At 52.3% G+C, this 70,353-nt stretch overlaps 2 protein-coding genes across 2 annotated transcripts; one reads left to right on the forward strand and one right to left on the reverse strand.

Annotated features, from left to right (window-relative positions):
- The first annotated feature begins 2,955 nt into the window (after nt 1-2,955).
- On the forward strand, nt 2,956-24,856 carry IGFBP5 (insulin like growth factor binding protein 5). The gene is made up of 4 exons (XM_060016143.1): nt 2,956-4,237; nt 18,283-18,512; nt 18,820-18,939; nt 20,135-24,856. The coding sequence occupies exons 1-4, from the start codon at nt 3,904-3,906 to the stop codon at nt 20,264-20,266; spliced, it is 816 nt and encodes a 271-aa protein (XP_059872126.1). The 5' UTR covers nt 2,956-3,903; the 3' UTR covers nt 20,267-24,856.
- A 6,640-nt stretch (nt 24,857-31,496) lies between these two features.
- IGFBP2 (insulin like growth factor binding protein 2) lies at nt 31,497-57,511 on the reverse strand. The gene is made up of 4 exons (XM_060016144.1): nt 56,992-57,511; nt 34,821-35,050; nt 33,945-34,085; nt 31,497-31,812 (listed from the first exon to the last, which is right to left on the reverse strand). Exons 1-4 carry the CDS (start codon nt 57,416-57,418, stop codon nt 31,648-31,650), a joined length of 963 nt encoding a protein of 320 aa, XP_059872127.1. The 5' UTR covers nt 57,419-57,511; the 3' UTR covers nt 31,497-31,647.
- Nucleotides 57,512-70,353: the final 12,842 nt, after the last annotated feature.

The raw sequence follows: 70,353 nt of genomic DNA on the forward strand, positions 1-70,353 counted from the left end.
CTGACATTCTTCCTCTCCAACCAGAGGAATCCATGATATCTTATGTCTCATTAAAAGCCTTGCTTTCTCACATCAGGCATCATCCTGGCCTCAAAAACCAATTAGAAACTCATGGAAAATGACCAGAGGAAAGGACTCACGCTTTATAAAACACAAATGCTATGTACCCTTGGAAAAGTTGTCCATATAAAAGCACAAATCTTTACTGGGTTGCATTTCTTGAAATATGCAGTTAATCTTTTAAAGGAATGGAAAAGGGTGATCTCTGGGGAACTGGACACAAGTGGATAATATTTAACTTCTTACTCCTCCAAGAAAGATGTGGTTGAAAGGCATCAAAGCTGGAATATGCCAGAGTTAGGAAGCAGAGTTGGGAAACTTGTGGCAGAGAAAGAGGGAAGGGACCTCGGCCTCTGACGTTTGAATGTGGCAGGCATAAGTGAGCCACCCCCCAGCCCCCAAACTAAATTCACTGACGCAAACGACTTTTTTTCTGGAAGCAATCTTCTAAAGGTGACTGTGAACAGATCTGGGGCTTCAGAACAGAGGCGAGGGGGAAATGGAATAAAGAAAGGCTCCTAGGCACCCTCCATAATCCAACATCCTGGAACAGACCTTCCCACTCTGCCGTCAGACGTTAATTATGGGCTCTCAGGGGCAAACCCATCCAGCCAGGAGCCCATCTTTGGACCGAATTACCATAGACAATCCCAGGCTACTGAGCGTTCTTTCTCTCTTAAGCCCTCGCAGGGAGCCTACCTGAGCTCCCATCAGCCAGCTCTCAACCCCTCATGACATAAGCCCGTCTCTAAGTGGAAATACAGACAGTCACTTAATGTCTACAGACTTACAGAGTTCCCCCTCTCCCCGGCTCCCTGCCACCAGACCCCATGGACCAGCTCTGGCTTCCTTTCTCTCTACCCTTTTCGTCTTCTCTATGAATCATCCCCCTCTCCCTTTTACCCGTCTTCACACATTTTATTTTCCAGCCACTGGAAGTCGGCTAGACAAAAAGACGTGTCACTGAGGCCGTCTCCCTCAGAATAGAGGGTGGCTGGAACTAGGCAACTCATGTTTCTCTGGAAGGAGCGCCACAATCTCCCCATTCATCTGAAATGCTACCACTGTGCCTTAGCCGGCTCTGCTGCGGAGTGGCTGCAGAAATAGGATCAGGGGCTGGAACACACACGCCACGCTGTCCGCACTTGACACAAAGGGGAAAGTAATACGTGATCTCCCTCACTCTTCAAATATTCCAACCAGAGTTTTGAATATTAATTTTGTGCCTACCTTACCGAGCCCCAGACACAGAGGAGAAGCAATATTAACGAGCCTTGCTTTTTTTTTTTTTTTTAATCATTACACACAGCTCCTCGTCTCTCAGCCAACACCTAAAGCCCCTCTGGCGATACGAACAAAAGCACAACTTTAAACTTTTGCCTTGACTTTTAAACGTGCCTTTCGGCAAGTAGATAAGTGGGAAGAGAGATCAGGATCTGGGGGTGTTAACAGCATAGAGCGAGATGCTTCTGAACCAAACTGGCAAGAGAAATATTTTCTTCAAAGCAGCCCTACAGAAGGAATTCTTATCATAGATGAGGGTGCAGTCTAGTGGCAAACTTCATGAAATGCAGCCCCTTCTCCAAAGGGAAGTTAGAGCACTTCCAGAGGGACGAAGAGAAATGTAAAGGGGTGACAGTCCCACCGCAAGTTCCCCCAAGTGGGGCAGCAACAGTTGCCCAGCTGTCTCTGATCTGCCTCTGAAGTCTACGACCCACCCATGCCAAGTGCAGGAGAAAACGACAAGCCCCACCTTCATTCTTTGAAGACTTCAGCTCTCTTTCGTTTTACTTAGGAAAGAAGGGTCCTTAGGGTCCCCATAGATCACATGAGGTTCCAAAAGGGATAACAGTGCTCCTGGTCGGCATCGGCAAGTCCTATGGTGACGTCAGCTCCGATTCCTAGGCTGTGCCTGCTGGCACCAGTGTCCCTCATAACAGTGGGTCCCTCTGGTTTGTCACCCAGTCCCTCCAGGGATGCGGCCCTGACCAATGGAAATACCCCTTTCAAAGAACCCGGAGGGGAAGGATGACCACTCTGCCTACCTTCCCTCTGACAACCCCACACCAGGACACTTCAGGCCTCCAGGCAAGATTTTCAGACCTAGCTTTCCTCCGCAGTGCCAGTCTCTGTAACTCACTGCTGCCTACAGGCTGCTGCTATGACTGTCCCTTCGAGCAAGTACACACACACACACACACACACACACACACACACAGCTGCCCGGAGCTAATAGTGTAACTGAAGGAAAGTGGCCACTTCTTCACCCTGTGACCAAAGACAGTCACTCCGCCAGCAACAGAAACACTACATTAAATCCCCTTCCCCAGATTTTTAGGGGGGAAATTCAGTTTTTCTTTTCCTTCTTTTTCTTTTCAGTCACCACCCATCACTGGCCACCCTACACTAACGCCCACCCCAACACATACATGCGAGAGAGAGAGACAGAGACAGAGACAGAGAGAGACAGAGAGAGACAGAGAGACAGAGACAGAGAGCGCACGCGCGCGCACACACACACGCGCGTGCGCGCGCGCACACACACACACACGCGCGCACACACACACACACACACACACACACACACACACCTTACTTGGTCACTCAAAAACCAGCAGCCAGCCATTTCCCAAAGCTAAGGAAGAATTTCTTGGGCACTGTATATATCCAGTTGGCTAATAAGAAAATACTTCTCCCTCCAGCCTGGGCCTTGGCTAGTTAAGGGGTGGGAGGGACCGGGAGACGGGTTACTCCGTATTGTATCCACCGTGCTGCGAAGAACTCTCCTTCACTCGCCCCCCGCCTCCTGCCCGCTCTGGGCAGTCCGAGCCCCGTCCCCTGCGGCCCTTTCTCCACTCCGGGAGAGGAGGGCGCTGTTCGGGCGGCGAAGGGGAGCCCCCGTGTGTCTAGAAGGCCTCTCCCCACCCCCACCCCGTGTGAGTTTGTACTCCTTGGCATCCTTGCCTGGGTTGGGTGTTGGGGAGCTCAAATTGCAGCTACAAACTGGCTGGCAGCCAGGGGCCGTCTATTTAAAAGCGCCTGCTCGACCGGAGCCCGTAGTCTCTTTGGAAACTTCTGCCGGGGAAAAAGAGCTAGGAAAGAGCTGCAAAGCGGTGTGGGTTTTTTCCTTTTTTTTTGTTTCTTTTCTTTTTTTCCTCCTTTTCATCACCCCCTTCTCCGTTTGCACCCTGCTTCGGGCTTCACGCAGAACCTGCGAATTTCGAAGAGGTGCTGGCAGAGTGGGAGACAAGAGGTGTTAGGGGCTTGGATTTGGTCTTTTTTTTTTTTTTTTTTCTCTATTTCCACATTTTCCCCCCACCCTCGCGGCTGCAGCCCCCGCCTTTTACCTGTTCCGAGGCAGCCGCGCGCCGCTGGCAGCTGAGGGTTAGAAAGGAACCGGGTGCACTTTCAGATTTTAAACAAAAATTTTGAAGACGAATCTATTTTTCTCCCCCCGCACCCCCTCCTCCACAGCCTCCGATCTCATTATTCCGGTGGTGGTTTTGGGGTGAATAATTTTTGGCCCCCGCCCCGCAATTCTGACCAGGTCAGGCTTGGGGAGGGGTTATTTCTCCCGCCTCCGATCCCTCTGCGTGCACCTGGCGCTGCTCTTTTTTCCCCTACCTGTTGCAAGTCCGTAATCTTTGCAACTGAGACTTGCTTGCAGGCACCCCAGCCCTCCATCGCTCCCTACATTTTGCAGTTGTCTGGCGGAGGCCACCTGCTCTACCTGCCAGAAATTTTCAAAAGAAAAATCAATTCTCCGCGCGCCCTCTTGGCCCCCTTCTCCCTTCATTCTCGCGCTCCTGCCCCGCCCCAGGTAAAGGGGGAGACTCGGAGAAGATGGTGCTCACCGCGGTCCTCCTGCTTCTGGCCGCCTGTGCGGGACCGGCCCAGGGCCTGGGCTCCTTCGTGCACTGTGAGCCCTGCGACGAGAAAGCCCTCTCCATGTGCCCCCCCAGCCCCCTGGGCTGTGAGCTGGTCAAGGAGCCGGGCTGCGGCTGCTGCATGACCTGCGCCCTGGCCGAGGGGCAGTCGTGCGGCGTCTATACTGAGCGCTGCGCCCAGGGGCTGCGCTGCCTCCCCCGGCAGGACGAGGAGAAGCCGCTGCATGCCCTGCTGCACGGCCGCGGGGTTTGCCTCAACGAAAAGAGCTACCGCGAGCAAGCCAAGATCGGTGAGCACGCTCAGTGTGCCAGGCAGCTATGCGGCGCACGGGCGGGGGACACGGCACAGGCTGGCCCGGCGCGCTCTGCCCAGCAAGTGGCTTAGAGCCTGGGTGCATCCCGGGAGGAGGGCGGGGAGGGTCCTTGCCCCTCGGGATTGGAACCCTGGCCGATCCTGCTACCCGGGTTACTGTCTAGCCGAGGCTCTCCCTGTTTTCGCTTCTTTTCCTCGCTCCTGCCCACACCTCCTCCACCCCACCCCTCCCCCCTCGACTAAACACTGACTCTTAAGATCCTATTCAGTCTCCAGGTCCAAATCCCCAGGTACTGAATCTCCAGTCCGAAAATGTACACCTTACATTATTAACTCCCTCTCCACCACCCCCATCTACCCAATATGTTGTGGGGTGGGTTTGTTGGGGTTTTTTTTTTTTCCTGAACTTGAAAAAAAATAATGTCTTTTGTTAAAATATTGCTTTAACTGGGGACCTGGAGAGAGAGAGGCGTCACCGGTCTTCTGTGGTAATTCCACCTTTGTCCTTCCCAGCCCCCTACCCACCCCCCCACCCCGTCCCTCCTTGACGTTTCTATTCTCCTACCCCACCAGACACACACGCACACTCACATGCACACATATCACACGCACGCACGCACGCTTGGTAGCTAATGCCTTTTGGGTGGGGACTTCGATGCCCCTCCCACGTGCACACCCATTGCTCTTGACTCGATCGGATTGACCGCGGTCAATTATACAACATACTGAAATGCAAAATACCGTTTTTCCTCCCTGGAAAGGAAAGATTACTTTAGCCAAGCTCAGAGGCGGCGGGAAGGTGGTGAGGCGGTAAGTGGGGGAGGGCGGGAGTGATGGAAAGAGATAAGAAGGAAGGGTTTGGTGTTCCAGGGCTGGTGTTTGTCCCCGAATCTAACTCCTTTTCCCGTGCCGCAGTTCAGATTTTACCTAGGAAGAAAGGTGGATACAGGGTTGGGAAGCCAGAAGAGGCATGAAATTCAGACATCACAGCTTCCCCGCCAGTGCTAATCGCCCACTCTCCCGCGTTGCCCCTCAAGCTCTCAAACCAGATCACAAGTGGGCGTGGTGTAAATGGAAGAGGGGCCCTGGAAACGCAGAATGCAAAATCAAGGGGGCGGAGACGGAAAAGCCAAGCTCCCGGAGCCTCCCCTCCGCCTCCAAGTAGCCCCGCCTCCGGGTTGCCCCGCCCCCAAAGTCTCAGTGCCAGGAGTCTCGGGTTTAAAAGGTTGACAGAGCTCTACTTTTCAATCAGAACAGTTCTGCGCCCCTTAGACTGGGTTTCCTTTTGGAAAGTTACTTGATCTTAAATTTTTAGCAAAAGTTTAATGAACTCTACACAAGAGTCTGGGTTCTGAGACGTCGTTATCGGTCCTCTCCCAAAGGGGTTCAGACTTAGCTAAATAATGTTTATTCTGTGTAGTATTTTATTACTGGGACAATGCTCTTCTTACCTCCTATCCCCTTCCATTACGAGCACCCCAACGTGAGTTTTCTTAACTGCACACTACAGACACTGTCGTGTAAGAAAGGAGTGCGTTGGCGCTTGAGAAGAGGCAGGAGACCTTTCCTGGGTTCGACCTGGATGCTCACAAACCCTGCAGGTTTTGCCTGTCGCAGGAGGCCGTCCCTCCAGCTTTGCAAGAGGTAGTCTTTCTCCAGATTGCAGCCTGCAAAAAGGGAGAGAGAGCAACGTGCAGGCCCCGGAGGCCCCAGCGGCCGGTTTGTGAAGTTATTTTTATTAAGAGCCACTTTTCAAAGGCGGTCCCCCTCGCCTTCATCTTGTGGGATGTGGATTTGGAAAAGCTTAGCACGGGGTGGGGGGTGGGGTATGAATCGATTTCCTGGCTTGGAAGCGAGCGCTCTGGGTAACAATCCGGTCACATCGAAAGCATGCAAGCTATCGCTCAGCCGCCTTCTGGCCCCATTTTTATTTGCCCAACCGTATGGTTGGTGTGATGTGGTTGGTGTGGAAGGTGCCCGCGCGCGCAGCTGCTGGGAGAGCAAACGGGCGCATCCAACTTTCCAGTTCAACCCAATACACGCACACACACACACACACACACACACACACGCTTTTGTCCCAAGCAAGATGCCTTTTAGACTTCTCTGCAGCCCCTTCCTCAGCCCCCACCTTCAAGGTGCCTCTGGACCAACACGGAACAGCCTTCCTCCCCCTCCCGCATCCCCATCCCCATCCCTCTGGAAGACTCCACCCGCCTAAAGCAGGTGCCTAACCCACTGTAGTCGCTGGATGGCTGCCCTTGACCGGTGGCCGGAGTTGACGCCTTCCTCCCGGATGGATGGGATGGGAGTGGGCTCTCCTGGCTAGAGCTTTTCAGCCCGAAAACCACTGGGTGGGTCCCCCAAAAGTTGGAGATGGTGCAGCGACGGTACTTAAAGAGAGCTCAACGAACAGAGAGAGGGAGGAGAGTGTCAGCTCCTTTAGGCAAAATTACTGCCCCCTGACACTCCACCACCACTCCTCCCTACCGATACCAGCAGTGCGAACTTGGATTTGCCCCAAATTTAGATACAGACATAGATGATAATATACATATGCACATATATCAAAAAATATATGGAGAGAGAGATTTAGGGGGGTTTTCCAACCAAAAAAAAAGTGCATTTCTAGAATCAGAAATGGGGAGCTGAGGAGAGCGAGATGGCAGGCAGCCAAAGCTTCTGGGAGGAAGAGCGGAGGGCGGGAGGGGACTGGTGTTTTGCTAGGCGCGTTGCTGAGCAACGGGAGAGGGCGTCCGCCCGCGAGCCTGATGCCGGGAGCGCTCCAGGCCCTGCATTTTATTCTGGCCAGTTCAGGGGCAAAGATAGATATAGAAACAGAGGGCAATGTGAGGGAGGGCTAGAGGGAGGCGGGAGACAGGAGTTATTTATTGGACCGAGCTCAATAAATATGGGCGAGCTGGGTCGAGTCAAGGAAGGACCGAGCTTTGCTCTCAGCTTTGTTTGGAGAAGGAGCCTTGCGGCTTTACTGGCGCACATACTTGCCCGGGTCTGGAAGATCTCTCTTGTGCCTGTGAGATATTAAGTTTGGGATACAGGGAGAAGTGGGTTCTGGGTTTCAGTTCTGTCATTTAGAAATAAGAGAGGAAGAACAGAAAATATGCTTCTGGGAAAGAAAGAAAAATTACCTAAATAAAAATGAATTCCGCCTTTGCTTCTTTAAGGGGTTTGGCCCTCCAGCACCCTGGCTTCCATTCTCAGCCTGGTCCAAATGCCATGTTGAAATCAAGTTCCAGAGTTAGGTTTATTGGCCAAATTTTTGTCTGGGTTGAACAAGATCACGGAAAACTGAAGGAGACAGATTCCTTTCCCACCCGTATCCCCTCCCTTTGAAACAAGTCTTTAAGAGGCTGGCTGTGCCCTGAGCCAACCAAAATGGGAGCTGGGAAGACGAGAGAGGGTGCTTTTAACTTGATTTTTCTTGCCTTCCCCCTCCCCTCCCTTCCCCCTCTTTCTGCTTTGTCAGTTCAGACTGGAAGAGCAAGCACAGTTGGCCACAGTGAGAGCTCATTTTCTTTCCACTTCTCCCCCTACCCTCCCCACCTCCACCCTGACCCCTTTCTTATCCCTCCCTCCCATCCCACCCCCTTCTCCATCCCCCAACTCCAAGGCCTTCCCCTGAGGGCTTCAGTTTTAACTTGGAGCAGCTGTGCGTTAGTCCTGGGGCTTGGATTGGATTTGAGCAGGCAGGTGGGCTTGCAGCTGCAGAGGGGGGACCAGCCTGACCTAGGAGCCACAGGTCACCATGAGGGTCACGGCAAAGGGCATGGGAGCAGGAATCCCAGCAGAAACCCTGGTCCCCTTAATGGGGAAGGGGGGTGGGGTAAGGGGGAAGGTGCTAACAGGAAAAGAAGGTGATTTTTGTTATCTAAAGTTTTTACTTTGTACCTGAGCAGTGTCTTTGAAACTCAGTTATTTAATGTATGGAAAATAAAATTTTGGAGAAGGGCCACCACACTCCAGGTCTATTGCCTCCAGAAATTGGAAGAACACCGTAAACAGACCAGGTACCAATGAGGTCCCACTGGAAGCAGAAGTGAAGAGGGAGGAGGCTGTTTGGTGAGGTTTTGTTTGAGATTTTGTTTTGCATTTTTACTATGGTAGGTCCAAAAGTTGCAACCCCCAGAGACCATCCTTCAAGTGTAATCTGGACATATGTTTTCCAAAAAATAAGATTTATTACATATCTGCAGGAAGAAATAAGCAAATTTAAAAAGCCAGTTCTAAGCTTCTGGTCCCCTCTCCCCATATCCACAGAATCCCCCATTCTTGTTTCAAGCTCCAATTCTTGCCATGATATCTGTTATGATGTCTTTTTTTTTTTTTTTCCTTCTTAAATATAAATCCAGAGAAGTGACTGGAAATCTCTATGAGAGGCAAAGTAGCCTTTCCTGCCTGGCCACTCAACTTAGCTAGGTCCGAGAGTCTCTCCAGGAATTGTCTGGGTGTTGGCCAAAGAATGCTACAGCTGGAAGGAACCCGCAGTGATCATGGCATCATGGCAGTCAAGGCCCTCATTTTACAGATGAGGACTGTGAGGCCCTAAGTGCAAGTCACTAGCCCAGAATTAGGCGCAGGGTTAGAGGCAGAGCCAGGGTGAGAACTCAGCCTTAGAATCGTGTTGAGCCTAGGCCTCCGTTCCGCTCTCCCTGGCTTTCTTCCTTAAGTCACTAGGTCTCTGGCCTCAGTCTGGTCTAACCTGCAATGAGGTCTTTGGCAAATATCACCCGAGGCTGTCATCCCATAGCTTTGGGGGCGGGGGGAGGAGCTGGGGGGGGGGCGGGTTGTGAGGATGAAATAAGAACTCAGATCTGGGAGTGCTCCATTTGAGGGGAAGAAGTGAAGTGACGCCAAAGTGGAGAAGGCAGTACCCCTTTATTTGCAATCCCTCCCCGTTCTGTCCCTTTTTCTGCACGGTCTTGCAAGCAAGGCTGGCTTAAGCCAGTGGTTTGGGATGGGGGCAAGGAGGGTGGTGTGTTCAGTCAGGACTTCAGGTCCATGTGCCAAACCTCATTTCCTGAATGACAGGGAGCTGTCCTGATGCAGGCAGGCAGGCAGGCAGGCCCTCGCTGCTCCTTGGCTAGGCAGCGGTCCACAGTCTCTAAGGAGCCCACGGCACAGAAGTGGCCGGCTTCCCATGGCAACCAGCCTCCACCATCACGGGCTTCCATGGAGCCGCGCAGCAAGATGATGAGATCTGAGCTCGGGTGGGGTGGGATGAGGGTGAGGGAGTGATTGGGGGATTTGCGCATCAGAAGAAAAAGAGAGAAAACCACATGCCACAAAAGTTGTTAAGGAAGAGAGAGAGAAGGTCACCGGGTTTTTGAACGTAGTCAGGTATGTGGGAGCTCTTCCAGAAAGAGAGGAGAGGAAACCCTCCAGATTACAGCTGGGGGCCTCACGTTGATCTGAGGAATTGCTGGGAGCCATCCTCATACATCCTGGTTGCTGGTGCAGCTCCTCCTTTGGGGGTTTCTTAAGAAGGAGGCAGATAAGGCTGTCTTCCCAATAGGTTAGACCAGCTGTCCCCAACGTTTTTGGCACCAGGGACCGGTTTCATGGAAGACAATTTTTCTACGGACCGGAAGCAGGGGTGAGGGGGAATGGTCCAGGCGGTAATGCCAGTGATGGGGAGCGGCAGGTGAAGCTTTGCTTTCTCCCTGCTCACCTGCTGCTGTGCGACCCGGTTCCTAACAGGCCACGGACCAATATCGGTCTGCGGCCTGGGGGCTGGGGACCCCCGGCTTAGACCACCAGGTGAGCCCTGGGGGGTGTTTTAAAGTAAATAGGTTATCTTATTTTTGATCCCTCACTTAAACCATCAGAGATCAGCCCTTCTCTTACCAAATCCTGAAGCAAAACCCAGATTGAATTTGCACTCAGAACCTAGCCTCATATGACCTCTGCTGGTTTGCAGAGATGTTTTACATGGGCCCCTATTATCCTGAACTGGGTAGATTGTACCATTACAGCTGTACTGGGGAGCTGCTCCCCAGTCTCCCTGTCACCTCAGTGAAGATGGCTCTCCTTCCACACCCTTTAGAACAGCACTGTCCGACTGAAATATAATACAAGCCACATACATATGTAATTTCAAACTTTCTAAGAGTCACTTTTTTTAAAAAAAAAAAAAGGTAAAAAGAAACAGGTGGAATTAATTTTAACTGTATGTTTTAACTCAACATATCCAAAATATTATAATTTCCATATATACTCAAAATAAGCAATTATAATGAGATATTTTACATTCTTTCATGTTAAGTCTTTGAAATCTGAAGTGTATTTTACATTTACAGCACATCTCAATTCAAACACCAAATTTTCATTGGAAATACTTGATCTGTATTTTTAGTTTTCATAAGATTTACAGTTGAAAAAGTAGATTCGTATACCTGAGTTGCCCTAAATATACTCAAAAGTTTTCCAATAACCAAGGATGTTTTTTTAATTTAAATGAAATAAATCTTAAAATTCAGTCCCACTAGCCACATTTCAAGTGCCAAAAGCCACATATACCTAGTGGCCACCGAACTGGACAGGGCAGAGGCCACCAGCAAGCCCCTCCCATACCTGAGAAGGGAAATACTGTCTCTACTCTCCTCCTGCCCCAAAGAAGTCAAAAAGGAAAGGAGTCTGAGCTTTAATTGCCAAACAGGACAGACTCCCTTGTTTGACCCCTAGCAAGTCTCTCTTCTTAGGGGAACCAGGGTTGGGAGGGGAAAAAAAAAAAAAGTGTTCAAACCATCCGCTCCCTGCCGCCCCCTTCTGGTCATACAGGACTTTTCAGGGAATTTGGCTACTTAAATTGTGCTGTTCTGAATGGGCGGTGATGAGTCACCAGTGGGAGTGTGGCCAGGTCGGAGAAATGGTCCCTCACTTCCTGCCTCTCCTCATCTCCCCTTCCCCCCATTCAAGGCTGCCCCCCACCTCACCCCTCCATTACCTTCTGGTTTGGGGTGTATATAGGAAAGAGATAGAGACGTTTCTACTGAGCATGTGCCTTCCGCAAGTCTAGAGAGATACTGGATGGCTGGATACACTCATCTTGGGAGTTGCGCATAAGTGTGTATCTCTTATGGGTAAATTTATCACCAGCTGCTGCCCAGGGATCAAGAAATGTGTGCCAGAGTCATGGCCCTGAATCCTAGTTTGTCCCCAGGGAGAAAAAATAAGGAGGATCCTTCCTTTACAGTGGAGGATGTGCGAGTGGGACCCCAGCCTTTCATTCTGGGGAAGTGTCACCAACTTGACACCTGCCGTATCTACACTGCGGAAAGGTGGTGGGTCACCTTTTCTCTCTCCATCTTTAGGTAAGAAGACCTAGTGCCTTAATGCAGCATGAAGGAATGGGATTAGACAAAGGACAGACTCTCAGGCTGAGTTCTCTAAGTGGGAAGCAGTCCTCAGAAGCTCTTGGGCAAAGCCCCTCTCACCTGAGGTTGGCAATCAGTCTCCCCAGAGATGAAGGTAGAGCCATCACTTCCCAGCAGACCTTTCTTCAGTCCAAGGCACCTGAGATCTTGTGATCTACAAGTAGGCACCTGTCAGCCACATATCACAGCAACCAGATTTTTAGTTGATGATGGGAACAAGGGAGGTGGGAGGCAACAGAGACCTACCAAGGCAGAGACCTACGCTGAGAGTTCATTAGCACGTAGCAGCTCATAGAATCCTCACAACCCTATGGAGAAGTGGCTGTTGTCATCCTCCCCATAACTCAGATGAGAAAACTAAGGCAAGGAGAGGAGAGGAAGCAACTAAGAGAGGTCAAAGTACACCTGCACCAGGATTTATTGAACCACGGTTAGCAGCCCCATCTTCCTCCCAAGAAGGATGACTGAAGGTCAAGGGCTGGTAGTCTGGCTCCTGACTCTGTTTCTTTGCTTTGCTCTATGGTGTCTTTATTTCTGTGCTCAGGATAGAGATGTCACATACCCACGTTGGTTTTCCTGGCCTGAAATGGCAGGGGGCTGTAAAGGAGCTCAGGGGGCTAAGCCTGTTGCTCTCTCTGTCCAGTCACTAACTCTCTGAATCTGCTCCCCGCCTCTGCCATGTACCCCAGGTCAGCAAGCCTCCCCTCCAGTGTCTTTTTGCAACTCCTCCCTTCTTGCAACGGGTTCCTTAGGGTAACAGTCGTTTGGGTTTCTTTTCCTCTTGGGAAGTCAGTGTTCCTTCCCTTCTCAGCCCATAATTCAGGTGAAGAAGAGCCCAGAACATGCATGTCTGTTACTAACCACAGAGGAAAAGAAAACAGAGTCTTCCAAGAGAGACTGGGGCAAGGTAGGCTCTGGTCAGTCATGTTACGGGTAGGAGCAGGGACGGGGCAGCTCCCCTGGAAGGCTCTGCAGCCCTCCCTACTGCCCCGTCCCCTTTTTCTTTATGCAAAGGCACACACAGTGTAATTGAGTCTCTTGGCATCTGCAGCTGGGAAATGGTCAAACTTCAGGAGACTGAGACACGTCTCACATCTTTTTAAACAGTGAGCAGCTGATCCAGCATTTTCGCAGAAGCCTTACGTGTAGCAAAGAGCAGGAGACTGCAGGTTGGCTAGGAAACAAGGCCAAGTGGAGAGGAGGCACGGAGAATCCAGCCATACCCAGGCATGGATCAGTGCCCTCGGACGAGCTGCCCAGGGGAGTTTTCGGCAGTGATGGAAGTGTCGTCGATCTGCGCTGTCCAACACAGTAGCCACTGGCCACATGTGGCCATTGAGCAGCAGATATGTGGTTGGAGCAACTGAGAAGCTGAGTTTGTAATCTGACTTAATATTTATTCATTCCAACTGTATTGGACAGCACAGTCTTAGATCAGAGAAGCCCAGTAAATCCAGGGGACCCTACTTCTTCCCGCTCCTGTGAGGCTCACCTCCCTGCCGCCTTGTTCCCTCTGCAGCAGCTCCTGTGTTTAAAGGCAGGTGCATGGGTGACATGACCCCTCAGGGTATCCACTGAGCTCTAACATGCCGCCGCTGGCATTACAGAACTGCTCCTAGACCTCCTGTGCTCTGTCTCGTGAGCAGATTCACGCATCTCTCCATTTAAAGATTATTTATTGAAGACCATAGGCTGGAAAGACCAAGATAAATGACAAAGTTCTCCCCTTAAGAAGCTTACTGTTTGAATTCCACAGAGGGAGCTAGAATGAGAGGCAGTGGAAACCCAGCTCCCCTTTTCATTCCTTGCAGAGAGATTCTGGGTGAACCCCTCTTGTCTTCTGGCTAGGAAAAGAGACTACTCCCAGGTCCAAGTGGCCTGGCAAAGCCCCACATCCTTCCTGAGCTGCGAGTTCCAAGTACACCTCAGCTTCTTCAATTTCCGTAGGCGAAGTCACAATATCTGGTCCACCCATTTTCTCTAAGTTTGATTATGAGGTCAAGATAGTGTGGGAAACAAACACCAGGCTGGGCCCAGGCTGTTAATGGTGCCAAGGTAGGACTCACAGCCCTAGGGTGGAAGGTTCGATTGCAGGAAGCAGAAGGTCCCCAACTGGACCCGCCCCATCGCTGGGCTCGGGGAGCAGGTGGGATGAGAAGGCTTCCTAAGAGCAAGTACCTGGTCCTGCTGGTAAAGCACCCCGCGCCTGCGGGAGAACTACAGTGAGAGGGCGGGTTGGAGACCGTGGTGGGGCTTGGGGAGGGAGCATGCATTGGCACTTGTGCTGTGAGGAGCAGGGCCCGCCCTGGGATGCCTCTGGGTCCACACTGTGCACCCAGACACACTCAAGGTTCACTGGGGGAATTCCCTGGTGGTCCAGTGGTTAAGACTCAGCACTTTCACTGCCGGGGCCCTGGTTCAATCCCTGGTTGGGGAACTAAGATCCCACAAGCTTCATGGCGTGGCCAAAAAAAAAAAGGTTCACTGGGACATGAGGATGGCACAGTCCTCAGGCAGGTTTTCGTGTTGCCCTGGGGAGTGGATGTTGCTGCATCAGTGTGAATGCACAGCGCCTTATGAAGGAAGGAGAAACTGAGTTGCCCACCCTAACACTGCAGGGGCTGGGAGCATCAGAGAGCCCGGGTGGCAGGACTGGGGGCAGAACAGAGCAGAGAATCACATAGTTATCCAAAGGTAAATATCGGGACAATATGAGAGCCCTTGCTTCCTTAGTTGTTGGATAGATCATGGAGTTAAAGGGCCCTGCCTCAACAGCTTCCCAGAGGAGGGAACAATAGTGAACATTCCCTTGCCCACTCTCTGCAGAATCCTTTCAAAATAACATCTAGAGATAGGAAGGGAGGTCCTCGATCTGTTTCTCTTCTTTCCCTGACCGTGTTTCAGGTGCAGATTAAAGAAACAGCAGGGGGTTACACACTGATAGCTTTGCCCCCGCCCCACACCTGCCTTCTCCACCCTGACCCCCCGTGGGTCCTTCCCAGTCCGTGCATGTCCATCTCCCTGACTCTTTCCATGCATGCCGCAAACACACAGAGGGGAGGATTGGGGTGGTTGTCAGAGAAGTAGGGGAGGGAGGCACACAAATTCCAGATTTTAAAATTGTTTACAGTCCCTACAAGGAAGCGCCACGGACGTGTTCTGCGGCCATCGGTCTCCTCCGCCACCTACTGGCCGTATGGAGGTATTGACATGCTGGTCGACTGGGTTCCAGAACCTACTGCATTGCTAAGTTCCCTAGATTGCTATTCACGTGCAGGGCAACTTCACCAGGAAGTCCTCCCTTATATCCCACCTAAATCCCTTCTGCAACCTTGCTCCATTTTCTTTGGATGAAACAGCTCAGGAGCTGCCAGTCTACTTGTGCCTTCTTGTTTTATCTAAAACTTAAACCCTTCCAAAATTGCAAGCCTATTTATGACTCAGCTACAAAGCAGCTGAGTAGGGCTAGTTGGCTCCGGCATCCCAGCTCCAGTCTTACTTTCCAGCCCTTTAATCTTCATGGCTCTGCCCTGGCTCCGCTCCAAGTTTCCACTGTCTCTCTGGAGCCTACAGGTGACCACAAGACCCTGATTAGTATCTTTGATACTCGACTCTCCCGCTGCCTAAGTAATAGGTCCCATGGGGTTAAGTGGCACCGAAACCCGGGAGGCACATCAAAACTTTAAGTCTGCCCTTCAGAAACAGCCAAAGAGACTGCAAACTGGGGAGGGTATGCCCTCAGGAACCCGGCCTTGGTGAGGCCAGGGGAAGGACAGAGGGTTTGCAAAAGTACTTTGAGTTCCTTAAAGAAGGCACTTTGTTCTCCAGTATCATCCTTGCTTAGTCTCAAAGCTAACACTTTTGGACATAAGACCAAGAGAGGTCAAAGTAAATTGCCCCAAAGTTTCTTGAACCATTGTTAACAGCCCTATTCTCCTCCCAGGGAGGGTGAGTCAAGGTTAAGGGCAGCCACAGCACTTCTCAAAGATCCTAAAATATGAAGAGTCTTGAGAAGGGCTGCTGACGCTGGGGGAGGGTGGGCATTAGCCAATGTACTTCCACGACCACCAAAGCCAGAGAGAGAAGCTCCGTGAGAGAAGGTGAAACAGCATCTGGAGAATCACACCCTCTGACCAAAGGGACAGGGGGCCCCCAAAACAGGTGACCAGAAGAAGGTGGGTGGCACTCCCACCCCAGATATCTTTAAGAGCCAGAAATAGTACCGCTGGGATGGGTGTGTGTACTTGTGGACACAGGGATGGACTATTGGAGGGATTTGGGGAGCTGGAACAGCCAGCCACTGGGAGTAAGCAGCCCCGGGGACCTCTCCCGGTGAAGAGCCCAGATCCACAGGTGCCCCTGAGGACAGTCTGCTTTCCCTCTGGGCCAGGCCAGAGCAGCCCCCAAAGGAGATGCTCATCCTTCCTCCATGCGTCCCACACCCAGCCCTCTCGCCCTCCTCCCCTCCCTTCACCTGGTTACAATCTTGATTGGGGAAGGCGTGTGGCCATGCACACCCAGAATGCTCCCAGCCTTTCAATGGCAACCATCTCTTGCCCTCTCCCCTCCCCCACTGCTCAAGCGAGGGTCAGAGCGCTTAGGGATGCCCAGAGAGTCTGAGTGAAGTGTCAAGTCACTCAGTAAGATGTGACTAGGCAATGGTTCGCTTTTCCTCTCCTCACCCCCTCCCTCAAGACCTGGGCCTCAGGTTTGGGCCTGAATTACTAGATAACAGAGCCCTAATCTTTCACTTTGCACAGAGTCCCCCACATCAGCTTGCTCCACCCTGCATCCCACCCCCATCCTAGCTAATCCCACAACCAGGAAAAGTTGGTTTACGCCAAAAACATCACTCTGTTAGCTAATCTCCGGAAGGCTCCATTCCACCTGCCAGGTGCATCACCTTGTTGATTTATCATCCCGATGGGTTTTGATAGAGTCAGAGCACAGGGCAGGACATGGTGGGAAGGGGGAGTGAAAGGCCAGAAGGAGACAGGGATCCTGGTACTGAATTTTGTTCAGGGAGAGCCTGCCCACTGCTTTGTCATTTGCTTTCTCACACCTTTTTCTCCAGAAACTACTTCCCTTCCTCTCCTGTGGATAAATACCCAAATCAGCCGCCACCCAGGACACTGCGAACCTCTGGAGGCGTCTTTAGGGTGGGGCACTTCCCTGCCCGGGGCTTAAGGACTGGATTACCTATTTGATTAAATCTGACAAATCCCGAGCCAAGAGACAAACAGGTGCTTGGGTGCTTCCTGCCACCTGCCATCCTGACCAGGTTAGGCCAGGCCTCCACATACCTCTCCTAACACACACCTGGAACTTCCCCTGGGCTGAAATCTCCTGCCCCGGGGACACCAAACAGTGTCCTCTCACAGAACTGCTCCCTCCCTGCACCTCTCCTTGTCACCACCTCCTCAGATTCCTCTCCTTCTATTTCCCAACCCATGCCTTGCCATCTCAGCTCCGGGGCAGCCCGGTGAGAGCAGCGAGGGTGGACAACCGGATTCTTCTTCAGTCTATTTGAGTTATTCAGGGTCACCCCCAAAGCCCTATTTTCTTTTTCTAGAATTTGAAAAGAAAAGAGGGCAGTGAAGACAGGGTTCCCTGCCCGCACCCCCCCTGCCCTACACCTGCTCTCACCCTGGGCATCCTGCCCACCTGGGAAGAGCAATCGAAGACCTCCCGCCCTGGGTCTGCCTAGGCTGGTGAGATCAGGGCGCTGAGAGGAGGGACCCAGAGACGGGCGCCTGTGAGATGAGAATTTCATGGAAATCTGTGAACCAAGAAAAGGCCGGAGGCTGGAATGAACAGATCGACAAATAAATGAACAAAGTCCTAGTTCTTTAAAGGTCATAAGTCAGCTAAATATAGACTGTCACCAAGTCACTGCTATATATAACCACTCCACCCGCAGCCAGCAGTCTGCCTCTCTTGGCCTGGAGCTGAGTTATGTCCCAGCCTCCCAGGGCACAGAGCACAGAGCCAGCTCTGAGAAGGAAGCAAGGCCCCGGGCTTCCATGTCACCCCCAGCCACTGGCACTGATCCCCTCCAGACCCCACATTTCTGGCTTTCCCAGCTCCCCTCTTCCTGTTCTGCCTGATGGTCCCACCCCCCTGCCCGTCCAGACACCCCAGGACCCTCCTGCCCTTGGTTTCCCGGCTCCAGATATATCTCAACTCCAGCAGTTCCGAAAACACTAAAGGATGGACTTGGCCTCTTGGCCACGTTCTGGCCATCGCCTACTTCCCCCGACAGCCTAGGTCTCCAGAATGTGTTCTTACATCACAGCCCCGCCTCCGGCCACCACCCCATCTACTTAGCCAGCCCCCCAACAAGCAAGCCCCTTCCCACAGCCCTCGCCCTCCCCGTCCCCAGAATATCCTCTCCCTCCTGTCCGACGTCCCCTCCTGTATCAGCCTGACTTTTCCAACACTCTCCTACCCCATGAAGTCGCCCCGGATTTCCCACCACTTACACGAGTGTCGACTCGTGCCCTGGTTCTCAGTTCCCTGCTTTCCCCAGTTTGGACGAGCCCAGGAGGGCAGAGAGCCCGTGCCCTCACCCCAATACTTCGAGCCTCGGGCTCTGCACGGCTGGGCCTCAGCCCCCTTCTCCCTGCAGAAAGAGACTCCCGCGAGCACGAGGAACCGACCACCTCCGAGATGGCGGAGGAGACCTACTCGCCCAAGATTTTCCGACCCAAGCACACCCGCATCTCCGAGCTGAAGGCCGAGGCCGTGAAGAAGGACCGCAGAAAGAAGCTGACCCAGTCCAAGTTCGTGGGGGGAGCTGAGAACACCGCCCACCCCCGGGTCATCTCTGCACCTGAGATGAGACAGGAGTCTGAGCAGGTGAGTCTCAAGGATTCTCTCCCCATCCGCCTCTGCATCCACACCCCGCAGCCTCCGCCACCGCCCCAGCTTTCCACCTTAGCCCGCGTCTAAATGAGCGTGCGTGCCAGCACTTTATACGCCCAGGGGGCGCGGCAGGCGAGGCGGAGGGAGACCTTGGGTGGCAGGTATTGGGGACGGAAGGCGGTGACTCTCCGTACGGACCCTTTACCACGCCCCCCCCCCCATACCCCAGCCATGCTTTCTGCACGTCCTGGTGGTTCCCGCGGGTCCTGGCACGCCTCTCACCCCTCCTGTCCGCACACAGGGTCCCTGCCGCAGGCACATGGAGGCTTCCCTTCAGGAGCTCAAAGCCAGCCCGCGCATGGTGCCCCGCGCCGTGTACCTGCCCAACTGTGACCGCAAAGGATTCTACAAGAGAAAGCAGGTACGCCCCGTGCCAAGCCCCAAGTTCAGGGCGCTTGCCAGAAACCTCCACCTCTAAATGCCTGGATTTCTGTCATTAACAACACTTTGTCCCAAACCTCCAAAATCCTTGCACTCGTCACAGTCGTGATTGTCCCCATTCCCTCCTACACTATAATCTACTGACGTTTTAATGGTTCACCTTACATACATGAATTCATCTAAAAAGGGAACTTTCTGTCACTGCGTCACGTCACACGTTGGATGTGTTATTTTCTGATAGGCACACGTAAATATATACATATACATGACTCTAAAACGTGTTTTAACCACATACCACTTGAAATCATTTAGTGTCCCATTCACAGCCAGGCTACCCTTTGGGCAACGGCTGATTAAGCAGTCATCTGAGCCCGTTAAGGAGTACACATTACCTTAGGGTAGTGATCTCAGACTTCCTAGGGCATCAGTATCACCCCGAGGTCTTGTTAAAACACTGATTGCTGGTCCCACCCCAGAGTTTCTGATGGTAGGTCTCGGGCAGACTCTGAGAACTCGCATTTCTAACAGATGCCCTCCCAGATGACTCTGATGAGGGCATCCCTCCTCTAGGTTAGGAGTCAAGAACCAGACAGCGTTGCGTGAGTGCTTGGCTCTCCTGTTTACTAGCTGTGTCCTCTTACCCCAGTTAGTCAATGTCTCTGCCTCCAGTTTCTCATGTAAGATGGAGAATAATTTTACCTATTATTCTCACATGATTATGAGGAATAATGGACTAATCTTTATAAAGTACTTAGAACAGTACCTACAATATAGTAAGTGTTAGGCGGTGCCTTGTATGTGATACAGCTATACAAGCGATGCCTCCTATTATTACTATTATTGAACAATTTAATTTATCATCATTTTCATCATCATGATCATGATCAGGTTATATCATTCTCTGGAAAATACCAAGTTGGAGGACCCTGAATGGGTGACATGAAACAAAGTCGTAGGAGCTAGCCTAGGGAAGACTGCCTAAATCAGCACTTCCCCCCCCGCCCTCCCCGCCGTCCGCCCATGCAGTGTGGACACCAGAACCCCCAGGGTTGGGTACAGCTCCCTCAACTCTCCGGGGGTGAGGATCTGTCTTGAGGCAGGGAGGATGAAGGGCCAGGCAGGAGCAGAGCCTCGGGGTACAGCCATCCTCACTGCCTGTCACTCTCCCACCCCAGTGCAAGCCTTCCCGTGGCCGCAAACGTGGCATCTGCTGGTGCGTGGACAAGTACGGGATGAAGCTGCCAGGCATGGAATATGTGGACGGGGACTTTCAGTGCCACACCTTCGACAGCAGCAATGTTGAGTGACACGTCCCCTCCCCATCTTTCCCTCACCCCATCCCACCCCCCCAGCCCCAACTCCAGCCAGTGCCTCCCTCCACCCCAGGACGCCACTCATTTCATCTCATTTAAGGGAAGAAAATACATATATCTAACTATTTGAAGAAACTGAGGACCTCGGAATCTCTGGCAAGGTCTCAACTTTGAAAACGGCAACAATGGAGATGCACAAAGCTAAGGAGACACCCCCCCCTTTAAAAAAGTTTTTCTTTTTGAGGCAAGTTGAGTGAACAGGGAGGGCAAGAGAGGAAGAACAAGAGAAAGAAAAGGGAGGGAAGCAGATGTGTGTGAGAGAGGGGAGGACGAGTAGTCACGAGAAGGAAAAGCAGAGCGTGGGCCGGAAGCAGCCGCCTTTACGTCCAGCCCCGGCCCGAGGTGGGGAGCCGCTTGGACAGAGCGGGTGCAGCCCCAGGTGTGGCCTTCGATGACACCCTTGGAATTTGCCCGGTTTGGATGGGTCACAGGGGGAGAAAGGAAAAGACAACAGGCGTCAGTGCCTCTCCTGGATCAATCTCCGCCTGCAGCCAGCAGCTTGCACGGCTCGACAGGTCCTTCCTCTCCTCCCACCCCGACACTGTTCTCTCTCCCTCAAATTTACAAAACCTAAAATGCATTCCATTCCTCTCAACACACAGCAAATTCATAACTGAGTGATATTAGACAGGTAGGTGTCCCTAAGTGGATCCATGAATATGAAGTATGTGCGCATTTTTCACTCCCCCTGCAGACTCTGAGAAATCAATCCACACCCCCAATAGTGGGAAGATGGGTTCTTCCAGGGCGGCTAAAACTCTGCGCTGAACGAAGCCTGTAGTTTCAGCCCTTCATTGCATCCAGTTCGCAGCTAGCACAGCCTTTGTGGGGGAGGATAGGCTGGAAAAACAAAAAGTGGGCTTGTATTTATCTACAAGGCTCCATATAGTATTATATAGGCATATAAATCTATTTTCTTGATTTTTTTCTTTCTTCCTTCCTTTCTGTCAAAGGTTTGCATTAACTTTTCCAAGTAGTTCCTCTGGGGGCATTGAAGAGCGTCCTTATTCTGGGAAAACCAAGAAAACCCATCTTCTTGTAATACAACCCATAATGCCTGCCTCCCATGAGCAGCGGCAAACTCAACCCTTTGTGGGACACAGTGTTGGATTTTTTTCGTGATTTCCCGTGTGTGTGTGTTCATGTACCACCAAGCAAGGTGGATGAGCACACCCAGTGGTGCACCCACCGAGCTCCCCAGGACATCCCATTCACCTTTAGACCCTTGGGAAGTCACTGTCTCTGGACTCCCAGACCCAGTGAACCCAATAGGTCCAAGTTCGACCCCCTGGTCCTGCCCAGCCTTTTTGTTTCATCTGGACAGAGCCTGCCTCTGGAAAGCCTCTTTCAGCCTTCACGCTGGCAGAGCAGGAGAGAGACTGAAATGAGAGACGGCAAAGAGGGAGATGGAGGTGAAAGGTTTAAATATGGGGAAACAGTAAAAGTGATTGTTCAGGCCAGAGTAGTTGAAGCGAGGGGCAGAGAGCTGGAGAGACAGGGGGCTGACTGTCCCGCTCTAGCTTTGGAGCGAAGCGACAGAAAAGAGAACAAAGCCAAGAGACACTTCCCTGGGTCCCCACCTGATAATGCCTCTGGAATTTAAGGGGAAGGAGAGAGGAAGTTGGGGGAACAGGTTGTAAGAGAGAAATGTGCTTAATCCAGGCCTTGGATCCAGGGAAGGTGGGTAACTTTCAATGGGTTCTAGACTGTAGCGGCTGGACAGAAACAGGATCAGTAGAGACCAGCCATAGTTTGGAAGGGACAAGCCTATGTGCTCACCTGCCCACCTTCACCCTGCAATAAGGGACTGAGGCCAGAGAGGGTTTCAAGCTCTTCATCCACTCCGGCCAGTTCTGGCTTCCGTCCTGGGGTGGAGGATGGCGGAAAAGCCCAGGACAAGCGGGGAATGTGTGTTTTGGGGGTGCTGTCATTTGACAGCCAGACTTTGAACCAAGAAAAATCCCATCCTCCACGGACTCCCCCCAACAAGTGGGCAGCCCTGGGGCTGCCCTCTGAGGATGGAGATCGCCGGCCAGGAGAAGGGTCTTGGACATGGCGAAGGAGACCCTTTCTCGCTGTGAACGCAGCTTTCTCCACTCTTTCCTGATGCCACGACGCCGTGGAGACCACACCAGCATCTAACTTGGGGACGGTGAAGAGGGATAGCTAAGGAGCAAACACACTCCAGCTAGTGGAAAGCCTGCAGCTCTGGAACTTGGGGGCATGTCTCCTGCTTCCCTGGCCAGGACGGTTGGCTGGGATGGAAGAGGCAGTCGATCTTCGCAGGACAAAGGGCCTGAGGGGTTTGGCAGCCGTGAGGACTTCCCTGACCTGCCGTGTCACCGTGCCCCAGCTCTCTGCGCACTGTCCCCAAGCCCCCGATTCACATTTCAATGTCTTAGGCCAGTATCGTCAGCCTTTCCCACTTCACTGTTCTTTCCGCCCATTCTTTCTTTGCATCATGATCAGTCGTCTACCTGGGATCTACCGAGTGGATACTGGGGGGTCATTCCCCCTAAGAAAAGACTGAACCAGGGATTTGCAGAGCTCTCCCCACCCCCCAAGGCCTGGACCTGGTTCCTGGTTCCTGAGAGGGGCTGTCTTTTCCTCCCGCTGTTTACTGGACTTTGAAGGGGCCTGTGCTCCTTCCATGGGCTCTTTGCCGTCAGCCGTAAGGTGGGGGATTGGGACCTGCTTTAACGCCACCCGTCTCTTCAGGCCTCCAAAGCTCACACTGACTAACCCAAACCTGTGAGTCTCTCTCTAGTGCTTGCAAGGAGGACGGGGCGGGGGGAGGATTCCGGTCAGCTGGCCACTCCCTAGAGGATGCTGGACCTTCAGACAGAGGGAGGTCTGGCCTGAGCCCAGGGTGGGAGCCCATGGGGAGGCAGACATTGAGGAAGGTGAGCCCTCCCCTGGGCGAGGTGGCGGGAAGGCAGGTGTGGTGAGCTGCCAGCTGTGAAGTCCCGGAGCAGGGACCTTCTTGACCCCAGGCTGCCTGTTGGCCGCTGTCTGCTCACCCAGAGGCCTTAGGCTCTGGGTTTTCTATGGCCTCAAGTCTAAACGTTGGCCCACTGCGCCAACAGGAGGCCTCTCCCCATCCCCCTTTGACTCATGCCTCGCTCTGGCAGTGAAGACCTGTGTCTGCCTCTACTACCAGGTCACTTAGGGAGGCCTAGCCAGGACTGATTCCCCCTGCCCCTAGAGCGGCCCCACGCACAGGGGCAAAACAGGGCATCTGGGACGGAAGAGACTCGAAAGTTTCTCAGACAGCCAGGCCTGGACAGACAGGCCTGGAGACATTTAGCCCCCACACGGAGGGGGAGGATGGGAGGCCCTGTGTGGTCCCATCCCTTGTCCCCTCGCCCATTTCCCTATCACCACCTCTGTGGTCTCCATGGTAACCCAGCAGGGCCAACCTCCTCCGGGGGGGCGGGCCTGGACCACCACTCTCCCACTGCCCAGCTCGTCAGCAGCCACAGGGCTACCAAGCAACTGCCCAGCCCCCCTCCAACTGGGGCAGTGCCCCCCCCCTCCATCCACTTAGCCCCCAAGAGGGATCCAGCTCAGATGACAATTGCAGAGAGGAGTGGGCCAAGGAGAAGCAACCCTCTGGTCTCGGAGAGGACAGATTTGGCTTCCAAGAGAAAGGAGGCTCTATTTTGAGAGGTAGTGGGCCAAGGGAACGGAGGTTACCGGCCAGCATCCTGGGCGTTGTACTGTCTTTGTTTTTAAAACCACTAAAGTGCAAGACTTATTTTGCACTATTCTCCACTTTTTTTTTTTCTCATAGGCTTTTGGTGTCTTTTTATAAACATACTTTCTTGGTTTTCTAATGGAATATATAGTTTAGCCATTTCCACAGACTCTGGCCTCCTCTCTTTAACTTTTTTTGGATGGGAGAAAGGGGAGGTGAGGGGGGTCAGCCGTCCTGCACCCGTTCACCCCGCCTCTCTGGTCCTCGGCCACCAGCCTGAGTCCCGGACCGTCCACCACCAGCATCACACAGTAGCCCACACGGATAGACAGTTGTCAGACAAGATTCCTTCAGATTCCGAGTTGCCTACCGGTTTGTTTGTTTTTTAGACAGCAATAACCACAGCACATATTACTGTAGTTCTTTATAATTTGACATACATACATACCATAGCGCTATTCTCTCTTTTTTTGTTTTCAACTTTTTTTTTGTTAATAAATGCTCATAATCTTTACTGGTGAAAAGGATGAAAAAAAAACAAAAAACCAACAAACAAAACCTGTTTGTGGAAAAAAAAAGAAAAAGAAAAAGCGGGGGGAAAAAATCACCTGAATGTGGAAGAGCTCGCCTCCTGTTTAGTGTTTTGTACGTAAGGAAATAAAAAACGAGAAAAACAAAAAAAAAACAAAACAAAAAACCTGAGGATCTCACGTTTTATTAAAAAAGTGAAGATTGCTGTATACTATTTATTCAACTTATAATTTATGTTACTCCTTGATCTTTGTCTTTTGTCGTGACAAAGCATTTATTTAATAAAGTTATGCATTCAGTTAGCCTGCGTCACCTTCCTCCGAGGGTCCAGGGAAGGTAGGCGAAGGGAGAGAGAGGACAGAGGGAAGGAGAGAGGACCAGGTGGAGGCAAAACCAGGGCCTGCTCCCTGCAGAGGGGCCCCCAGACCCAAACCCAGGTGCCCCCTTCTCCATCTCTCCGAAACCCTTTCAGTGAGTTCCCTACACAAGGCGCTTAGGCGGGAGGGTGGTCCTGCAGGTTCAGCAGCGTTAGCACTAGGACTGTTATCATTTTTACCATCTAATCGCAGCTCCCGCTGCTAAAGAAAGCCATCTTAATCAACTCCTAAGCAAAGGATGGGTCTCTTCTCCTCAGAGAGGACTTTAAGGAAGGCAATGCTAGAATGTTCCTCTCAAGTGCTCAACTCCTGGGAACCTCTGGCAGAGGTGAATCCTACCTCCTGCTCTTGCCCAGCACCCCGTTGCCATTTCCACCCGCTGAAGAGGAAAGTTATGAAATGGCTAGTAACTCTGATTTCAACCCTCCAGCGGCGTAAGGACCACAATTCCTACACTGTCCTACCATCCGCCCTTCCTTCCTCCGGCCGCTTCTCCTCATCTCTATGTCCCCTCTTTATCTGCGAGCCCACAGCAGGGCACTGCCCTTCATGCACCCCCCCGACCACCCCCAACAAGGGCCTCCATCCATGGGCACAGCAGGGGGACAGAGTTGGGGGCATCTCCACTCTGCCCGACCCGGACACCCCCCCCCCCGGTGCCCTGCCCCGTCCGAGTCACATGGCAAAGCAGAGACGTTGGGAGTGTCCCTGCCTGGCAAGGGGCTGGCCTGTCATTGGGCATGTGTCCTTTGGAAGCATCACTGAAGCTCTCTTCCCTGAGACCACTGGGCCCGTACACAGCTTTGCAGATGTGCAGCCGTTCAGCCAGCGCCCGGCAGTGACGGCAGAGATTGGAGGGTGTGACAGCTGCGCTGGGAGGCCAGAGACGGACCGGCCTTCCTCACTTTCCTGGGCGGGAGTGCTGATGAGTTGTGCTGGGCGGGCACAGGAAGAGTGGCACGCAGGAAGGCCGTGTGGTCCAGGTCAGGCCACGTGGCATCACCTGCCCCGGGACTGTCTCCTGGCCTCTCCGCGGGCAGCTGCTCATCCACGTACTGCCTGGGGTGGGTGGGGGGCAGGAGTGGGCCAGGATTCTTCTCAGACTTGCTCCCCCTTCAGGGCCCATGCCACCCCCAGGCCCACTCCACCACGCCCCCTACTCCTACAACCCTCACCTCTGGACATCCCGCTCAGGTACCCACGTCATTTGGGACCTGGCTCCGGGCTGCTGTGCACCTGGGCCCACCCCCTCCCTATACAGTTCATCATCGGGGCCCAGAGCACGCTGCTGACCACATGTTCACCTGGGGGGCCTCGTGAGCCGGTAGGACTGGGCTGGAGCCTGGGGTCTGCTGTGTCCCAACCTCACCCCCAGGTTTGGCAGCTGGTCCAAGGCCACACTCTTAGAAACACTCTCAACTCCACGGTCTCACCTCCATCCACTGAAGCCCCTCTCCGAGCCTGGGCGCCCTCAAGGGTTCCGCATGGCAAATCTGAAGATCCCCCTCTCCCATTCCAAGCACGGTCAGCTATTCCAGTGAGAGACATGGAGCGAGGGCGCTGCAACGTCAGCGTTTTACTCAGTGGAGAACGAGAGCCTTTGGTCTCCCCTATTCTGCTGTTCAATTCATCAACCCTCCCCGGTTCCTCCCCGGGGATCCTGGAGCCCATGGCTCCACTGTTAGCATCTACTTGTCCGGGTGCCACCTGCCCTGCAGCCCCTCGGCCCTGGATAAACCTCCCCTTGTCACTCCTGCACAGCCCCACTGTGCCCTGCTGGAGAAAGTCCCAGCATCGTGTGGGCTGACACCGCCACAGAATCCCCAACCTCCAGATCCTGCCTGGGGAACCTCCCAGGTTCCCCAACACACTCTCACGTTCCTCCTCATACGGCCTTCTCGCTATCAGAGAAAACCTTCTCATCCCAACCCCTATGGAGTCAACCCGTCATGTTCTCTCCCACCTCCCCCATCAGTCCTCCTCTGTTTCCAAGGGACAGTCCCCTTCCTTCTCTCTCCCTGCCCGCTGCTTCCCCATCTCCTCCATCAACCAGCCCCTCTCCTGCTGTGTAGGCAACAGAGGAGAGGGAGAGAAGGGGATGGGTAGGAAAAGTATCTTTTTTTTTTTTTTTTTTTTTTTTTTTTTTGCGGTACGCGGGCTTCTCACTGCTGTGGCCTCTCCCGCTGCGGAGCACAGGCTCCTGACGCGCAGGCTCCGCGGCACGTGGGATCTTCCCGGACCGGGGCACGAACCCGCGTCCCCTGCATCGGCAGGTGGACTCTCAACCACTGCGCCACCAGGGAAGCCCTGTATTTTATTTTTACAAGAGATAAGTGAACTGACACCAAGCATTGTAAATGCATGACCACAACAGAAGCAGCAATGATTGCAATCACCAAACACGAAACACACTCATACTGGGTCATGATAGTGACATTCAGTCCAGGGATCCTCCACTGTAACAGCTCCTTTACTTTGCAGTGAAAATTGATTTGTATATTTTTTGCCTCTGAGTCCTTGTGGGATTTTTTTTTTTTAATTCAAACAGAAAGTCACAAAAATTATCATCATCCTCATCAGTTCACTCAGTCCCATGTAATTAATTGTTTTTTCGTCTTGATCTTTTGTTAGCACTTTTAGGAATTCATCAGTTTTCCATTAGAGTTCTGAGAATACTTATTCATTCAGTTCAGCAGTATACTCAGTTACCAGAAAGCTGTACTTGTCAGAGTCTGGAAGAGTATCTTGTGCTTAGAGCCGATGGGACTTGTTCATGAACTGGATGTCGGGATGAGGGGAAAGTTGAGGATATCTTCTCCACTCAAAGTCCCCCAGACAACTCAAGTTGAAGGTGTCCAAAACTGAACTCGTACTGTAAGCTCAGATACTTCACCTGTCTTATTTCACTTTATACCTTAAAAGCACCAGTTCAAAACCACGAACAAAATTTGAACTCATCTTCCCTCTTAAACTCTCCCCTCTTCATCTCCCCTCTCCATCTCTCTCCTCCCTTTGCTCTCTCAGAGAATGGCATCTACCCGATTGCCAAACCCAGCCCTCCTTAACCCCCAACGTCTAATAAGTCCCCAAATCTCAGGAATAAACGACTTCACCGACAGCTCTCCAATCTGACCGTTCTCAGCACCTGCCCTGCCCGGTTCAGACCACGCTCACTTCTCACCTGGATCACTACAGTTTCTTCCTGCCGGGACCTTCCATCCCCACCCGTGTCCTCCATGCTACACATCGCAGTCAGAGTTCACTTTCTAAAACACAGATCCAGTCATGTCATCCTCTTCCTAAACTCCTTCCTTGACTCTGAGAGCATTCGGTCTTAAAATCCTTCATCAAGACACCCAAGGTCCTTCCTGGTGGGCCCTCCTCGCCCTGCACCTCCCATACCATAGGCAACCTCAGCCATTGGCAGGTCTCCATGTTTATTGTGTAGCTCACACTGGCCCCTCTGTCTGAACCCCACCACACACACACACACACACACACACACACACACACACACACAACACGCCTTTCCCCGAATTCCTATTTCCTCTTACAGTTCTGTCCTCACACGCCTCCTGAGACAATTGTTCTCCTAATTGCACCAGGCATACCTCCGTTGTACGGCTGCTTCCCTTTACTAGAATGTCAGCCCCTTCAGGACAGGGACCATGATCTTTTTCACCTTCATATCCTAAAACCCTAACACTGAGCCCAGGATACAGTAGTCACTGCCTGTAGGCAGCACTTATCATACGACAGAAATGAATTTATATTCTCAAAGCAATTCTTTGAGAGAGACATTATCTCAACATTTAAGGATGAAAACAAATGAGGTTCAGAGGTGAGAAATGTGTCCAGAGTCACATGTCACAAGCAGCAGCCTCCAGGTTCTGTTCCAAGGCTGCCTCACCTCCTCCAACCCCATGCCCTCAACTCTCCCATCACAGGTAGCTAGTATTCCAGACACATCTGACAAATGCGGTCGCTACAGCGGTGATTCTCCACATTCGGAAGGCGTAAGAACAGGCAACCTAGGATAGGTCCCGTGGTGCGCAAGTTCAACAGCATCCCCAGTTGACGCATTCTGGACTCCTGGGACCACCTCTTAAGCCAATGACGCTTTGAGACGGTGTAAACTCAGTTTCCCGTGCTGCCACACAGTGGCAGTAGAGCCGCAGTGTTTGTCCACGGCCCGTCCTAAACTAAAATTTAAACAGTTCCAGAAGGCGAGCCATCAGCTTGACATGTTCAAGATCCCTGCCCAGCCAACCATCATCCCACATGGGTGCAATTAAGCTTTGCCTCAGAAAAGGTTTCTAGGTCACAGTATACATCAGTCAGTGCGGTTCCTGTAGCTAGAGCCATGGCAGAAGTACTGATCACATACCCGGAAAATCCACCTCTTCAGAGGGCTTAGGGTACAAGAAGGCTGCAGGCAAGCGACATGGAAATGGGCAGGGAGACTGTGGCATCCTCAGGAGTACGCTGCAAAAATATTACAGAAAGGACTCAAGTGAGTTAGCAACCTTGGGGCATGGGGGCTGGCATGAGGGCTGACCCCAGCAGTGGCCCCATGATAATAACCCCTTTCATTTGGTACACTCCTGTAGCTCTCAAAGCACATTCACATCTATTGTCTCACATTAATAACCACCCTGTTATCAATTGGGTGATGTATCAACCCTGTTGAGGCTGAAATCATCCCCATTAAACAGATGAGGAAAACTGAGGCTCAGCGGCAGCGGCGAGTAACGTACCTCCAGGGCAATGGAATAGTAAGGGACAGAATTCAAACCCAGGTGTTCCGACTTCAGTATTCATTGCCTTACTCCTTGGCTTTGCACTAGAACCTTAATCAATCAATTCATGTTAGGAAAAAAAAAAAGAAAGAAAAAACGCCTGCAGTCCACTCCAGACCAATGAGATCATAATTCCTGATGGTGGGGCATCAGCGTCAGCATGAAAATTGTTTTTAGTGCCCCAGTCAATTCAAATGTTAGCCAAGTTGAAAAGCACTGCCCTTGCTGGGAAAAGCAGCACAGCTGCCCCACCCAGGACAGCAGCCACCGGCTGCCGCCTACAGCTGAGGGGATGGGAGAGGGATGGTGGGAATACCCATCAGTAGACAAAAGGAAATTCGTGTAGGGACTGGTGACCCACAGGCTGCAGATCCAACCAGCGCCCAAAGCCCTCCAGGCTCTCCCCGAGCATCCGCCCTGCTTCCGCCCACAGGGGGCAGTGTAACTCAGGGCTGAGCAGCACCCCCTCTCTGGAGTTAGGGGCCCCAGCCCTGGGCGGTGGAGGTGGGGCACTTCCAGGGACCATTTCCTCATCTGTGAGGTGGAGCTAATAATAGCACCTCATTTGTGGATTCATGACCATTAACTGAATTAATGCACTTCCGGAGCGGCCAGCCACTAGCGACTGGCCCAGCCTAGATACTCTGAAAGCGGATGTCTGCTTTGGGGGACCTGCTTTTCTTCTTCAAGGAGTGAAACTCATCTCACCCCTGGTCCGGGCCCCAGGTAACCCTCTGCCTCTCCTGAGATGCTAAATGGACGGTCAGGAGGGAGGTGGACCAGGCAGAGCTGCCTCCAGTCCCCTCCTCCATGGCAGGAAGGGGTCAGATGCCACAGAAGAGGGGTGGCACCGTGAAACATGGGGCCAATGGGGCCGTGTGTGGACAGTGGGTCTGAAAGCACTGCACACTCCTTCCCCCATGGCCCCCCCGCAAAGTGAGGAGCCCCCTGGAATTGGCCAGGGCTGAAGGGGCCAACAGAGCCAAGCGGGCAGAGCTCTCACACAGAAGTGTGCTTCAGACCCACATCTGTGCCTCGTTCCCTAGTCCCTCCGCATTGGTCAACACGTGCTATTCTGGGCCCATCGGCGAGCAGGCCTGGATTCTCAGAGGTCACAACAGCCCCACTCCTTTTCCTTGGGGGCTGAGTAGATGTCTCCCCCTGGGCAAGGGAGCTCTCCTTGACTTCAGGGGCCAGAGGACCCCAATTCCACTGTTTCCCTGCTCCCTTTCTTCCTCTGCAGTGTCATCTGAATGTGAGACAGAGAAAGATACACGGGCTCCACCCTTCCTCCCCCAGGGCCCACCCAAGGGCGGGAAGGTCGCTAGAGCCTCAGCTGGGAGTCCACCTGGATTCAGGACTTCTGAGTTTCCATAGCCCCTCTTCCTGCCCCATCCATCTCATTGCTGTGTTATGAATGGAAAACCGAGACCGTGCCTGTCCCACTTTCCCGCGAGTCCAGCCAAGGCTGGAGGGAAGGAGGCTGGTGAGCCTCGAGATCTCTTTCCCACGGGGGCCCCAAAGACTCAGGCAAAAGACACGTGCTTTATTTTTCCTTCCTTTAATCTTAAGCAAAAGAGACACAGGGGTTCAAAAATAAAAATTTCTTTTTTCCCTCTCCCAAACCTTTACCCCAGCTCCGCACTGCAGCCACCCGCTTCCTGCCCAGCAGGGACTCGAGGAGGGAGGGTGCAGGCATCTCCAGCTGGGGAGGGGGAAGGCGGGGAGTGGGGGGGTTGGGGGGGCGGGGGGGTGTGCTGAGCTCGGTGCTGGTCTCTTTCCAAATATAAATACACGTGTCAGAACTCCTGGAAAATCCTCCCTCCACCCACCACGCAAGCGCTCTCCTTGCTCTGCCAGCTTTGGAGAGGGGTGGGGGGCGGTGCCAGGCACCGGCGGCTGGCTGTAGGTTTACTGCATCCGCTGGGTGTGTAGCCCGCGAGCCCCCTGCTGCTCGTTGTAGAAGAGATGACACTCGGGGTCCCCCCGGATGGTTGGGGCCCCCTGGATCAGCTTCCCGGTGTTGGGGTTCACACACCAGCACTCCCCACGCTGCCCGTTCAGAGACATCTTGCACTGAGGAGAGAGAAGAGGAGGACATAGAGGACACCCCGATAAAACGGAGGTCCCACCAAAATGCAGGCTCCGTTCATGAGGTCTGGGTGTGCCTGCAATTCTGCACGGCTAATAAGCTCCAACGTGACTCACGCTGGTGCTGCTGGCCCAGGGACGTGCTCTGGCTATCAGCAAGGCTGCTGGGGATGCCTCGCGATGGAAAGACTCAGCCCCCATCCACGGGGAGGTCCCATCCAGCCAGGGACCCAGTGTACTGGAGTTCACTCGTAGTGTGAGACGGAAAACGCACATGAAAGTCAGCGTTAGCTCGGGTCCTATTATGTGCTGGGCGTGGCGTGAGCAGTCATATACACTGCTCATTTACACTTCATATCTAACATACGCTCTTTTTTTTTTTTTTTGAGGTACGCGGGCCTCTCACTGTCGCGGCCTCCGGCCTCTCCCGTTGCGGAGCACAGGCTCCGGACGCGCAGGCTCAGCGGCCATGGCTCACGGGCCCAGCCGCTCCGCGGCATGCGGGATCTTCCCGGCCCGGGGCACGAACCCGTGTCCCCTGCATCGGCAGGCGAACTCTCAACCACTGCGCCATCAGGGAAGCCCCTAACATACACTCATTTAATCCTCTCAACCACCTTGTGAAGTAGGTACCATTACTTTACCATTTTAAGGACGATCGGGAGGAAGCCCAGATGGGTTCAGTAACTTGCCCAACGTCACAGGGCTAGTAAGAGCCACAGCTGAGATGCCAAGCCAGGCATTCCCCTCCCAGGATCCCTGATCTTACCCATGAGCCAATTCCTCTTGCAAATCCCCGTTTACCCATAAGCTTCAGTAGAAAAGAAGATCACCATTTCTTCTTTTGAACTCCAAACGAAGTAGCTGGCTTACATCTAGAGGGCAGGTGTACGAACCAATAGCTTTTAACGCTAGACTGCTATTTCAAAGGGCAAGATGCCTGGGCTGTGAAGGAGATGGGGAAGTGAGACCCCCACCCCCACCCCGGGGGATCAGCAGAGCCCCGTACCCCATCTCCTGGCTCTGCACACCCACCCTTTAAAAGTCAGTTCTGACTTCCCACTAGGACCACCAGGGGAGCCTCTGAAAAATCTGGTGCCCAGAAAGCACCCCAGACTCACAAAATCTGGATCTCTGGGGGTGAGGCCCAGGCATCTGTATTCTTTAAAGCTCCCTAGAGAAGCCCAGTGTGCAGCTGGGCTCAGACCCTCTGCTGGGGAACAGAATGGCCGGTGGAGTCCACACCATCTCAATCCTTCTCTCTGCCTTACATGAAATGCACACAGACTTTTTCTCCCTATACCAGGGATGAGCTGGAGGAAGTGAGCAGTGCACTAGGTGAAAGGACAACTGACCATGTTAAACAGCCACTAACAATCATCACTACAAACTCTATGTGGTTAGGTAAACAATATTAATAATGATAAGGGGAAATACGCATACACACACAGATCATTAGAAGGCATATGAACAGAATGGAAAGGGGAGGAAAAAGGGCTCCTGGGTGTTTTACTTACACTTTCTACATTTTCTCTAATGTACTGATAACACTGTTCTGTTAACCGTTTCTAGAAATATTTCAAGTGGCGTTTCTCCACCCCTGATTCTCCATTCCCTGAGATACTTGAAAACCAGAGAGCCTACTTGGTCAACAATGGTTTAAATCAGTGATTCTGGAAATGCCGTCCACGGATCATCTGCGTCCTCTGAGAGCTGGTTAGAAACGCAAACTCTCAGATCCCGCTCGACCGTCTGAATGACAGCCTCTGGGGACGAGGCCCCAGAATCACCTGCAGGTGATTCTAACGCTCAATAAAATCAAGAAGCACTGGTGTGAGGCGCTATTTGTCCTCCAAGAGGCTCCCTCCTATCCTGGACACCAAGCGCTGCTGGCAGGTAAGCTGGGTACATGGAGTCAGGCTCTGACAAGCCTGAAGCCAAGAAGAGAAGCCCCGCCCCCGCCTTCCCTGGCCTGGCAGCTGGCATCCCCTCCCCTCTTGGCTGGCATCGCCACCCGCCTCCTCACAGAAGACTAGGTCTCCCGCTCAGAGGCTTACAGGTGATGGGGCAAGAACAAGACACACCCAGGGTCCGGGGCCAAGGAGATCCTCGCTCACCTGTTTGAGGTTGTACAGGCCATGCTTGTCACAGTTGGGGATATGCAAGGAGTAGAGGTGCTCCAGGGGCCCCCGCTCGTCGGGAAGGCGCATGGTGGAGATCCGCTCCAGCACCTGGTCCAGTTCCTGCTGGCAGGGGGTCTGTGGGCACAGGCACGCGGAGAGGATGCTTAGAGTGGGAACAGGCCCGTGATTCTTCTGAAGGGACTTTCCCAAGGTCACACAGCTAGCTAGTGGCACCAGGAACTTCTGACACCCAGCCCAGCAATCTACCTACCATATGGTTATGCTCCACCGCACCCCTAAAGAAAGCCACCTGCATATGAGTATTCCCTCCTCTCCTCCATCTGTGTCAACGGCTTTCAGGGGTCAAAATGGGAGCTACCTGCAAATACTGAATTCAAGTGGCTGCCTCTGGAGTATCTCTACACCCACCCGGTGGCCCAACCTCCATTCCCTTCCGTCAACCCAACCAGGGCCTAGACAGCAAAGCTGAGCTGGAAAGAAGAAGTGGGGTAGCTGAGTGAGGGCAGCTGCAACGCGAGTGGGCAACCTCGAGCGGATCCATCTTTATCTCTAGCATCCATTGCTTTGCCTGTGTCCCAAAGCCAAGCAGAAACGTGGAGATTTTAGAAGGGACTTCAAGAACCCGCACGCAGAGCCCATTTCACAGCCAAAGATACTGAGCCCCCCCACAAAGAGAAACTGATCAACCTGAAGGTCCCTGAATATGTCAGTCGCAGAATCAGACAGGAAAGTGCTTTGCCCGCAGGCACACAGGACATGGATCTCATCGGGGGGCCCACATCCCCGCTTGCTGGGACACTCCCTTTACACGTCCTCCCACCCCTCCAACCAGACCCGACCCGTTCTGACCCTGGCAGGTGGCGGCCGCAGCTTCTTGGGCTCCTCCAGGCCGAGGTGATGTTTGCCACCCTTGCCCATCTGCCGGTGCTGCTCCGTGACCTTCTCCCGGAACACGGCCAGCTCCTTCATGCCCGACTTGAGGGGCTTCCGGCCAGCACCACCTCCACCTCCCAACAAGTTCATGTTCCCGTCCACGTGGTTCTCGACCAGGCCTCCCTCAGAGTGGTCCTCGCCATTGTCTGCAGAGAGAGGGAGGGAGGAAGAGCTGCAGGTCCGGTTTCCAGAGAGGCGGGCCCTCCAGGGACTATCTGGACCCCTGATAATGACAAGGAAGGAGATGACTAACATCTAAGCAGTGGTGCTAAGGGACTTATGTGGATGATCCATTTCGGTTTCACAGCAATGACGAGCACAACTAGTAACGTCCCCCAACTTCTAGACAGAGAAGCTGAGGCTCACGGAGGTCAATTTCTTGACCAAGATCACAATCCAGGATCTGAACGCAGGCTCTCTGACTCCAGAAAGATGCCTGGGTCACCTACTCTGCTCTGCCTCCACCCCAGGAGGTCAAGGGGGAGGATGCACGTGGGGGAGCAGAGGGGCACAAACGAAGGATGACCATGTAGGCAAGGCTCTCACCGAGGAACGGGGAACGTCCACCACTCTTCCTTGAAAGACCTCTGAGATTCACCCACCAATAACTCCCCCCCCCCGTTTAAAGTCTTCATGATGTCTGGTCGGAAAAGGCATGGATCGGATGAGCTTTTAAAACTCATGCCGCAGAGATCACTGGGCCGTGCCGTGTCTGGCGGGGAAGTGAGGTGGAGAGCCACGCTGACACCGGAACACAGCGTCCAGCCCCCTCCGCCATCACTCTTCATCTGCCCGTCTGCTTCCTCCTCTTGTTGCCCTGACGCTCCACTCCTATGGCCGCTACAGCACCATCCCGGGACCCTGATTTGTGTCCTGTCTATGCATGCTGCCCCACCCCCCATTACATCGAGAGCCCCCAGAACAGGAACGATGACCACGCTGTAGTTTCATCTTATCGCAGGGCGCGTAGCCTCATCCAGATGTTTGTCCAAGGACCATCCACTGAGTCTTTCGACTTTCTTAAACCTCCAGCCAGCCGGCAATAGGGAACGGCTCCTACGGTGCACACAGCTCAGGTGGAGGGGCCCTGAGAGCACTCCTCCCCTCCCACGGTCTCATGCAGGCTTAGGCACGTCCAGCCAGGGAACAGAGTCAATGGTATGGAAGGGTCCTAACCAGGGAGGCAATTTCTGGCAAGCTCTAGGTGGGCCGGGGTGCAAACAGCCCCCCGCAGACACGGCAGGGCCAACAGGGTCTCAGACCACACTGCCTGGAGCGGCCCCCTGCAGGGCTCAGGGAGCAGGCAGTGGGAGTTTCCAAACAAATCTTGCACATTTTCTCTTCCCCTCTAATGCACCTCCGAAAACTTACAGCCGGACAACATACCCGAATGGCTTTTACAATATTTCTACACAAGGGTTTCAGGCGAGGCGCCTAGTACTTGGCAGTCCTTTCAGAATTCAGGCACAGTGTGGTGGGCTCAGGGGGTCGCTGTCCTGGGCATGCTATACGGTGTAAAGAGCTGGCCCTGACCTGTAGAAGGGGGGCCACGACACCCCCTCTGGATTGTGAGTTTCGGCGTTCACTCCCTCACCAGTGAAGGTGTGGGACCCTCTTCCGTGCCTTGGGGAGCCAGCGCCTGCATCCTCAGAGCACGCTCCAGCAGACTCTGGGGGACCAGGCACCCACGGGGTCCCTGGAAACGGAGGCGTTCAATAGAGGTTTACTCCCATCCCTTCCCTTTGCACTAGGCCTGATGCCTGGTCGGTTCTCACTAGCTGGAGCATCCTTTAGAACCAGGCACGTAATCTCCAGCCTGGCAAGTGCTGGATAGGAGGGCGGACTCGAATGGAATTCCAGCTCTGCCACTTTTTATACCAGCTGTATTTCTCCTGCATATATATCCGCACTGTGCCTCTGTTTTTCTGAACCGTAAACTACTGGATAATAATAGTTCCTACTTTACAGAACTGCTGAGAGTATGTTATAGGTAAAGCCATTAAGATACAGTGTGGAACGCAGAAACCCTATGTCCTGTGGGTAGCGATTACTTTGACGATGATGATGATGATGACGACAGCTGCCTCAGTGATCTGCTACCCCTGCCGTGTGGAACCCAATCAAGAAGCAGGAAGCAGAGGAAGATAAGCTTCTGAGCATCAGAACAGCAGACACCACATCCATGCATTGTGAAGCCGCGATGCTTTCCTCACAAGTCAAGGGAAGTCAGTGCACGAAGAACCTTGACGGTTCGCAGTAGCACTGGTCAGATAAGCCTGGTTTCTGCATGTCTGGTTTCCAAGGCCACCACAGAATAAAATCAACAAAATTAAAAGGAGAAAAAGGAAGGCACGTGGTCAGTGGCGGGAAGTATCAAATGGCAGAGAGGAAAGAGGACAGTAAAAAAAACCAAACATAAGAACTCCGGGGACATTTGGTGCACAGCAAACAACTCCACAGCCATTGATGACCCCTGAAAACTTCCACGTTGTGTGGCCTGAAACAAGACTAGTGTTGATAATGCGACTTTGGGGCATCCAACAAGGAAAGGGGTAAACATGACAAGTATTCAGTATTAAGAAAGATATCTATCCAAAATTGCTAAACTTTAGAAAAATAATGGAAATATTTAAATGAGTAAGCCCTGTGAAACCCGGAAAATTTTTCTCTAGAATGGCTATTTCTCCAGGGGCTCCGGGTAGCCCAGATTTTATCATAAATAAACCAAGTGCAGATTAGATCCTGTTCCAGAAGCCCCAGCACCACCTGCAGGGGAAGGCTGATTTGAAGCATCTGCCACCGACTTGGGTGGGAGTCCTGATCTACCACGTTCTACATTCACCCGCCCCAAACTTCCCTCACCCACCCTGCCCTCCCCTTTCTGTCCCTGAAGCTGAAACAGCAGAAACCCAGAGGCTCCAAGAGAAGCAGTCCGGGTTCCCCGGCTCAGCTACCGGCCCGGTTCCCCTGAATGGGGACCGGCTGCAGCTTTCCCCTGGGACTGGTCAGGCAGCTGAGGCCAACCACGAAGATGATCCCACCTTCCCTGTTCAGATACCAGAGGTAGAGGGCAGAAGGCTGAAGCAGAGGCTTGCGAGAGTCTGAGACAGACCTGGCAAATAAATAGGATGGGCTGATTCAGGTAACCCTCCATTCTGCTTAACATTAACCTTGAAGCATAAGGCAGATGTTGGCACAAATGGGTGGGGCGGGGGGGACTCATCTCCATCCTCACCATCAGTCCTGCCATTTCCATTTCTACAGGCTTCTCTGCTTCTCTGCACCTGGACCTGGTGACACAATATCAGGCTCCCTGTCTTCATCCCTGCAGGTGCTGGCCCGGGGAACACAGGAGGAAGACAGCAAGACGCCTAGAAAAGTCTTGCTTCCCCGGCTGCACTGGGAACCGTGCAGGATCAAAGGGGGAAAACAATGGGGACCTCTGGGTTGCCCTCGCCCAGCCCCTCGTACCCGAGTTCACCCTGGGCACAACAAACCCATCCTCATCGTGCCCTGCCCAGCCTGCTTCCTGCCCATCGTGACAGAGAGCATCTATGGAGACCTCAACACCACTTCTGCACCCGACGCCCTGAGTTCTGCTCACAAAGTAATCAGACAAGGGCTCTGGGAATTTCCCACCATTTCTGGAACCATCCGCTCTGCTGTCACGAAGCCTGTGACTCTCAGAAGTTCACCGGGTTCCTCTCTTTTGGGGGCAGGTTTGCCCGCCTGCCCGGAGGCTTAAATTAAGACAGCCCGTCTCCACTGTGGCTGCAATTCCACGTTCTCAGATTGAAACACAGCAGGATGGCCCACATTTAGTCCTCTTCAGGAACGTCTGGGAAGGCTCCACTCACCTGAACCCAATGCCTGGGACATTCTCGGGATCAGGGTCTCCCAACCCCAGCACTACTGTCTTTGGGACCAGAAGATTCTTTGTTAGGAGCTGTCCTGTGTAAGACGCCCAGCACCATCGTGGGCCTCTACCCACCAGATGCCAGCGGCACCCTCCCCGAGTTGCAACGATCGAACACGTCTCTGAACATTGCCAAATGGTCTCCAGTTGAAAACCACCGTTCGCAGTTAGGATTGATCCAGAGGCCTGAAGTTCCCGGCCCAGTGCTGAAGACTCCCAGCCTCACATAAAGCAGATCTGAGCTTTACTGTATCCCCTCCCTCGGCTAAGACCCCTCCACCACTGTTCCATCACAAGGAACACTTCTGGCCTATGAGCCTTCCTTCTTGGTGGTGGTGGTGGGGACCCCAGAGGACTCTTAGCCTGCTGACCCCTCTTCCCTAACTCTCCCGGGCACCCGTACCACTGACAGGGGCCAAAGAAGCATCCTTTGGATGAGCCCTAGAGGTCAGCCCACAGTTAACACTCAGAACCAGGCCCTCTGCAAGCTCTGGAAACACTGGATGGAAGAGAGGGGCACACAGATTCATGCACGTTCAGGACGGCAGGCTCCAGGCAGGGCTGGTCTGTTCATTAGGCACAGAGGGCACAGTGCCCAGGGCCCTAGGAAATGTTTTCATTTCTTTTAAAATCAGAAGAAAAAAATAAACTTTTAGGTCAAAGCAAACGTCTTCATATAACACTGATACGTTTGCAGTTATAAAATACGATTTTCTAATTCTTCTGTGTTTGCCCACAAAGGCAAACATGTCTGGTGCCCCCAAAAGTCATAATGCAGCCCCACTCCAGGTCCCAGAAGACAGGGCTCAAGTGGGCAGTCCTATCCCAGAAGGACAGAGGTGGCTTCCTGTCCTGAGATGTCCCTGACGGCTCTGAGCGGAAGGTCAGTTCGTCCACCCTCACGGAAGCCACCTGGGTTCAAGGGTATGTTTCATTCCATTCCTTTATCGATCTCATCGTTGCCAACGAAAGTGCCAATAAGATGAGGAAATCCATGGGCCTGGTCTGCTGACGCAGGTGCCGACACCCCACATCTTGAAGTGGAAGCCCAGGACAGGGAAACACAATTGTTGACTGGGTGGAGATCAGAAAGGACTGTAGGCTGAGAAAAGCCTCGATTCCTTGAGATCCTATCCCCAGCCAAAGAGGTTCAGGGATTCAGCCTCCAAAGTCTGACTGCCTGGCTGAATCCTAGCTTTACCACTGAGCTGTGCAGCCCTGGACAAGTTACTTAAGCTCTCTGTGCCTTCACTGCTCGTCCGTAAAACACGCACAAACAGGATCCACCTCCAGTGGGTGGCAGAGAGGATTCCGAGGGCTGCTGCCTGCATACGCAGTGCCGGCACAAGGGGCTCGCCCTCAGCTGCCTCCTCTGCGTCCCACACTCGGGGAAGCACCCACATGGCACCGCACCCTCACGCTCTGCTGGACAAGGACATTATCACACGTTACCAAGCTCTGCCCATACGTTCCCTTATAGGTGTGACAGCGCAGTCCGCAGGAAAACATTCCACATGGAGAACTCCAGCTAGAGATGGAATTTGCCCTCAGAACAAAAATACCAAGTTGCATTTTTTTTTCTGCCTAGGAGAGTTCGGTGCAGAATAATATTTATTAAGCAACCACTTATGTATGCAGCTCCATGGGCTACAGTGCAAAGGTCACTCTAAGAGATGGTTCTTAGCAACCCAAATCACATAACTGGAAAAGCCTGCGGGCTTAGAGATGACTGACAGGGACCTCCAAGATTCCTGAGGAGATGTCCCTGTAAGGATCAGTAAGCAGTAGCTGTTCCCTGCCTAGTGACCCAGGAAAAGAAGGGAGTTTCCCAATTATGTACAGAAGGTCAAGCTTTTCCAAAGACAAGTGGGGGAGATGATAGAGGGAGAGTAGATCTCCCTTGTGGGAGGCTTGAAGGGCGGGGAGAAGGCCCGTCCTGCCGTAGGGGCACTGCCACACCTTCCCACCTTACACACCTGGAGGAGAGCTGAATGCGAGACAGATGGACCAAGAGGACACAGACAAGGTGTCCTATTTTACAGACAGAAAACCCAAGGCCCAGAAGGACCAGCACCTGGGTCCAAGAGGAGCACGCACAACCTCTCTGCTGTCATCAGAGGTGTTCCACGACTGGCCTGGGGTCCCCGCACCGCCCTGTGACCCGGCCTTACTAAGCTAGCCAAGCAGGGCAGCTGGAGGGGGACAGTCCGGGAGCAGAAAGATGCCTACTTCTGTGCACTGACGCTCTGGCTTTAAAACTTAATTTCGGCACAGTCCTTTCCCCCGCAGTGTCATGTGGCTTGACTGTAGCACTGACAACCTTACTCAACGGATGAAGATCCTTTCTCTCATGAAACTTCACTTTCTCCTATTGCGATGCTCCGACCTCTGCTCCATTTGACAGTTGGCAACTCCTGATCTACCGGAGACCTTAGAGCACTCTGGGGAAAACAAGCCTTAAGAATCTAACAGCAACCCCCTACCCCTTCCTGCTTACGGTGTGAGGCATCTGTCCTCATGCAGGCCTGGTGAGAAAAGGAGACCTCTTCCCAAAAGCATCACACATCTTCATAAGAAGTTAATACATCTTTCTTTCTTCTTTTCTTTATTCTGAAGAAAGTCTAGTCATTTTCCAACCTTCTCCTCAGTCTATCTCATGATTATTTGGAAATCTAAGAGCTGAGGGCAACACAGGGATGATCTAACCCAACCCTAAATCCATCACTCCCTCCAGTGAACTCACCTCCTTCTTCAACAGGTAATAGCATTCCAGGCCCTTTGAGAATGGATTCCAAGTAACAGGCCAGGGGAATGCCGGCTGCTTTCCTGGTTCCACGCTGGTTGGGCACAGAACTCACATGGCTCCTTCTTTGTTGATTTCTCCCAAAATGCACTTAACCTTGACATATGTTGGGCAAAAGAATAAATACTAACTACCATCTTCCTCCTCCCTCCAGGAGGACTTCTCCACTAATATCCATGGCAGTGGGCAATTCATTCACAGACTCAAATGGGCAAAGAACCCCAGGAGTCAAGAGCACTGAATTCCAATCCTGGCTTTGCCCCTGACAATTCACCCGTGATTCTGGCCAGACCTTTAACCTTTCTGAGCTCTAACGTCTTATGTCTGAAAAATGAGAATCATCACCCCACTGAAGTGAAGGCTGCTACTTAAATAGGCTACAGCATCAGTACCACTCAAGACTCCCAATGTGTGCAGAATCAGGCTTTGGAAGAAATGTGCAGATGATCTAGTTCTTGAAAGAGTAAATGAAAGGTGCATTTGTTTGGTAGAGGGGAAGGGTGGGTGATACCTGGTCTGCAGAACGGCCAATGCATGGGGGGGAAAATGAGTTATAAAAGAGTTCTGCAGCTACATCTTTCGACATCTTTCTTCTAAAGCTTGATTCTGTTGATTGTATAAATTCCATATGTTGCTAAACATCAAAGCTCTCTGCCATCTGATGAAGTCCTTGGGCAAGGGTGGATTTGCCAAAATTACTTTAACTTTGCTTATAGAATTTAGGCAAAGGAAAGATGGGAGGAAGGAAGGCAAGAAAGAAGGGGGAGAGGGAAGGAGGAGAGAGGGAGGAAAGATAGGTAGAGTCTCATAACCGCCGTGCACGCATAGGTGAGGCAGGGTTCACAGGTAAACGCACCAACACACAGGGGAAGCAGATGTTGTTGGAGAGGCTCTGAAGCCAGTCCCCTTGTATGGCTGACTGCTCACTTAACTTCACCCGGCATATGGCCACTTTGGTCAACAGCACAAGCCACCCAGAAGCCAGGGTGGGTGATTCAGGCCTTGCTGGGAGGTGGGGGAGCGGGAGGACGTCGTCGGGGGCAGAAGTTAGAAACGGGTGGGGTAGGAAGGGGGCCTATTGGTTAATTTTCAGCTAAGGTTAAACCTGAAGTCCTTAGTCTTTCTGGGTGAGAGACATCATGTGCCCTCCTCCACCTGTTTTTAGCCTGTCACAGGCGGGCAGGCAGCAGGGGCCTCTTACACTGGAATCCTGAGTAGTACGTGCGTGGATGTCTCACGTGGTGGCATTCCAGCCCAGCTAATGGCATTCCTGGACGGGCCATCTACACCCTGCTGACACCCAGCTTCACTCCAAACTCCCTTCCCATTCTCTGAGCCCCTGCTCCCTGCTACGGAGCCAGCTAAGCAAACCTGACATCTCTCAGATGCCACCTCGTTCTGGGAAAAAACCCTTCGGCAACAGACCAGTAGCTCCTCAGTATGGTTTCTGAACAAAAGGTCTCCTCTCTGATGACACCCGCCGCCCACCCGTACGTAAGGAAATGGCTGCAAACAAGCGGCCTCCTCTGATGTTCTAGACCCATAGGTCCCACAGGTGATCACATCACACAAGGGCGGGAACTGGCCTTTCTCACCTTGAGACCATCTCCCTGCACCGACAGCTACCACGAGCCCATCACCTAGCTAAGGGCTGCAGAAGTGGGTAAAGTCTGTGGAGTGGGATGGCCAGTAGGCACCCAGCCCCATCCTCATACAGGGAAGGAACCGCTACTGGAGATAACGGCGACGGTGGATGACAGGAGGGCAGAGGGCCAACTACCTGCCACGCCACTCTGAGCCCTTTTTGGATTTCCTTTGGAACACAGGCTCTGGAGCTCGAAGCCTTGGCCATCCGGTTCTAGTGTGGCAAGAAGGGCATCACTGGCCGGAAAGCCAGAGGCCCAAGGTTCTGATCCTGACGTTACCGCCAGGCCTGGGATTCTGAATGACGCCAGGCTGGGTGTTTCAGATGTGCAGGCCCCGGTGTGCTCAGCTGTAAATTCAGAGAGTTACACCAGGCAAACAGTTCCCAATTGTAGCTGTTCATCAGAAATCATCTGAAGAGCCTACGAAAAATAAAGTCCTACACTCCAGCCCCAGAGCTCCGGAGACAGCAAGCCTTGGGGCGGAGCGGGCAGGAGGGGTCAAGCACTCTGTACTTTTAACAACCACCTTCCAGCTCAGGGCCCCATTCCTCTGTGATTCCTGACTCGGTTTCCTGAAGAATTTCTTGGTGACGGGAGAAAAGGCTTCTATTCAAGAGATACGCCTTCACGTATCTCTTTGCAAAGACGAAGCCTTGTGAGCTCCTTGCACCCACTGACGTGCGGGTTCAGAAACAGACGCATGTATATGCTTAGATGCACATACAGGGGCCCTCCTCGGCCAAGCATCATGGAGGTTTTCTAGAGCATCTCTCATCGGGGGGTCCCCCTCGAGTGACCAGAAAGTGCAGGGCCTCCCTGCCTCTGCACTCTCCAAAGGAGTGCTTCATAAAACACCAGGGTCATGCCTGGAATCGCCAAGACCTGGGGAGGGTCAGGGCTGAGGCAGACAGTTGGAGAAAACAAAAACATGCCCAAATTCAGCCACGGTCCTCTGGGGTTCTGCGAGCCAGTCTGTCCTTGAAGAGCCAGAGAAATTGATATCAAGATGGTCAACAGTACTATCAGCTTTTCCCTCCTTCCCGTGAGTCCCCAGCGTTTCTCGTCTGGTTCAGCTAAAGCCATCTGAGAACCTGGCAAGGGGACCTACCTGCCGAAGGCCCAAGTGAGTGGAGAGCGTGCTTTGGTGCAAACGTGGACCAAAGGCTTATGGGAAGAGTGTGCCTGACCCAGTAATTCTACTTCTCTCTGACATGTGCACAAAAACGTTCATTAAAGGGCCTTCCCTGGTGGCGCAGTGGTTGAGAGTCCGCCTGCCGATGCAGGGGACGCGGGTTCGTGCCCCGGTCCGGGAAGATCCCACATGCCGCGGAGCGGCTGGGCCCGTGAGCCATGGCCGCTGAGCCTGCGCGTCCGGAGCCTGTGCTCTGTAACGGGAGGGGCCGCAACAGTGACAGGCCAACATACCGCCAAAAAAAAAAAAAAAAAAGTATAGCTCTGACCTGTGTCTATCAACATGGGTAGATCTCAAAACCTAAAGTGGACGGGGGAAAAAGTTGCAGAATGAAACCTTTCATGTACATTTTCCATTATCTCAGAGAATGACTCTGAAATATTGGTCATTCATTAGCAAACCTGTTTAGCTAAGAAAGAGAAACACTAAATAATGCTAGTGGTTGTTTCTGGGGAGGAGGGACAGGGAACAGGTGGCTGGTGGGGAGGGCCATCAGCGGAAGCTTAAAAAAAAGACTTGAAGTAAATATGACGACGAAATATCAACGTTCCCAGCTGTGGGCGGTAGACTGGCATTATTATGTCATTCTTAGTATTTCTTTGCATTTTTAAAGTTTTCTTTTAAAAGAAACTCCCTCCATCCACCTCTCACCCTCCTTGTCAAGCAGGGGTATCAGTAAATACGGGTGCCCCTTGAACCCCACTGGCTGGAGGAGGACCAAATCACAGTGACATGGCCAACTTCAGTGCCACTCTCAGAGGCCAGGGTCACAAGAGCCACCTGCCTGCCAGTCGGAGACTGACCACGGGCTCCCGGCCAGGTCTGTGCAGCATGAAGAACTGAGAAATGAGTCAGAGGAAAGACTCGAAGAGAGTGGAAGCGGGTCACAGGGTCAAGGAGGAGAAGATGCAGGAATCAATACTCAAGGGCCACTCATGCCCAAAGGAAGGGAAACAGCTGTTCTGGCTTCCTAAGGAGCAGGGAGGTAGCAGCCTTAAACCGAAATGGGAGAGATCCACGTTAGAAGCCACCCGAGTTTCAGAGGAAGAACTAAAATGAGTAACAAATTGCAGGTGGAAAAAAATTACACATCTTCCTCTGGTATCGTTCGGGAGGAAGGAGGATGGACAATATGGCCTCCAAGTGTCCAAAGGCCACTTGATTGAGTGGATGACGGGCATCCCTGGGCCAAGCACTCTTGTCATTGGACTCAGCTTCCTTCACAGCCCTGTAGCCTGAGTGCACTGGCACAAAGCCATGGGTCCATGCTTTTCCTTCCTCCTCCAAAGGAGGGAGCTTCTTGAAGACACAAACTTGTACTTAGCTTCCATAGAGTGTAAAACAAAGTACACATCATGAAAGGAGGGCAGGAAGGGAGACATTTTGTGTGCTCAATTTGCCTTTTTGGAAGAAAGAGATTGCGCTTTCGTCTTCCAAGACTGGAGATTCTTTTCCTTCTGTAACTTTATCCACCAGAGAGGGGTCCCATGATTTCACATCAAGATCTTCCCAAGAGCCTTGGTCAAAAGGCTAAAACAGCACCCGTTTACTTACATGACATGTATATACATCTCTACTGACTTGGTTTCTTCTTAGATAATATCCAACTTTTTCAAATGCTTTTCTTGCTCCCCTCCACGATCAAACAGCATGTGCTGTGGGAGAGGGATAGCTTGGGAGTTTGGGACTGACGTGTACACACTGATCTATTTAAAATAGATAACCAGGACTTCCCCGGTGACTCAGTGGTCAAGAATCCACCTGCTTATGCAGGGGACACAGGTTCAATCCCTGGTCGGGGAAGATCCCACATGCCATGGAGCAACTAAGCCCATGCGCCACAACTACTGAACCCACATGCCACAACTACTGAAGCTCGCGTGCCTAGAGCCCGTGCTCCGCAACAAGAGAAGCCACCGCAATGAGAAGTCTGCGCACTGCAACGAAGAGTAGCCCCCGCTCGCCGCAACTAGAGAAAGTCCGCTCGCAGCAACGAAGACCCAACACAGCCAAAAAATAATTAATTAATTAATTTTTGAAAAGGCTATCTGTATAAAAAAAAAAATAGATAACCAGATTTCCCTGGCGGTCCAGTGGTTAAGACTCCATGTTTTCAATGCAGGGGGCGTGGGTTAGATCCCTGGTCGGGGAACTAAGCTCCCACATGCTGCATGGCACAGACAAAAAAGAAAATAGATAACCAACAAGGACCTACTGTATATGTACAGCACAGGGAACTCTGCTAAATACCCTGTAATAACCTAAATGGGAAAAGAATTTGGAAAAGAATAGATACATGTATATGTATAACTGAATCACTTTGCTGTACACCTGAAACTAATACAATATTGTTAATCGACTATACTCCAATATAAAATAAAAATTTAAAAAAAAAAGCATGTGCTACAGGTGGTATGATAACTGTATCTGTAGAGTCAGTCTCATAGCTTGTACCTGTGCTCAATCAGTGTTTAAACATTAGAAAAGTTGACTATCCAAAGAGCATTCCACCGCTCTCTGGCCTAGAGTATCCTGTTATATTACTTCTTTTTTTTCATGTTTCTGGTCTCTCCCTCACCATCTAAGCCCCAGAGCAGCAAGAGTGGTTAGGAGAGAAGAAAGGCACTGAGCGAACAGAAGCATGAATTGGAGAGGAAGGCTACTTCCCTCCACCAGGACCCACATTCAAACAACTGTCCCTGCACTCAGCTCTGATGTCACCACGCAGACCAGCTCCCATGGACCATAAACACTGGGTCCCACTCACCTCTCTCCTTCCACCCTCTCCTTCTGCCAATTCTTCTCCATCCCCAGACGTCTCCCGGCTATCCCAGGCCTGACAAATGGAACCCAAAGGATGCAAAAAGAAACTGAAAACCTGCAAAGATGTCCAGGATTGCCGGCCACACTCTCAAACCAGCACAAGAAGTGTCTTGAATATAAATAAGTGTCTTTAAATAGGTCACCATGCTTTCTTTTCCTTCCACTAAAGGTTCACTAATTTTGTATGATATAAACCTGCAGCACATCAGTTGTCTTCCTTGGTTATGCTCTATTGGTTTAGAGGCAGCAAAGGAACCAGAGCTAACTAGCAGGGCCTCAAGTAAGAATCCTCCCCTCAAGGGGCATGCATGGACCTTGTTCCGAGGTCAGCCGCGGCAGAACCACAATGAGGTCACGACTGCCCTCTGGAAATCCCTCCACCACTGACTCCATTCTGGACTTTCCAAAGCAAAGGGCAGCTGTCCAGGTAAGCCACACCCTGTGGAAGCAGCCACACTTCCTTGCAGGATTCTTAAGTGCCCCTTCTTAATAAACCTGGCCAATCAGCAAACAGCTAAAAAACAAGCATTTGCCTTCTTCTGTTCTGTGTGTTGACATCAGAGGGAGGAGAGAGGGGAGAGGTATCACCATCAGTACGACTCACCTGATTCTCTGAGTTTCTAACCCTGTGCTAAGTGGTTTGCGTACAGAACGTTGTTTTATCATCAAGCAATCACACGAGGTTGATAATTTCTTATCTCCTCTCATGCTTGGCTAAGAAGCCATAGGGTATGAGGCCAGTGGCACAAAATCAAGCAGCAACAGCAGAGCCAAAACCAAATCCCAGGTGGATTAACTCCATAGCTCTTAACCAACCAGAATGGCATTTGGGCATTGGTATCCTGTTAAACTCCTGACCAAGACCTTGTAACCCCAGGGCTTCCTTTCTACTGTTCCCCATCACCTTGTCTCTCTTCCCATCTCCACAGGACCCTCCCTCATCTTCCCAGGGAAGGAAGCCATCAGTCATAAGCCAGCGGGCCCCCACCCAACCCCAAAAGCCCTTAGGATCCAGTAAACCCATTCCTCCCCCACCCCCCTTTATCTTGCCTGACACACCTCCTGCCGGTGTCTCTATAGAAACCACCCAGCCTTATCAGGCAATTGCAAGTGCAGGGCCCAGGGGAACTGTCATTTTCATTTTATCTTGGCCTCAGGCACTTTAGAAAGTAAGTTCCCAAAAAAAAAAAAAAAAAAAAGAAAGAAAGTAAGTTCCCCATCCACAGGCAACTTGGCACCTCGGCACCTCGATCCAGAAGTGGAGACAATAGACCTAAAAGAGACTTCCCGGGGAGTTGCATAAAGGAACATTTTTGAGAAGTTATGCCTTAATTACTACCTCCCAGGGAAAAGGAGCTTTTCCAAGCAGCAGTGTGTAATTCACTGCTTCTCTGCATGTTTGAGTCTGATGGAATGGAGCTCTGGAACGAGAATCTGGAGACCCAGACTCCGTTCTGGTCCGTCCATTCTGGCCTGCACTTGCCTTGGCATTTGAACCTGAATACGGCCTTGATTTCTTCACCTGTCAAGTGGGGAGAATCTTGAGGCTAAAACAGCTAGAAAAAGCAAAAAACCTACAGTCAGACTTCCCTGGCGGTCCAGTGGTGAAGACTCCATGCTTCCAACGCAGGGGGCGCGGGTTAGATCCATGCTCAGGGAACTAAGATCCCACATACCGCTCGGTGTGGCCAAAATATTTTAAAACAAAACAAAAAACGACAGGCATTTGGGTAGAAGTAGACAATATCTAGAAAAAAAGCAATTTTAATTATGCTTATGTATTTTGTCATTTACCCTTCGAGGCAGACCCTTTGCTCACTGCACCCCTACAATCCAACTCAGATCACTCCAGGTAGAAGGTCCCCATCTCCTCAACCCCTATCAGGAAGGAACCCCTGAGCCTCCCCCCTCCTCCCCAACTTACCAAGGCCTCCCCAGGCCAGTGCCCCTCCCCTCAGGGCTTCCTCACCCGCAGAGCTCAGTTCCTTGAATGAACACAGGCTGACACACCTACACCCGTCCACTAATTAGAAACCTCCCCAGGCTCTGCTCGGGGCCAACTTAACCAGGGCCTGTGGGCCAATTCCCCAGGCCGGCAGCTGGAGGCTTGCCAGGCCCTGCTCCCTTCTCCCCAAACTTCACTCCTGCCCTGCCTCCCAAGAGCCAGGAAGAGATGTGGGGCTGGCGGCCAGAAGGGGCCCCAAGGGTTGCCAAATGCCCCCCTCCCCCCCCACAAAAAAAAAGGGGAAAGGAAACAATTCCTCACTACAGTCGACTCTGTATTTCTTTCCGGGGGAGCCGGCTTTCTGAGCAAGGTCTCCCTCTGCGTCCTGACTGACACCCAGGAGCTGAGCCAGCCCAGATCTTCCTTAGCTTTGTTAAGGAACAGGAGTGGCCCCAGAGGGGGAGGGGAGGGTCGAGGATCAGAAGCCAAGCAGGGGGAGGGACAGAGGGAGATGGTCCATTTTCCAGTAGGAAAAAAAATCTCCTAGAGTCCATCCACTCTATTCGGAGTCGGGGAGAGGGTAAGGGAGGGGGCAGTTACTCTGGAACCTGAAAGCCAACACACTTCTCTGGACCCACCAACCCCTCTGTAAGGAGAGCTTTGCCTCTCCTCCCCCCTCCTCCCCCCACCACCAAGGTCCCCGGAGTTTACCGTCCACCCCAGATGCCCAGTGGCAAACGCTGTGCTTTGTCCCTATTGTCCCTGGTTTCACCACAAGCATCTGCTGACCCCTGAAGACTCAAGCATCCAGCTTCTCTGCTTCCTGGGGCCTCAACTCCATCAGATGCTTGACAACAGACAGTGTCATGTCATCGTGGCCAGACGGGCCATTCAGAGGGCTTTCCGGGACCACAGGTGGAATCAGACATCAGGAAGAACCCCAGGGCCCAGAAGACACTTCCCCATGCCTGTTAAGAACCCCTCAGGCCCCACCCCACTGGGGAGTGAGGTCAACGCTGGAGACGGCGTAGTAAGAAAACATCGCTTTTTTGGATAGAACATCCAGTTTCTTTGCCAGGATCATGTTCAACTTTCTGGCACCCTAGGCCCAGACAGGATGGACCCGAAAGCCCACTTTCCTGGGGCAGGAAACGGGCACCATGGGGTCTTCACTGGCTGCACTGACAATACGACACAGCTCAGCCGGCACATGCCGTGTACCAAACGTGTGAGTACACACTGGTTCTGACCCTCTTCTGCTAAAGCCTGGGTCCTAGCAGGTGTCCCGTGGAGGCCATCGGTGGAGGAAGGCGCTGCCCACCCCTGAAATGTGGCCTCAGGGATTCCCCAGTCCTCTGAGCTCCAGCAACTGGAGAGCTGGGTCCTAGAGGTCGGCTGGCAGGTGAGGGCAGGACTCAACTTCTGGGTGCCGGTGTTCCTCCTAATGTCCAATTCAACCTGTCCCATTTCTCAGTAGCAAGGCCAGCAAGAGTACCCAGGGTCAAACTCTGGGGCCCCCTCTGCCCCCTACAGTCCCTCCACCCCCGTTTGGCACTACAGTGAAGCTGCCAGAAGAATCTTGGTCAGCTCCAGATCCTCGCGCACGAGCCCTAAAGAGCATCACCTAACTTATCCGTAAAAAGTGGAAGCCCTGGACCTCAGGCCATCCGTTTATTGTCAACTGGGTTTATTCTGCATTGAAAATAGTTTCATTACCTTTTCCACAAACAGCTCCACTACAGTCTGTCTGTGAAAATGGGTCAGAGGTATGGATGCTGGAAATCAAGTGGCTTGTTACAGAAAAAAACAAAAAAACACCCAAGTGCGTAGACTTTTTACGTATTATCTACCTGTACACACACCACACGCACGCACACACACGCACAGATGTGACCCTATGAAGCTGGTGCTATCGATTCCTCATTTACAGATAAGGAAACTGAGGCTCAGAGAGAATTATCTCTTGCCTCAGGTGGCAAGTACGCGGTAGGAAACTGGGTTTTGAACCAAAGCCACTTCACACCAGGATGAGGCCCCTTAGCGCCTGGTACAACCTTCAGAGACAGGTGGCCCGCCTGACACAGCCAGTTCGGCCTTTGTTTTAAAGGCCGCCTAAGTGTCTGAGAGGAGACGTCGCTTGCCAAGATTAAGGCAGCTAAGAGAACCTACTACGTGCCAGGCATTCTGCGTTATCATAGCTGACCTCACACGTACCCCATTTGAGAAATACAATCATCCCCATTTCACCAAAAGATAAGACCCTGGCCCATCATCACTCAGGTTCTCAGAGACGGGCCTGCATTGGAACCCAGGTCAATCTTCCAGCAAAGGCCAGGCTGCTTCCACATTCATCCACTGCCCACCAGCTCTTCTCTCTAGAGGCCTGTCCTGGAACCCTTCTGCCCCTCCTGACTACTGCACGCTGGCCACTTCCATTTCTGAATTCCCCAAGTTCTAGGACTTGGGCCTCTCCAAAGAGTCAAGGGAATGCAAATAACTGAACGGTGGCCCAAGCATCACCTGCACGTGGCAGGTGTCCAGGAACAAACCTTCTGGCTGACGGGGATCAAAGGTTTTTTCTGCCAACAGCCCGCACTCACTTGCTTGGTCACAGAGGCAGAGGGGTACAGAGGAAAGGCGGCCAGGTTAGCCTCTCACCTCAGTACTTAGCTGCTCAGGTGGCCCCTCCATTGAGCCCCAGGGTCCACACCTGCGGAATGGAGGTAAATAGCCTCCCTTGCAGGGATGCTGTAAGACAGGAGACAAAGCAGGCAAAGAAGCAGTCCATACCAGGATGAGGACAGGCGGGAGGCTGCCTGCCACCTCAGCGAAATGCTGGCCAGAGACAGCAAGGAGAAGCAGAGGGGCTCCAAACATCTGCCAACCAGATCGCCAGCACCCTGGCGCATTAGAAGTATAACCTCGCTCCCCTGCGCCTTGGTTTTGGCAGAAGCAGCCCTAGCAGGCACCCCCGCCCACGAAGCCCAGTCCCTACACTGCCAGTCAACTGCCCTCCTCATTTAAGGGTCAGATTTGGTTCAAACACGCCAATCCCCAATCATCTACGTGGTCTCCATCTACTTGGATCCCTGAGGAAGGCCGGGCCAATCTACTTCCCATGTCACTTTCTCGAGCCCTGTCCACCTGCTTAGCAACCAGCCAGGTGTGCTAGAATTATAGTGGGAGAAGCCTGGGAAAGAGAGAACGGTCCAGAGTGGGTTGTGAAGACAGGATGGAGAAAACAGAGAAGGAAAAGGGGAGCTGGGAACACAGAGAAGAGAGAGACTAAAACTAAATGCAGTCCCTGGATATGCAGTCTCTTTAAAAAATAATGATAATGATAACCGAGCCTTGTTTTTTTTGGTACGGTTTTGTAGTATGTGAGGAGGACCAATAACAAAACCAAACATGGGCACAGCCTGTTCATTTTCTACTTCTCCCTCATTCCCTTTAGCAGCCCCTGCCCTGCCCACCCCTCCCCGCCTCGGATACTCCTGTCCTGCATTTCATTAGAACCACGAATTTTTAGAACCTGCTCATATCAGAACTTAGCAATTGTGTGTCCCATTTTCTACAGCAGAGAATAGCTAATCTAAGAACCGAGAAGCTAACCTGATAAATGGGCTAGAGAACAGTGATGCTCTCAAAGTCACCCTCAGTGTCTGACAGCTGGTGATTGAACACATCCCGACTCTCAGGCACCTTGCAGGCATTTCTGTAGAAATTCTTTCCCCCAAAGGAATGATGTGCCTGAAAAGTTTATTTTAAAGCTCACTGCTAAGGTAAGCTAATAATGAGAACCATCTAACCCTCCCTTTTCCCTTTGCCTGCCAGGAAACTCAAGGGTCCAATTAGGCCAAGAACCACTGCATAGATAGACCCTCATGTCCACAATAGATGGGTTTTTCTTTCCCCCTCTCCTCCACCACCTATTCAAATTCAGAGACTCCTTACCTCTGGTTTTGTTTTGGTAAGATCTTTTGACACTGTTAATAGGATTTTTTTTCCCTCAAAGCTTCCTCAAATATCTCATCAAAGGAACAGATGGGGTCATTATCACTACACACTGGGAACGATCTCCGTGAGCACTCTGGGTGGGAGTGGAAGGTGAGCGGGGAGACTGCGGGCAAAGACTCCAACACTGCCTGCCTCTGCCTAGCAGGTTCGGGACCTGTGGAGTCACACCCTCCAGACCAGCCCTGCTTCCAAGGCCACAGCGCACAGAGCCACACCCTGCTTAATTCCTGTAGTCAAGGAACTACAGATCTCCGGTCTCCCCAGAGGGACCCAGAAGCAGCAGCCCTCCAGTCCCCCATCTCCCCTTCCAACACACTCAGGCAGAGCAGCTTAGCAGAGCTAGTTCTGGGTATTCTGTCTAGGGTGGGGGGTGGGGGAAGGTAGTGACGCTAGCAATCAGTGACAGTAGGTCCCACTCATTCCCCAAGACTATTTTACGACTTTGAACTCAGTATGCAAATTTATGCAAGACAAGATGCAAAGCAGCGCTCTGAGCCAGAAGTCCCGTTGCTTTTTCTCCCCCTTCTTTGAAGCTGCACTGAACCACTGTAAATCAGCCCTCGCCTCTGCCCCCCTTTATGCTCCCCCAGCAACTGCAGATGCAAAGCCTCCCCAGGCCCGCCCGCCCGCCCGCCGGCCGGCCCTGGGACTTTGAATGACTGCACATTTCTATAGCACCTTTATAAGTGCAGCGGGCCAGACGGCCACTTGGGCAGCTCCGCCCCTCGGCATAATCCCCGGCATTGTACACGGAAGGGAAGGAGGCAGGGGAGATGCTTGAGGGAGCCAGTCCGGCCCGGCCGAGGCCCTGAATTCTGAAAGGGCCCGGACTGGCCCAGGCCTGCTTCCTTCCCTTTCCCTAACATTTCTAGGCACTTCTGCTCACGCCACCACCCAACACACCCACGTATTTCTCAGGTCCAGACTTCACGCAGATCTCAGGGTCCCCCTCCTGTTTTTCTTCCAGGCCCACCCACTCTAAGCCCCCACCCCACAATCCGCGCCTCCGTCTGACTTCTGGGTTTCTTTGAACCACCAAGCCCCAGCCCATCACCCCCATGGGATGCAGGCTCAGCACCCGCTGATGTGCCCACCCCCACCCCCTGCATCCCAGCCATCCCCAGGAAGCCAGCAACACAGCCCCTGAGTCCAGGGAACAAAGACAAAAGAGCTAACAGCAAAGCCGGAACTGCTGGGGTTTGCTGCCTCGAAATAAGAGGGTATGTTTAAAATTCTCAAAAGCAACCTGCTCAAAGAGGAATGCAGGCTGGGATGGGGCTGGGGGGGGGGGTCATTCTTCAGAGGGGGGAGGAGAAATGGGAGATGGGGAGGAGGCGGCAGCATTCAGTGCTAAGGTTTCATCGGGGCCACGTTCTTGTCGGCACACCCCACCCAACTCGGACCCCCGCAGTCCCCACGCAGCACCCCGATCCCCGCCCTGGCTCAAGACCCTCTCCTGCACAGGAGCCTCAAAACCCGCCCCTCTCTCTCTCCCCTGCACCCCAGCAAGCCCAGGCTTCTCTCCTCTTCACAGTGCCCCCGTCCCCTCAGCCCTCTTCACGCCTCCAACACCCCGCTCTTAGCACGTCTTTCCAGGGCACCCGCTCAGCTTCCGCCCACCCCCAACCTTGGTGTCCCCTCTTCCCAGTCTGGAGCACAGGAGAAAAATGCGGAAGGCGGCTGTCTGGCCGCTGGGAGCAGGCTGTGCAGGCAGCTGGGGCTGGCTGGCGGAAAGGAGTCCCATAACCAGGCAGAAAATCCACAGTGACATTCTTCCCATGAACTCACCCCATTGTCCCCGAGCTCCCCTGGCGACTCCAGGGAGGAGTGAATGGGAGAATTCCCAGCATCTGTTCCCTTCTGAAGACCCTAACCTGCCTCTGGGGGCTGGGAGGCAGGACAGTTGGTTTTCAGGCAGAGAGTGAGAGGAATGAAGAATGACAAAATGCCCCCAAACAAGTTTTTTGAGGGACACAGCCAGGCTAGGAAGGTTAGGAAGGACATGTGCTACGCACTTGGTTAAAACAGTCAGAATCCAAACGCTTCTATGAACGTGGAGGCCTTTTGAACAAAAGTTCACCCTGCTGAGGGAGATGTTTAGTTTGTCAGAGTTCAGCTCAGAAACCACAGTACCTTCCCGGTGGACCACGGGGTGCTGGGGGGCGAAGGAGGAGGAACGCGGGACTGGGGGGATGGGCACCCACAGTGAAAGGACCTTTGCTGAGTCTTTTCCCTTTTACTATTACTTTCTAAGAGAAGCTGGAGGAAAGGGTTAACTTCGAGGCAGGCTAGGGAGGGAAGCAAGCCGGAGTCAGAAGAAAGGGACTTGAGGGGTTCCGCTCAGAGGAAGCCCTAACTTGCTGTGCACTCAAGGTCAAAATGCGACAAAGAAAAGATTTCAACTCTGACCCCTAATTGTATTCCCAAGGAGAACAGGGAAAAAAAACAATAGCAGGCTGAAGGAAGGGGGGGCGGGGGGTGTCCGGGGCGGGAGGGGGCCAAGGACCGCAGAAGCTGACGAGCAAGCACGAATTTTTCACTTTTTCTTTTCTTTCTTTCCTTCTTTTTTTTTTTTCCCTCTAAGTTTGAGAAACTTGCTTTTTAATCAACAGCAGCAGGCAGTGGACACATTTCACCACCGTCTCCAAGAGGAAAGAAAATAATTACAGCTTCCTCCAGACCACTGGGGCAGGAGGCTTTTGTAATTTAAAAAACAAAAGCGACAACAAAACAACAACAACAAAAAAAACCAACACGTGAGAGATCTTTATAGCCTGGTTGTGCCCCCAAAAAAACTTGTTTGGGGGTATGCGAGCTCCGTACAAAGAACCTCAGGGCCCCCATTCTATGGGACAGGAAGAGCTCCCTCAATTAGGATGGGGGGCGGGGGGAGGGCAACACCTCGCTCCGGTAAGAGTAGTTGCGCCCCGGCCCAGGCATCCTCCTGCCAGACGCCCGGGGGCCCAGATGCTAAACTGAGCGGCCTGACTGCCCCCGCCCCGGACCGCAGCCGGCGACCCGGCTTAAGTTACAGTGACTCAACGAATGGGGTCTCTTCCTCGCCTCCCAAACGTCCCTCTCTTATCGTTCCACCCGACATAAAAGCAAGAGCCTTCTTCGTCCTCTCTGAAATAGCAGCGTTCCTTTTTAATTTTCCCCCTAGGCAGCCCACCCTACAAAGTACCAACAAGTCCTTTCTTCTCACCTCACAATCCCAGAAAGAAGGGACCTCAAGGCGCCGCTGCCTTCTCCTAGCGCCCCCTTCTCACTAGAGGTCCCTGATGTCACCGGTACCCGCCAGCCTCAGCCCCCGGCGGCGTCCTCCACCAGGACCTCTCCAGGAACCTTCGGTCGGCGGTCACCAGCTCAAGCTCCTACTCACACCGATCTGACCGACACCCTCCTCCCCAGGAAATCCCCCCTCCAAAAAAAGAAGTCAGTAGAAGTACATTCCACCGGGCAAGCCTATGGTAACAGGGATGCCTTCTCTCTCCCCATTTTTCCCCACCAAATTAGTAGCCAGGGATCTTCCGCACGCTCGAACTCCAGTTCCCCCCACCCCGGGCCTGACTTTCGGGTCCCCCCTCCCAACAATCGCCCAGAGCCGGTCCAGGACTCCGCTCTTCCTCCGCTAAAACGGTCTCTGAGGTTCCGCCACACATTCCTTCCCTCCAGAAGGGCCGCCAGCCAGGCTCCCCCGCTGCCCTCCAAGTTTCTCCGAACTAGTTGTCCCAACCAGCGTTACCTGCAACCTGCTCGGGGCTGGCGCTGTACTCGGCATCCCCGTGCTTTTCGCAAGTGCCCTCGCCGTGGACCAGCGCCCGCAGAGGCAGCTCGGAGCCCGGGTGGGGATAGCAGCGCAGCCCCTGGCCGCAGCGCGGGGTGTACACGCCGCACCGCTCGCCCTCCAGCCGGGCGCACACGGAGCAGCAGCCGCAGCCCGGCTCCCGGACCAGCTCGCAGGGCACGCGGGCGTCGCCGGCCGGCCCGGCCTCGGCGGCGGGCTGCGCGGCGGGCGGGGGCTTGCAGGCGGCCAGGCTCTCAGACGTGCAGGGCGGGCAGCGGAACAGCACCTCGGCGCGCGCCCCGCGGCCGCCGCCGCCCGCGCCCAGCAGCAGCAGCAGCAGCGGCGGCAGCAACGGCAGCGCGGGGCCGCCCAGTCTCGGCAGCATGTTGGCGGCGGTGAGCGCGACGGCGGCGAGCGAGCGGGCAGGTGGCACGGCCCAGCGAGCGCGGGAGCCGCCTCCTCCGCTTCTTTCTCCTCCCCCGCCGCCGCAGCCGGGTCCTAAAGGGCCCTGCTTCTCCCCGCCCCCTGCCTTCTCCCCTCCCCCTTTTGGAGACCACCCCCTTCCCCCGACACTCCCGCGCGCGGGCCTCTGCGTGCGCGCACGCCCACTCGCCCATCTCCACTTCCTTGCATGCTGCGTGGGTCCCCTACACCCCCTGGCCTCTCTCCCTCCACACCCTTCTACCCCGGGCTCCCTGACTCCTGGAGGATGAGAATAACTTGGGGGTTTGGGTAAGATTGGCGCGGGAGTGGACAAGAGTGGGTGCTTTTGTCTCCTGTTTTCGGTTCAATTCGGAAAGGCTTCGTTTGCGCGCCTCCCATGTGGCCGGCGCTGGGCTCACTGCTGGAGGGAATGCAAAGGACGGCAGACATGACCTTCAAGTAGATTTCAGTCCCCTCCCAGCAATTCCCTCCATCCTCGGGTCCCACTGCTGTCGTGTTGCTTGGGACAGTGACTTAGGAATCAGGAGGCTGTTCACATCCTCTAGATCAGCCTACCCCGAACAGCCCCTCTTAGGGACCATTTCAGTTCCTCAACCCTGCAAGCATTTGGTAACATATTAGTACCTGAAATGCAATTTCTGGACACTAAGAAACCTCCCTTCCTCTCCGCCTGCTCTGCTCCACCTCCCCCCACAAATAGTCCCTTGGGGACCTGGGCCTCCAGCCACAGATCTCGAGGCATTTGCTGCAGGACAGAACACCCTGCTTCAGGGGTCTTACGTCAGATCAGCTTTCCAGGTGTAGGAGAATGTCCTGGAGTAAGGTCATTTAGAGCTCTCTCCAATAAATGCAGATGGACAAGAATGGCCTCCCTTCATTGTTCAGATTGATTCTTTGATCCAAGCTGTCCCCAGCTCCAGGAAATTCCAGGCTGGACCCCACTTTAATCATCACCCACCTCCTGTGACCCTAACAAAGCTCCTTGTCAAAGAGACTCTCTTGGAGGGGGTTGGACCATTAATCTACCTCCAGCCCAAGTATAATTTCTCAACACCTCCGTGCCACCCTTCCCCCACCAGGGCTCTCCACTCCAGCTCTTTCTAACTTTAAAACTGAGAGCCATTTGATTCTACTGAACAGCAACTTACCAAGTGGCCACCTGGCCCTGAAGGTGAGCTAGATGCCCCAGGAAGGCAAGTTCCTGATCTTAAGGAACTAACAATGTTATGGGTGAGAGTTTGGTGAAATGAACAAATAACTGGTTGTGAGAGGCTTTGAGGAGGAGAAATATTTAGATGGTAAGGTGATGGGGATTGCACGGGTAGGTCAGAGTTGAAATTGAAGCTTGGAATTCTACCAGGGGAAATGCAGGCATAGCAAGGGCATCCTGAGCAGAGGGACCAGCTAAGTCAAGGACCTGGAAATGGGAAAGCGAGGTTAGAGAGAGGAAGTCCACTTTGGCCAGCGGAGGCTTGGGGGCAGGGGGAGGACCGGCAGGAAATCCAGTTGACTTGTGTGGAGAGTTGGCTTCATTTAATTGAGCAGGGGGGTGCAGCATCCTTATTTGGGCAGAGGAGTGAAAGAGACAGAGCTGGACTTCTGGAAATCACTAGAGCTGTGTCTAGAGCAGATCAGACAGAACTAAGAGACAGGCATGAGGAGGCAGCCGGTCACTCCTCCTCTGTGTGCCCTGGCATACTGGGCCAGCTCAGTAACATTTGTTTCTGTTGGTCTCACCCACTAGAGTCTGAGCATCTGCAGAGTAGAGATACTCTAGCGTGATGCTGTCCAATAAAAATCTATTGCAAACCACAAACGTGAGCCACATGGGAAATTTTCAATTTTCTAGTAGTCACTTTAAAATATAGTAAAAAGAAATAGATGAAACCCATTTTAATATATACTTTATTTAACTTAATTTGTTCATATATACTTTGTTTAACTTAATTTGTTCAAAGTATCATTTCAAGGTGTAGTCAACATTAAAAATTATTCATGAGAGATTTAACACTCCTTTTTTTCGTACTAAACCCTCGAGCTCTGAGGTGTATTCTGTGCTCACAGCACATTTCGGTTTGAACTAGCCCAAATTCAAACACTCAATAGCCGTATGTGGCAAGTAGCTGCCATATTGGACAGGAACCAGGTCTAAAATATAGTGCCTGGCACCTAGTAGGCACTCAGTAAATGTGTTGAATGAATGAATTAGTGAATGAATGAAAAGTACTATCGCTAGAAATACCCCTCACAGGGCACCGATCTCAGTCACCATTGCAATGCCCAGCAGCTGGGGATGAAAGGTAGGAATGAATCATGAATCTACTGAGAGGATACGAGAGGCATTCATTCATTCACTCATTCATTCATTCATTCGTTCATTCATTCGTTCAGAGATGCATTTTCCTTCCATCTCCTTTAGGGTTCTTGATCCTAAGGTTCTTCTCGTAAGCCAAGAACCAAGGAGATGAGCAGGCAAAGTAAGGCTAACTTGCAAATGCCAAGTGCTCAATGAGATTTTTCTTTCTAATGAGTCTGAAGATCCTACACCAATTCTTTTCTCTTCATTCCCTGGTTAAGAGTAACCCTCCTCCCTGTGTACACACATCCACTCACCAACAACAACCCCATCTTTTTCAAGTCCTTTCCTAACCACTCTGAGGTTCATAGTTCTACTCCAGAAAGGCCAGCAGCTGCTGAGGCTTCAATCACAGAACATCCTCAATGGATTGAAGTTTCGGGAAGAGGAGGGGCTTGACCAGGACCACAGGCGGGTTACTGGCTGGCCTGAGACTCCACCGTTTTGTTCATCACTGCAGGCCCAGGGCCTAGAACAGTGCCTGGTACAGAGAGGCTAGATAAATCTTGAATGAACCCAGGTTCTCAGCTTTTAGCCCCCTGCTTTGCCCACCATTCCTGGAGCATACCTTCCTTTGCGTTTCTCATGAATTCTTCTGTGATGTCCTTTGGCCTGAGAGCCCTGTCTGTGCCGGGCACTAAGCAGTAAGGACTCGTTGAGAGATGGGGACAGGTTGAAACTGGTTTTCTCCCCTCCCCCTAATCCCTGCTTTTTCCATTTGAAAAGTGTTTCACAGACTCCACCCTCACAAGGTTTACCATAACTAAGTACCACCTGTACTATCATTTACATAATATTTTTTTAATGTAAGTCAATTTGCTTTTTTTTCCTTTTTTACTTAAAGCTATTTTTTTAATTTTATATCACTACCATAAATGGAAAGGCAGTATTGATGGCCACGTATAGATAGCAACAATAAAAATAAACAAAATGAAAACAAAACAACGTTATTGGGCTTCCCTGGTGGCGCAGTGGTTGAGAGTCCGCCTGCCGATGCAGGGGACACTGGTTCGTGCCCCTGTCCAGGAAGATCCCACATGCCGCTGAGCCTGCGCATCCGGAGCCTGTGTTCCGCAACGGGAGAGGCCACAAGGGTGAGAGGCCCGCGTACCGCAAAAAAAAAAAAAAAAAAAAAAATCCACCTGCCAATGCAGGGGACACGGGTTCGAGCCCTGGTCTGGGAAGATCCCACATGCCGCAGAGCAACTAAGCCCCTGTGCCACAACTACTGAGCCCACGTGCCACAACCACTGAAGCCCACGCTCCTAGAGCCCATGCTTCACAAGAGAAGCCACAGCAGTGAGAAGCCTGCACACCGCAATTAAGACCCAACACAGCCAAAAATAAATTAATTAATTTTTTTAAAAAAAAAGAAAGAAACGTTAGTCAGTTCAAGTTGGATACTGTTGCTTACTGCAGCCTCTGAAGCTGATATACTCTTCTGGTTAACAAAAGATGAGCCAGAGAAGTTTTGTTGTTGTTTTTTTTTAAATTTTTGTCTGCATTGGGTCTTCACTGCTGCGCGTGGGCTTTCACAAGTTGCAGCGAGCACGGGCTTCTCATTGCAGTGGCCTCTCTTTGCTGCAGAGCATGGGCTCTAGGCACGCGGGCCTCCGTAGTTGTGGCATGTAGGCTCAGTAGTTGTGGCACACGGGCTTAGTTCCTCTGCGGCACGTGGGATCTTCCCAGACCAGGGCTCAAACCTGTGTCCCCTGCATTGACAGGTGGATTCTTAACCACTGTGCCACCAGGGAAGGCCCGAGCCAGAGAAGTATTAAATGCAAGCCAGAACCCAAGCTGAAATTTTTCTCCATTAAGTCATCAGGAGATGGAGAAGAGTATTTTTAAAACATTTCATGGAAATGTAACATAGATGCAAAAAAGTACACATATCATAAATTTGAGGAACGTTCACAGATTGGCCAACCCCTGTAACCAGATGAAGAAAGAGAGCATTAACAGAACTCAGAAGACTCCCTTCTGGCTACCTCCCCACCAAGGGTCACCATTGTCCTTACTTCTACTAGCATGGATGAATTTTGCCCGTTTTTGCATTTCCCATGAATGAAAACATACAATACGTAGTCTTTTTGTCTCTGGCTTCTTTCGCTCAACATCAGGCTCGTGAAATTTGTCCATGGTCTTGCATGTAGTTGTTCATGCCTTCTCCTGTTGAGGAGTGTGCCACGGTATGACTACACCACAGTTTATTTCTCCATTCTACTGGTGATGGCCATTTGGCTAGTTTCCGCTTTTTGACTCCTATGAACACAGCTGCTTCTAGTCTCCCAGAACATGTCATTTACTGAGTGTGGGCACACAGTTCTGTGGCGTCCCTACCTAGACGTGGAATTTCTGGATCATGGAGTATCCCAGTGCTCAGCTTTAGTAGATCTAGCCAGAAAGTTGTGCCAAATAAATGTATGAACCTATACTCCTAACAACAGTTTATGAGGGGACTTCCTTGTGCGCTCCAGAGCCCGCGAGCCACAACTACTGAAGCCCACATGCCACAACTACTGAAGCCCACGTGCCGCAACTACTGAAGCCCACAAGTCACAGCTACTGAAGCCCGCGAGCCACAACTACTGAAGCCCACGAGCCACAAGTACTGAAGCCCGCGTGCCACAACTACTGAAGCCAACGAGCCACAACTACTGAAGTCCACACGCCTAGAGCCTGTGCTCCACAACAAGAGAAGCCACCGCAATGAGAAGCCCACACACCACAGTGAAGAGTAGCCCCCACTTGCCGCAACTAGAGAAAGCCCGCGCACGGCAACGAAGACCCAATGCACCCAAAAAATAAATAAATAAATAAATAAATTTTTTTATTAAAAAAAAAACGGTTTATGAGGGCTCCACTTGCTCCCCATCCTCACCAACACTTGGCATTTTCCGTCATATCTCAATGTACCCGTTCTGGCGGTACGTAGTTGTATCTGATTGTGGTTTTATTTTGGAGTCCCCTGATGACTAAAGAAGCTGAGCATCTTTTTAATGATAGAATAGGAGGAATTTTCAAAAGGAATTGTGTCATATAATGTGATGTAATGTCATGCCCATGTATCATAATTAAACATCTTGAGTAGCACCTAAAATCATCTTGCGTGCATGGGTTGCCACTTTTTTTTATTAGGGAGGTTTTAGTTTTAGCTGCTGTTTCAGCAGGAAGGGAAGAGAGAAAAGGTAGGAGTACTCCTTGAGCAGAGGAAGTGTCCTCTACCCTCTATCCATACCCCTGGGAGTTGCCTCAGAACAGCGTCAGCCACCTCCTCTCTGGTACGGCCTGAAACAAACTAAACAGGCAAGAGGACCTCTGGCTTTTTTGATCCAATGGCTGGAAACTCGACCAAGCAATATGAAAACTGAAGAATGTGCTCTAAGAGGCCAAGGCTGCATGCTTTATGATGATTTCCCAGATGAGCCTCAGGTACCAGGGCAACAACTTGATCGGATCACCATCATCATCTTTGTCTTCAGAATGTCTTTACCAAATCCCTCTCCCCAGATGCTCACTTAGGCTTCTGTGTAGCCCTGTCCTTTAGAAGTTACTGTATCAGGTTGGATGACTCTAAAGTGACCGAATGGAGAGGACACAAAGGAAAAGAATCAGATGAGAACATGAGCATTGGAGGCTGGTGGAGGAATTCAGAGAAAGGGCTCTGCAGCCAGGCTGTCTGCATTCATGTCCAATTCCTCCCCTCCCTGGCTCCGTCATTTGGGGCAAGTTACTTCCCCTCTCTGAGCCTCAGTTTCCTCATCTCTAATAAGGAGGTGATAATAATTGTACCTGTTTCAGAGAACTGCTGCAAGGAGTGAATGAAATAATCAAGGTGAAGTCCTTAGCACTCTGCCTCTCATGCAGCCCTCGACAACAGATAGTTGTGCTACTATTATTACCTGCCGCTCACGAGGCTGAGAGTTCCCCAGTATGAGGTCAGAAAAGTGCCAAGTCCCTTCCACTAACACAGCTGGGAAGATGGCTGCAGGGGGAGGAATTCACCGGGCTTAACGGGAAGGGGTGGGGGGTGGTTCCCCGGTGTATAGTGAGGTGGGAGGGGTTAACCGGAGGCACAGAGCTTCCAGGAAGTGCACTGGAGAAAAACAAGGAAGAAAGAGAAGAAGACATCAGAGCATAGATGCCTTAGAGACCTGGAAGAAGGCATAGATCCAGAACCTTCTCCCTCTTGTAAGAAGGAGGCCCAGCAGATCTGCATGGCCAAAGCAACAGGTGATGACGTGCAATGACAAGAAGAAAAGAACAAAACGAAGAGCAGTAAATCTGTGCAAATACTTTCCCAGGTGTTACTTCATTTCATTCTCATAAATGTCATAGGAAGCCCAGAGAGGTTGTGACCTATGTATGTTCACCCAAAGAGTATATAATAGAGCCAGATGTCAAACCCTTACCTCCCCACAACCCCAGGGGAGTCAAGAAACCAGAACTCAATTGAAAATCAGCTTCTGACTTCAAGGTGTGTGGCCCCAGTTGCCCCCTCTGCCCCTCATGGCCCATGATGCCTTTGTCCTGGACTGGTTACCTCTCACTGTGGAACGAACCATCCCAAAGCTTAAGTCTTAAAACAACTATGTGTATGATCAGCCATGGTTCTGTGGATTGGCCGGGCTCAGCTGGGTCATTGTCACATGGGCTCTTCCATGTGGATGTAGTAGACAGGGTCTGGGACTTGGGTCTGCCTGACTGAGCTGGGCATCCAACAGCGTTACTCACCGTCCTGGACAGTAGTTGAGCCGGATGGTCAACACCCTTCCTATGTCTTCTCCACATGGTCTGGGCTTCTCAGAGCAAACTCAGAGTGGCTCAGTTTCAAGGGGGAGGGTCCCAAGGGCACGTGTTTCAAGAGGCCAGATGGAAGTTGCGAGGCATTGTAACATCCAGCAGTCCCACAGTATTACTTCCCCCGCCTTCTACTGGTCAAACAGTCACGGGGCCAGCCCTTCTTCAAGGAGGGTGAGAAGCGGCATGTGGGACAGAAGATGTCGTTCCGGCCCCCTCTAGAAAGCATGATGGACAGCCTCCGCCCCTTCTCACTGATGAGAACATCTGTACGTAAGCCAGGCTCTTACTCCAGTATCCTCTGCTTCTCAGACTCTCGGTCATTCCCTGGGGAGTGAGGGGCACTTCTGCTCTCCAGAGACAGGCTGATAGGGATAAAATGAATCAATGTCTTTCCTTCCACTGGGTTACCACTCTGTCCCAGGCTCACAGCTTTACAAAGAGCACAGCAGAGCGCCAGGCCTAAGGGAGAGGTGCTACCCATTAAACCATTCACAATATTTTCCTCCTTTTTGGGGAGGTCGTTGAGGTCAAGGTGTTGTGGAAATCCCTGATGGGTTCGGGACCTTGAGCCCCATTGCATATGAAGGAAGAGTGTTGAGCAGAGCACCCCTCAGCCTTCAAATCAGTGTTCAGGAAACTGTTTTAGTAAGAAAAAAACCCAACAACAACAACAAAACCCCTCGGTAAATATTTTAGGCGTGGCGGGCTTCATATGGTCTCTGTCACAACTACTCAACTCTGCCATCCCATCCCCAAAGCAGCCAAGGATGACATTCAAACAAACAAGTATGGCTGTGCTATGTTCCAATTACATTTTATTTACAAGAACAGATGGAAGCCAGAATGGGCCTGAGGTCTACAAGATGCTGACCCCTGCGCTAGGGCCTCCTTGATTCTAGAGAACAGGCTTTCAAAGGCTGGCAGGACCAGGAGATAATACAGACCCTAGAGTATTACTTCCCAGTCTGCCTCCAACTGACCGCCCATTGGAACGTGCCTACATGGGAGCAGCAGGATGCCTGCTGGAAAGTCCCCTCTCCAGTGGTCCCCACTCCTTCCCAGAATCCCACAGTGAGGTGTCTGAGTCCCCAGCATCACCAGAAGACAATCTCAGTCCGGCACCTGGTCAGGCCCCGGCAGACCCGCCCTCCCCCCCACACACCCCCCCCACAGTCATCTAGGACAAGCCTCAGAGCCGGACAGGGCACTCCCCGAGACTTCTTGGAGGAGGCAGGCGGGACAGGCGGCACCAGGAGGCAAGGCAGATGCCACAGACCCGATCGAGAGAGAACTGGCTTCCCTGAAAAGGTTTCAAGCAGGGTGCAGCATCTGTGAAAAATTTGAGCGGGGCTGCTGCCTCTATTAGATGGGCCTGCCCCCCTCCTATGGGCTGCAGCTTTTCTTTCGAGGAACAAGAATACATCTGTTTGGCGATACTCTATCTGGAATCGTTAAATAAACCTTTCAGGCCCTGGCAAACAACAGCCCATCTTATTCCGATGGGGGAGCTCCTGAAACACAGCAGACTTCTTAATCCTAAATCTGTCTGCAGGCCTCCCCTCTCCTCCCAGCAAATCCCTGCCGCCCCTACTCTCTGGCCCTCCGCTGGGAGAAAGATTGCTCACCCTTGCCTCCTTTGGCCCCTCTCAATGCGAACAGATTCTTGGCTTTGAGTCTTCACGTTTACTTTTAGTATTGTTGGACTTGCTTTTCCTCTCCCTCCCCGACTCTTCCCAGGGGGTCTCTCTCCCTCGCTCGCTCAGTGGATCGCAGTCACACAATCCTGTCTGAGCAAACTTGCTCAGGGCCTCACAATTATCTCATCTTCCCATTACCCCCACCCTCACCCCCTTGGGGCCACTGAGAACCAGGCAGAGCTAAACAAATAAAGGACGGGAGGGACCCAGCCAGCTTTTCCAAGGCCCTGGCCATGGGGAATTGCAGGCTCAGAGGCTCAGGCTCAGCTTGCCTTCTGCTCCCCAAGGGCACCAGCCGTCCCCATCATCACACACACACAAACTGAGCCCCTCCTACAGCTGAAACCCAAGTCCACCGCAAAGGCGTGTTGCAATGCGGGCTAAGGGATCTGTGTGTCCAGCTGAGCACACAGAGCTCACCCCGCCCCCCAGTCCTCTCCAGCTTCTCACACTGTCGCACACACTTCGTTGCCCTAACTCCCCTTTCCAGGAAATCTGTTGCCTCCGCGGGGAGTGAGGGAAAGCATGAAGTTGCTGTGGGCACGTTTGGGCTCTTACAAAATTGCTGCCGGGTGGTGGTGACACATGGGTTCGAACGTGCCCTTCTGCCCGCCCTCCACCTTCCCGCCCGTAGAGGACTGTACGGACCTGGTTTCTCCTTTGCTCTGTAATTAAAGCACAGCCTCTCCCTCCAATCAGAAGCCGGCTGGTGAGAGGGCCACTGCTCAGCTGAGGTTGAGGGGGAAGGGAGGGAGATTTGAGTAGGGGAGGAAATGATGAAATCAGGCAGTCGGGAAACTAAGCCATTGAGGGGGTTGGAGGTAGCAAAGAATCACTCTCCAGGGGAAGAGGAGGACCCTCAATTCAGAGACTCTATACAGGCCAGCATGAGGATGCGGAAAGTTTCCTGGGGGACAAAGACTCTCTTCTAATATGATTCTTGCTAATATGATTCTCGCTTCACTCCTGGTAGAGCACCTTCCTGAAGGCAAGGCCAATCCCATCTGACCCCATCCATTGCGCCGAACACCACCGTTCAGGAGTGGAGCTCTGTCCCAGCTATCCTAAGATCTGTGTTTTTGTGTCTTGCATCTGTCTCCTCCATCTCCCCGTGACACTGAGAGCTCTGTGAGGGCAGAGGCTGGCCTTCTCTGATTCCTGGACAGCCCTCTCCTCCCACTACACACCCCTTCTATCTGGCTTTGCCCACAGTAGACGGAGATCATCCCATCCTCTCTACATGCCGACATGTGGGCAGCCTCAGCGAGTCCTCTTTGCGTAAATGGAAGAACTGCAGCCTGAAGAAACGGAGCTCCTCCTCATTCAGGGTCATTGGACCGATCCGCGGTTTCACTCCCCAAGCACTGGTCCCTTCACCTGGCACTCCTATCTCCTCGTCCTGGCTGTGGACAGGCAGTAAAACCCCACTGACAGGACCACTGCGGACAAAACTGAGACTAAACAGTGTTTCCCAAACATCAGTCCTTTGGGAACCTGCTTCTCATTTTTGCCCCATCTTTGAACAACCCCGATTATTATGTCTTTAATATTTATCTTTAAATCAACTCACTTACTTTTACGTAAATAAAATACTGCAAGTAATAATATTTCTGAAAACACAGGTTTCATATGCTACTTTTCCTTTACACATGAAAACAAAACACAGAACTTAAAATATGTTCCTCAACATACACCTAAAACCAGGTTGTGTACCATACATTGGTACAAAATGTAGAAGGTATTTTAACCTTTGGGCCAGGTTAAGTATTTTAGGCAAGTCTCTGAGGTTCAGTTCCCTCCTCTACAAAATGGGAATGAAAATGCCTTACTCTGCCTTCACGAGGGCGTCAATACCTCACGAAGGACAGTGGGCAGTATAAAAAGCTATCGAGTAGGAAGGGAATTTTCAATAGAAGCCACAGGCAGGAGAATGTCCCAAAATTTAATAAACATGGGAATTTTTTAAAGTATAAGTTGCTAAAAGAAGATAGAGAGTGCTGTACAAACTCAGAAGAACAGGAGCCCTGCACCAGATCCTGTGAAGGATACACAACAGAAATAGTAGAGAAATGTACAGGCTATTAAAAGAAATAATACACTCCCACACGAAAAACACAAATAAAAGAGCCTATTGAGAATTATAACCCTGATTAGAATCTGTTGAGCCGCGAATGTGAAGCAAGGGGACGATGAGCCTCTGGATGGCTCGTGGTGAGCCCCACAGCCTAAACAGTGGGCTGGGAGGGCTTCCTGGAGGTGGTGTTAGAAATCAGAGCTCTGGCTCCTTGGTTGTGAGGGTGGAAGCCTTTTTCCCTCCCCCAACGTCTCAACTCCACATCCCCCTCGGCTTTCTGCTATGGACAGCAGGTGCGTGTTGGAAACTACTTTTCTGGGAGCTGGTGGTTGTTGGCAGGACATCAGGGCCATCAGAGGCAGCAGTGCTGTCTCCCAGTGCTCAGCACCCTCTGTGGCTGAGTCCCCTCCACAACCCCCCACGCACTCCCTCACCCACAGCCTCTCGAGTGCACCTGGGAGGAAATCTTTCTGGCTGCTGCCTCCAAGGAAACTTGTCTTCCTCACTTTCTGTAGTGTTTCTCTCTCCTCTATGCAACTGTCAGAGCGCAACTATTTCTATCTCCTCTGCTGTTGTTCCTCTCTGCTACCCTGTAGCTTGTCTTGGCATTGGTCTCTTTCTGCATTCCCTGCCTCTTTACCCCATCCTCGTTATCTTCATTAATACCATTTTCAGCCCCACGTCCACCCCCAGCCAGAGGTCTCTTTTTATGACCCAGCCCTTTCCTTCTATAGAAAAGAGGCCCCGGGACTTCCCTGGTGGTGCAGTGGTTAAGAATCCGCCTGCCAATGCAGGGGACACGGGTTCGAGCCCTGGTCCGTGAAGATCCCACATGCCACGGAGCAGCTAAGCCCGTGCGCCACAACTACCGAGCCTGCACTCTGGAGCCCGCGAGCCACAACAACTGAGCCCACGTGCCACAACTACTGAAGCCCGCGTGCCTAGAGGCCGTGCTCTGCAACAAGAGAAGCCACTGCAATGAGAAGCCCGCGCACCTCAAGGAAGAGTAGCCCCCGCTCGCCGCATGTAGAGAAAGTCCACGCTCAGCAACGAAGACCCAATGCAGCCAAGAATAAATAAATAAATTTTTAAGAAAAGAAAAGAAAAGAGGCCCCGGGGACGCTGCTCTATTGTAATGATTATCAGTGGCCGTGGGACTCTAAGGTATGGTAGTCTGGGATTTGGGCAGAAGGGAAGGTTTAGAGTCACGGTTACTCCCCTACCACCATTACACACACAAACACACATACACGCCGGAGCTGCAGTGTGGCATTGGGCATGTTGCCAATACTATCCAAACTGTGGCTCCTGCCCAAGAGCCGGAATGAAAAATCAATAGTTATTTCCATCCACATCTTTACCAAATAGTAAACGACCCGGAGGCTCAGCCAAATGACCTCAGTTCCTGCTTTGGGCCCAGAATTCTGGTCTCTGGACCCTCAGTGTATAAAGGGGCATTTGAGTTGTAACACCAAGGACTTCATAGCTTGAAACAACCAGGACAAGCACACCTACTTTAGAGGCAGTTCTATGGGGTCCCAGTGCCAGTTCTGCCCTGTCACACACCTGATGACTACAAGTCACCAAAATGCTTGAAGCCTCAGTTTCCTCATCTGCAAAATGGAGCAAGCACACCTAGCTCGCGGGGCTTCTGTAAGGATCGAGTGGAATCACTCATGACGGCCCCTGGCAGGTTGTCTGGTCCAAAGAACAGGTCCAACCGAATGTCTGCTGAGCCTGAGTGGGGTCTTAACTGTGGGTGTCTTGCTTCTCGGAACAATCCCCTGACCGTGAAAACTTTGATCCAGAACACGGGATGCCTGGTAACCTTCAAGGCCACCTGTGTGCACCTGAGCCCCCTCCCTCCTCCCCTGCTGGCTGTAACGATTCTGAAGGCTCCACCCGCCAGAGCAGCCCCCTCTGGAGACCTTCACCTTGCAGGTGTG

Source organism: Delphinus delphis, chromosome 7 (assembly GCF_949987515.2).
Source record: "Delphinus delphis chromosome 7, mDelDel1.2, whole genome shotgun sequence".
Taxonomy (NCBI): domain Eukaryota; kingdom Metazoa; phylum Chordata; class Mammalia; order Artiodactyla; family Delphinidae; genus Delphinus; species Delphinus delphis.

What these genes read in the sequence shown, in the direction of transcription:
- IGFBP5 (XM_060016143.1), top strand. Translation starts at nt 3,904, where the DNA reads ATGGTGCTCACCGCGGTCCTCCTGCTTCTGGCCGCCTGTGCGGGACCG. An exon ending in CCGCGAGCAAGCCAAGATCG is followed by an intron (nt 4,238 to 18,282) that starts GTGAGCACGCTC and finishes TTCTCCCTGCAG; the next exon opens with AAAGAGACTCCCGCGAGCAC. An exon ending in TGAGACAGGAGTCTGAGCAG is followed by an intron (nt 18,513 to 18,819) that starts GTGAGTCTCAAG and finishes GTCCGCACACAG; the next exon opens with GGTCCCTGCCGCAGGCACAT.
- IGFBP2 (XM_060016144.1), bottom strand. Translation starts at nt 57,418, where the DNA reads ATGCTGCCGAGACTGGGCGGCCCCGCGCTGCCGTTGCTGCCGCCGCTG. An exon ending in CAGCCCCGAGCAGGTTGCAG is followed by an intron (nt 35,051 to 56,991) that starts GTAACGCTGGTT and finishes CTCTCTCTGCAG; the next exon opens with ACAATGGCGAGGACCACTCT. An exon ending in GCCTGTACAACCTCAAACAG is followed by an intron (nt 31,813 to 33,944) that starts GTGAGCGAGGAT and finishes CTCTCTCCTCAG; the next exon opens with TGCAAGATGTCTCTGAACGG.